Source organism: Nannobrachium achirus (assembly GCF_963921795.1).
Source record: "Nannobrachium achirus genome assembly, chromosome: 15".
Taxonomy (NCBI): Eukaryota; Metazoa; Chordata; class Actinopteri; order Myctophiformes; family Myctophidae; genus Nannobrachium; species Nannobrachium achirus.
In genome coordinates, this window is record NC_137822.1 from 42873027 (window position 1) to 42945115 (window position 72089).

At 43.0% G+C, this 72089-nt stretch overlaps 1 protein-coding gene across 2 annotated transcripts; it reads right to left on the reverse strand.

The window, feature by feature from the left end:
* Window positions 1-8322: 8322 nt before the first annotated feature.
* Window positions 8323-49694, reverse strand: gnsb (glucosamine (N-acetyl)-6-sulfatase (Sanfilippo disease IIID), b). 2 transcript variants are annotated; one of them, XR_013962742.1, is made up of 15 exons: window positions 49373-49694; window positions 48288-48456; window positions 33121-33180; window positions 31159-31362; window positions 29698-29763; window positions 27930-28028; window positions 24043-24210; window positions 22905-22987; window positions 21654-21772; window positions 20422-20525; window positions 19748-19849; window positions 18899-19009; window positions 13469-13576; window positions 9025-10686; window positions 8323-8967 (listed from the first exon to the last, which is right to left on the reverse strand). XR_013962742.1 is itself a non-coding variant. In XM_080742587.1 (14 exons), exons 1-14 carry the CDS (start codon window positions 49474-49476, stop codon window positions 10534-10536), a joined length of 1650 nt encoding a protein of 549 aa, XP_080598713.1. In that variant the 5' UTR covers window positions 49477-49694; the 3' UTR covers window positions 8323-10533. The 2 variants fall into 2 exon arrangements, 1 of the variants encoding a protein (XP_080598713.1); XM_080742587.1 differs by having other exon boundaries at window positions 8323-10686.
* Window positions 49695-72089: the final 22395 nt, after the last annotated feature.

Genomic DNA, 72089 nt, shown 5'->3' on the forward strand with positions numbered 1-72089 from the left:
CACTTTTCCGCACCAAGCACCTTTTCCTGTAGTGTTTCCCCCTGTTTGATTGATTGAAGACTTTATCAGAAGTTTGCATAGGAAAAGGTACAGTTTCATGACAGTACAGTTCACTGGTACAAGGTCTACTAAAAGGAGATCCTAGAAAAGACTAAGCTTATTTCCACAGGAAACCATTTAAGTATCTCATATAACATTGAATAGAACACAGTACTATGCAGTAGATATAGTCAGTAAAAAACCCTAACAAAATACCGTAAGTCAATACAAACAGTAAGTATATACAAAGTAGGGGCAGGGGAGGTTAGGGCTGGGCTGGGCTAGGTTTGTTTTTACCAGTTGCGAACGGCTGCTACCTGTAAATGGTTTTTCAGGGCCATTTTAAAGGATGCTAGTGATCCACACTCCTTTAAGACCTTCGGTAAGGCATTCCACATTTTTGTGGTATAGCAGAAGAACGAGTTTGACCCTTTCTTTGAGTTGACTCTGGGTTGAACGTGATCTGTGGCACTGCCTCTGGTGCTGTAATGTGGACATCCTTAACGTTTATAAAGTATTTTGACAGGTACTTAGGTATCATAGTGATGTAGTGTATCTTGTACACCAGGCCCGTTGCAAGTTGCTGTACTCTGTCATCTACTCTGAGCCACCCCTCTCTTAACTGGTGAGTAGCGGTGAGGTGAGTCTGATAGGGAAGGTTAAGCAGGACCCTGTACTGTGTACTGTATATGTTCTTGTGCAACATGTCAATTTCTCTGTGTTCATGAACTGGCACTGTCCTGTCTAAATACATTAATAAAGTAAAGTAAAGCACACCTCCACAAACGACTGGACCCAACAGCCACCATGGGGAAGAAAAAGACACAGCAGAGCAGTGTAAATAAAAAGTGAGAACGCAAAACATACATTTTCCGGAGAAATACAGTTGGCCATAAGATCACTGGCATTGAGCCTCTCCCTGGAGAGAATAAGATTTTGGTGACGTCCAACGACTCGCGCATTCGCCTGTACGACCTGCGGGACCTCTCTCTGTTGATGAAGTACAAGGGCTACGCCAACAGCAGGAGCCAAATCAAGGCCACCTTTAGCCACGACTACTCATTTATTGTCAGCGGATCCGAGGACAAATTTGTTTACGTCTGGAACACTTATTATGACTCAAGCAAATTCCCCTACGTGCGACGGGATCGCAATGACTTCTGGGAAAGTTTTAAAGCACACAATTCAGTGGTCACGTCGGCTATCTTTGCGCCACACCCTGGCCTCATTGTGCCACAGGAAACCAAGTCGGAGAAGTCAGAAGCTGAGTCTAGGTGCATGGGTTCTGAAAACTCTGAAACCATTCCCTCAGGGGTCATAAAGGCGGACCACACAGAGGTTCTACTCTCTGCCGACTTCACTGGGGCCATCAAGGTTTTTATCAATGTAAAGGGGAGGGAGATGGCACTGAAAACGGACACAGGTGTGCAGAGACACAGAGGCGCCAGAACAAGAGGGGAGGACTCTTCAAGTGGTTCAAATGGAAGCACAGGAAGGTAGTTCCCACAGAGTATGGGGACCTACCTTCCTAACTTATCTGTGGTGTCCAGAGAATGCATTTTTTGAACTACCAGCGCTTTTCTTCCTTGCATTTCTATGGTGGCGAAGATGTACTAGGAGGAGTGCTCCTAATGATGTGCCTTGGGGTTTATGTTTTCTGTGGTCAGCGTTAAAGCGACGCGCTCACGAGCTGCAAACACTGAGCGGAGACATCTTTACCCTTCGTAAAGACCACATGGCTTTAGATTAATCGGCTCTCTCCATCTTCTGCATTTGTTGAGCTGATACTGCAGGTGTCTTTTTTAATACATATATATATCTTTATTTAGAAGGTATAGGAAAACAGTAAACCTATAGGACAGACATGTGATATGACCGGGATTCGATTCAAACCCAGATCCCAGAGCATGTTGTCAGTGCACAATTGGGCTGGCTGGCCTATACCGGTTCAGTTGTGTCATTGTCACGGCACTAGCAACTCATAGTGATTGATCACATGTCATCTACAACCCTTACAGTGCAGTGACACTCACTATACAGTAGTACACAAGGGGGAATTGGCAATGACTAAATTGCATTTAAATCTCAACGAGAACATACAGAGCCCTTTTAGTGTCACATTGCAAAATATATCTTCAAAGTGTTCGAACACTAGTCGTGATACTTCATCATACAAAAGTGTCACACAAGTAGTGAAAATAGCAGATCTACAAGCACACAACGCCTCGTGATGCGAGGCGTTGTGTGCTTGTAGATCGGCTGTTTTCACTATTTTAAATAGTTGTTAAAATAACAAAAAGAGAAGGTTTTGGACATATGGGTTTGGGTTTCCACCCGACAACAACGATTTAATGTAGGGGTGCCTCAGATGAAAAAGAAATAATATTCATGGGGTGCCCTGAGACAAAAAAGTTTGGGAACCCTTGATGTAGGTGTCTCGAGGGAGCCTCTGAGGATGTCCAAGCACATTATACACTCCATTTGCACACTTGTAATAAGTGGGTTTAATAGAAAGTTCCCTTCTTGAATTCTGACTTTTTACGTCCATATATGGAGATCTCTGATGTCATATATGCCCATATCTCCATATATGGCCATGTCCTTTTGTGGAATATAAGTCACTAATTTGGCGCCTGATGCCATGAAGACACTTTGAGGTTAGACAACATATAGGCCTACATCCATATTTGGAGATTATACATATGCCCTTGTATGGCCATATATGGGACTGACTGATTTCTTCACGTCTGACGCCATGACAAGATGACACATTGAGGTCAGACCAGACATTACATATTTAGGCGTACCTACTTTAGTTACTCCTTATATGGTTATGTCTTATGTCTGAGTCATAGTGACATGAGCGTAACAACATGGTATGTTGGCCATTGCTCGGCTGCTGGTCCACTTTTCACAATGTTATGATGATTTGAATAACATTTTGGTGTAGGTCTACAATATTCCCCTTTACTCATAACTTGAATATATCACATTAAGTATACACAATTCTTGGTGCAAATAACAGGACTTTTTCATTCTTCATATATCGCCATATATGGGCATAAAAGGGACAAGGACTGATAGATACAGATATCTCCATACAGTATATGGGCATACATGGGACAAGGACTGATAAGTACAGAGATCTCCATATATGGGCATAAAAGGGACAAGGATTGATAGATACAGAGATCTCCATATATGGGCATACAAGGGACAAGGACTGATAGATACAGATATCTCCATATATGGGCATAAAAGGGACAAGGACTGATAGATACAAATATCTCCATATATGGGCATACAAGGGACAAGGACTGATAGATCCAGATATCTCCATATATGGACATGAACGGAACATTAAACTAATTGGTCAATTGGTGTCTGTTTGTATGCCCAGGTTCACATTGGCCAAGCTTCTCTGGACACTTAATGAAATTAACCCATAGATTGATTGATTGATTGATTGATTGATTGATTGAAGACTTTATTAGAAGTTTGCATAGAAAAAGGTACAGTTTCATGACGGTACAGTTCAATGGTACAAGGTCAACTAAAAAAGACTAAGCTTATTTCCATAGGAAACCATTGAAGTATCTCATATAACATTGAATGACAGACAGATAGAACACATACTATGCAGTAGATATAGTAAAAAAAAAGTAAATAAAAATAAAATAAACAGTGCAAAAATACATACAATAGCTATAGAATAGATAACATTGCTGCGTGTGACTTTTTTTCTAAGTTTGCAATATTTTAAGTTTGTATTTTTGTAATTTTCTAAACTTAGATTTTCTTTTCTCAGTTTTTGATTTGATTTTAGTTTTTAACATTTAAAGAATGTTTTATGCTCTCTGAGCAGAGGTCTACTCGGAGACCACAAGTTCCCTTTTATGCCCATATATGGGGATTTTCAGATGTATCTTTTTTGGGGGGAGATCAGCTGATCTGATGACTTTCCATCCACTCTGTGGATTGGAGGTCTGGCAAGCTTTGTGGCCTGACAATCTGCATGCTCTTGATTCCGGATGGAGGCTGCTGGTAGAACGTTGAGAGGAGCTGGACTAGGGGAACAGGTTAGAGCGCCTCCTCTCCTGATGATGAACCAGAGCTCTTGTTGTTGTTGCTTCTCCTCCCTGGTCTCCATCCAGACTCCCAGAGAGGTTCCCAGCCTGTCTGTTCTCCTGCAGCTGCTGGCTCGGTAGGTTCTGCAACATGTGAGAGTTGTATCTGGGGAGGCTGTGAATCTGCACGCTGTCTGGGTCTTCCGTTGGGAGGCTGTGAATATGCACGCTGTCTGGGTCTTCCGTGGGGAGGCTGTGAATCTGCACGCTGTCTGGGTCTTCCGTGGGGAGGCTGTGAATCTGCACCCTGTCCAGGTCCACCACCACCACTCTGCTGCGGTTGCGTTGCTTGCAGTTTCTGAAGCAGCACTTGAACAGAAGGTACACCATCTCAAGAAGGTTGAGGAGCACGGAGAGACATGCGATTCCTGCCATGTAGCGGATGGCGTAGGTTTTCTCTGTGGCACTGGACATTGTGCAAGTCACAGAATCCATGTGGCATTGACGCCTTGCCGGACATGTGTACACTTCCTCTATGGAAAGGAAGTGAGGGAACAGCTTGTACTGTCCCCAGATTGACGCCACTTCGATGAGGATCTTCGCGAGGAGGTGAATCAGGTATGAGCACAGTAGATTACCTTTGATCTTCACGTGGCCTTGCTCATCGGTGTACTTGGGCCGTTTGCTCGGGTCGGCCTGCTGCGGGTCGGCCAGCTGCTTTCGCAGCTTATTCTCCTTGTGGGTGACAACCATCACATGACCCAGGTACAACAGAGTGGGCGTCGCCACTAAGATGAGCTGCATCGTCCAGTAGTTGATGTACGAAACGGGGAAGAAGTGGTTGTGACACAGTAGTGAACACATTTGTGCGCCGTCGTGCATGTTACAAAGGAAATTCGACTTGTCGTCACTCCAGATGCTCTCAGCTGGACCACAGAGCAACATGATGCGGAACAGGAGGAGGACAGCCATCCAGATCTGCCCGATGGGAGTGGCGTGAGACCCAACCTTGTCGAGTAAGTTGGACAGAAAGCCCCAGTTTGCCATGATCCTAAAAGAAAGCACACGAACCAGGAGACAAAAGTATGAAGTGGCGGAAGTACAAGGGCTTGACTTAACCAGTAGCGTTTGCCTGAGAAGAGAAGTCGCTCTGTAATGGTGAAGAGGAATGCGTTTGACTTTATAGGCCCTGTCTGCTTCTGACATAGTGATGATGTCACGGTGAGTCATGCATGTCCAAATATGGAGTCCTGGGTCAACCATGTCCAAATATAGTGTCTATGACGTCTGGACTCACTCTGACATCACAAGTAACCATGGTGATCTAATGTAAACAATAGATGAAGTGAGGTTTGTGGACATTACATCGCCATGGTTACTCAAGAGGTCAAAGTGCATCCATACAGTATGTCATCTTACAATAAATGCGACAAATCTCTGTGAGTATGTATGTATGTATGTATGTATGTATGAGTGAGTGTGTATTATAGATCTCCATATATGGGCATAAAAGGGACACAGACAGACAGATACAGATATCTCCATGGGCATAAATGGACACAGGAATCAGAAATATCTCATACGTGCATAAAAGGGACACATACAGACAGATACAGAGATCTCCACATAGGGGCATAAAATGGACACAGATACAGATATCTCCATATATAGGCATATAAGTGCATATCTCCATATATGGGCATAAATGGACACAGGCAAACATATGGTCAAAACGGGTCCTATGACAACAGGTATAATTGGGTTTGCTTTAGACAGATATCTCCATATATGGGCATAGAAAAAATGGGCACAGATAGACATATACCTCCATACTGTATATGGGCATAAAATGGACACAGAATCACAAAGATCTCCATATACGGGCATAAAAGGGACACAGACACATACAGATATCTCCATTTATGGGCATATCTCCATATATGGGCATAAATGGACACAGGCAAACAGATGGGCAAAACGGGTCCTATGACAACGGGTATAATGGGGCTTTCTTTAGACAGATATCTCCATATATGGGCATAGAGCAAATGGGCACAGATAGACATATACCTCCATACTGTATATGGACATATATGGGCATAAAATGGACGCAGAATCACAAAGATCTCCATATACGGGCATAAAAGGGACACAGACATCTCCATATATGGGTATATCTCCATATATGGCCATAAATGGACACAGGCAAACAGATGGTCAAAACAGGTCCTATGACAACAGGTATAATGGGGTTTATTAGACAGATATCTCCATATATGGGCATAGAGAAAATGGACACAGATAGACAGATAGCTCCATATATGGGCATATATGGGCATAAAATGGACGCAGAATCACAAAGATCTCTATATACCAATCGAATTCAATCTGAATTCCAATTGCAACTGTAAAAAATATGGTTTCCATCAATTTCCAATGGCAGCGGAAAAGTTTATTCAGAATAAAGTTTCCCCAGACCTATAGTGTGTTGCCTATTTATTGTCTGAGTAGCCAAATTGTCATGTGCAGCTTGACCAATCCTCAAGCTAGCACCTCTCCCCCTCTGACTCAATGGACTTAATACTCACAAATAAAGTTTATCTAGAATACACTTTCCCCAGGTCTACAGTGTGTTGCCCTGTTGGGAAACCACACTAATAATATACAACTCAAGGTCGCCCGTCGTTACAAAATGATGTGATAACAATGAGTAGGGGAAAAAAAGAGTTAGATATGGAGATAAGAAGTTTTGGCACAACAACGATATGATAATTTCTACTACTCACATTGTGGAGACCCCTGTGGTAGATGACATCATTGTCTCCGATGGACTTGAGATCGTGAACAACATATGATCGTCCAAACCGGGAGTGTCTGGCAGGGGAACAAAGAAAGAATGAATTCATAATCATATGAAATCTACAGTATATAAGCTGGGCAAGACCTAGCTGGTTTAGTGTCTGGAATAAGTGAGTGACTGGAATTTGGTGGAAGTCCTGCCCGAGGAAATAAATTACATTGACGCTTTACAAATCTATGTATGTGCTCTGTGAATGAAATGCCTGTTGCCATTTGACAATATATATATATATATATATATATATATATATATAGTGGGGGAAACACATATACGACGGAAGTCCTGCCCCTATAGACGAGTAATTCTTTTGTATTTTAAACTTGAAAATGTCAAAGTACTAGAACAACGTTGAAGGACTGAGATTTGAACATGGAAACTGCGCTGAGTCTGAGCTTTAGACCAATACAACATTTCTCACTGCAAGTGTCTTCTGGTGCTTTTATGTAATTCATTTGTATTTTAAAGGTGATACACCATGCATTTAAAAAGTATTTATGTCATATTGTTTATGTCCCAAAAACGTTTTTCAAAAGGTTTGAGGCTAAATTACCACTCCTGAATAGAGAGCCTCTCTCATTTTTGAATGGCTCTCAGAGCATTTCAGCTGCAGTACCACCTTTGGCCTGAACTGCGCCACCCCCCCCAAAATCTTTTTGAAAAAAAAATTTTTTTTTTAAAGAAAATCTTTTTTGAAAAAAAAATTTGTTTTTGGAAAAAAAATATTTTTTTTCTTCAAAAACGGCCGATGATGACGTCACAATCGGCAGCAAATCTGGATAGCCTGTTTTGAGAACCCGTGGGATACTTTTAACCTTCGCCTTCTCAAAACTAGAGAAAGACACAACGGTCAGAAATGGGACTTTGTGAGGATAGAAGGTGCTAGTGGGACCCCAAAAAAAGGTTTTAAAATAGGAAAAGTGAAATTTCATGGTGTATCACCTTTAACCTTGAAAATATCAAAGTTCTATAGCAATGTAGGAGCACTGAGATTTGAACATGGAACCTCTGCACTGAGAGTCTGATCTTTAGACCCTATCTCTTGTTGCAGGTACTTTCTAAGTGCTTTTGAGTATTCTGTTGCATTTTAACCTTGAAAATGTCAAAGCACTAGAGCAATGTTTTGTAGGAGGCACGTTTGTTGCTTAAATTCCTTTAAAAAGAAAAAGAGTACTCAAATCAACTGGAATGCATTTATTTAATAATTATTGATTTAGTCACAGTGAAGACCCATTCACATTCATGGTAGGTACGTTTCAGTGCAAAGATAGAAGGCACAACGATTGATTCATTCATTCAAAACAAAGTTATTAAAGTAAACTTCCCTTGAATTAAAAAAAAATCTTAATTTGACAAAACAGGAAACATTGAACAGTAAACATTGAAATCAGAAAAAAAAACATCACATTTCCCTCTGTGAAAGCCAATTGCAACTGCAAACATTAATACTCATGTAAAAATCTTGATAGAAAATAAAGAAAATAATTAAGAATTACAGCGACATCCATTCTCTTTAAGTTGAAGGCACACCTTCACAATCAAGACAGACCTGTGTGCAGTCTTTACTTCCTTAACTAACCCCACTTGAGCTGTGCAGAGAAACATTCAGAGAAGGTCCACTTCTAAGACGCTCCACTCAAGGAAAATGACACTTTGGTTTTGCTAGAGGTCTGGGTTGTGTTGTTGCCTTGCTTTGATGCAACTCCAAATATTGCTGCGATATTGTTACCCATTTATGCCTAAAATTATTGAATGCTTTAACCCGTGAAAAATAGCAGATATACAAGCTCATGGTGCCGCGCTGCGAGCTTGTAGATCTGTTATTTTTGAAAAAAGTCGTGAAAATGTGTGCAAATCTTTGAATATATGTATTTTTAAAGCGAACGTTTGTAACTCAAATTTTGCTTCTGGGGGGTCCCTGGAACTAGATATTTTGAGATGGGGGTCTGTGGCCAAATAAATATCATTTTGGGGGTCCTTCACATGAAAAGGTTTGAGAACCCACTGACATAGTAGTCTCTCAAGAACAGACTAACTGAGCTCCATTTAAGTGAAAAGGACCTTTTCTTGGACGATGGCTGGCCAGATTGCTGACATAGAAACAGGTTTTTTTTTAAATCTTAGAAGGATTCAAAAGACACTTATAGAATCGGGTCAAAATTCTAATTTTCACGATTTCAAAAATAGCAGATCTACAAGCTCGCAGTGCCGCGCTGTGAGCTTGTATTTTTCAATAGTTAAAGCATAAAATAATGATACACAATATAGTGTACCCGTTCTGAATGGGTTAAAACAAAATGTTTGTATCAACTTCTTGTTTATTTTACAATTTGACCCAGTCTCGGTCTTCTTCCTAATTAAAATAGTAAAATCAAACGGAAGTTGACATTTGTATGTTGGGCTGTAACGTTATAAATTGTCAGAATCCACTGTGTTTATACATTTAGTGTACTATGATGTGCCCAGTTTCACCGTGCAATGTACCGTAAGTCTATAGGGAGACTATTTTTTTATATCAGTTTCTAATCAAGGAGGAGCAACTACTGAAGATACCTTGCTATTATTTGGAGTTTCATCATGAAAAGTCACTACGGGATCCAGTGTGCCGACTTAACGTTTTTCTATTTCAGACTCTTCTATTTCTGTCCAACACCTGGGATTGTATTGTTAGGGCGTGTGTGCGTGCTTTGTGAACTTATACAGGTTAACTACACAACCCAAACCTCTATCAAACTTTTTTTTTTTTTTTTTTTGCTTTAAACCAACAGCTTTATCCCAAAACTGGCCAGCCAACTAACACATCTTTGGTCATGAACTCTATGGTGTTTAGCCATTTTAACATCTCCATTGTCAATTCCTCTTTACAATCCTATATTATAGTATTTATTATTTTTGTAATTCCCTGTACTTTGTAAAAGATATTGCTGAAAATGTGCAGAAAAGTGCAAAATATATCAGCATTCAGAACTACAGCACATGGATTGATTGGCTTGGGATGCAGATGTAAACACTCGGTAACTTTATGAATAAGGTCAGGAGTGTCTCTGTAAAAAAACTAAAACGACGCCTTAAGAGGCTTCTCGAAACATTTCAAGTCGCAATCCTCACCCCTATAATAATCATACAAGCACTTGGAATTGTAGGCATTTACATTTAGTTTAACTCGGTTCCACAGATATACATTGTGAAAATAGCCAAACTACAAGCTCACAAGGCCTCGCACTGCAAGGCCTTGTGGGCTTGTAGATCGGCTTGTAGATCGTCTATTTTCATAATGTTTGCCACTTTCTTATGTCATATTTGACAATTTGGCCAATTTGGTATTATTAAAAGGTCTTAAAAAAGGTAACTTTAGAAATCTGCAGATTCCCTGTATGTACATGTATGTAGGTTTGTTTATCGATGAGTGAGAAAACAACATTGCACATTAAGCAAATCATCTGGGGACCCCCCAGTTTGAGAACCGCTGATCTACACGCACACGCCAACATAGTTTACGTCAGCCGATTGGTGGAAATCTTCCAGCCGACAGCTTAAGAGCCTTTAAAAAAGGTTGTAGCTTTGGGTTGTTTATTTGGTGGCGTTTCGGCAGCTGTCGCCCACACAGGACTGGAGCTTGATGAGTCGTTGGTTCATGGCCTGCAGCAGCGCCGGGTCCACCTTCTTCACGATGTTCTCCAGCTGGTGAGGGTCCGACGTCAGGTTGTACACCTCCACGAAGGACTGGACACAACAGCCACCATGGGGAGAGAAAGAGACAGACGTCAGGCTTTTTAGTGAATTCATCTTTCGAGTTAAGGGGAGCACACACTGGACGCGGGCACACACTGGACGCGGGCGCTGCCACACAGCATATCCATTTCCCTCGGTGGGGAGAACCATGGGAGAACATGTTCACCGCGTGGCAACGCTGGAGAAATAGAACAGTGGCGTATCGGCGGCTTCGGCGCGGCAGGCGAGGCGGCAGACCCACGGCTGCGCGCGTCTGACGCCGCCGGTGTGGGTTAGTTCATTGAAAATAATGGGGCCGTATGTTTTGACGCGCCGCCTCCGCGCCGCCTCCGCGCCGCCTCCGCGCCACCTCCGCGCCACCTCCGCGTCCAGTGTGTGTTCCCCTTTAGTCTTTTCAGTTTTGTTTTTAACTTCATGACTCACACTTGCATTTCCTGTAGTATTTCCCCGTTTGATTGATTGAAGACTTTATCAGAAGTTTGCATAGGAAAAGGTACAGTTTCATGACGGTACAGTTCACTGGTACAAGGTCTACTAAAAGGAGATCCTAGAAAAGACTAAGCTTATTTCCACAGGAGGAAACCATTAAAGTATCTCATATAACATTGAATGACAGACGAATAGAACACAGTACTATGCAGTAGATATAGTCAGTAAAAGAAAAAGAAAGAAAGAAAATACAATACAACCAGTAAGTATATACAAAGAAGGGGCAGGGGAGGGTAGGGCTGGGCTGGGCTAGGTTTGTTTGAAGGGGCAGGGGAGGGTAGGGCTGGGCTGGACTAGGTTTGTTTTTACCAGTTGCGAACGGCTGCTACCTGTAAGTGGTTTTTCAGGGCGATTTTAAAGGATGCTAGTGATCCACACTCCTTTAAGACCTTCGGTAAGGCATTCCACATTTTTGTGGTATAGCAGAAGAACAAGTTTGACCCTTTCTTTGAGTTGACTCTGGGTTGAACGTGATCTGTGGCGCTGCCTCTGGTGTTGTAATTGTGGACATCCTTAACGTTTATAAAGTATTTTGCCAGGTACATGGGTATCATAGTGGTGTAGTGTATCTTGTACACCAGGCCCATTGCAAGTTGCTGTACTCTGTCATCTACTCTGAGCCACCCCACTCTTAACTGGTGAGTAGCGGTGAGGTGAGTCTGATAGGGAAGGTTAAGCAGGACCCTAATTAGTTTATTTTGGGCTGTTTGGAGTTAAGTTTTTAGGGCTTGTGGGGCGTCCCGATACCATACGTGGACTCGTTTTACATGTCTTGTTTCGTTTTTTTGTTTTATGTCCTGAGGACTACAGATGGAAATTAGCCTCAGCTAACTCGGACTGGTTTACACTGAGATCCTGTGTACTACATATGTTCTTGTGCAACATGTCAATTTCTCTGTGTTCATGAACTGGCACTGTCCTGTCTAAATACATTAATAAAGTAAAGTAAAGCACACCTCCACAAACGACTGGACCCAACAGCCACCATGGGGAAGAAGAAGACACAGCAGAGCAGTGTAAATAAAAAGTGAGAACGCAAAACATACATTTTCCAGGAAAAAAAAGGGAACAAGCTGATCTACAAGCTCACAATCCGGGGCACATGTTGTGAGCTTGTAGATCAGCACGTATCACATATCAAGTAACTGGCGAGTGCCGACTGTCAGGTCAGAGCTTCTAAACACGGCACGAACGTGTCAACGATTCTCTGGCCACTGACCATGCTGGTTTTGAGGCGATGCGCAGCGGTAAACGTGATCCGCCTCTCGTTAGCACAGCGATCCGCACTTATTACTACTTTTGGTTCCATTTTATGCAGAGTTAAAGAAGCACTTTGGAATTTAACAGTGTAGTTTGGGTATCCCGTTTAGTGATTATCAACATTTTTAATTTCAAGATGTTTTTTTTTTTTTTACTTTTTGCCATAATTTAAATTTTTTTTTTTTTTTTTTTTTTTTTAATTTATTTGTTTTACATACTATTGGAAGTTAGTTTGTCAAATCCACCAAACATGGAGTGAAGGTGGTTGCACATAGGGATGGGTATCGTCTGCGATACTTTTAATGGTATCGATTGCATGACGTCGATACTATCGGGTATCGGCTCACGTAAAAACGAACGATACCTTGTTTCGATACTCTTGAACGCCCCCCTGGCCGGTCGCATCTGTAACAGTTGGGCTACTGAGAGTTTAATTACTGCTTTAGTAGGCTACACTCGTTCCTGTGGAAAATAGCCGACAATAGCCTATAATGTCTATTATTATGGTGATTATCCACCGTCTATACTCTCCGCTCCGCCACACTGTGTGATCATCATCATCACCTCTGCTGTACCGCAGCAGCCAGCGAGTCACCATTCTTTCGGTGTCGAAGTTAAACTTAAATAAAAAGTATCGAAAATGGTATCGAAAAGGGTATCGTATCGATTCCCAGGTATCGAAAAAGGTATGGTATCGATTCAAAGGTGAACGATACCCATCCCTAGTTGCACACTGCTGCGAATACAATATTAGACTATTAGATTGTATTTGGTCCGATTTTCCCCAGCAAAGCGAACCTGTGTTTTGTGGTGATGTTATCCAGGTTGGGCGGCTGCACGACAGAAGAGTGCAGCTTTTTGTCACGCTTCACTTGACATCACAGTATCTTATATACAGTAAATGGTAAGACGCGTAATGGCAACCACACTTGCGATTTCCCAGAATCGCATCTTTCCAGTTGACAATCTACTGTAGGTACTGTATGGTGCCATTCTAGCACATTCAACATGCGTTCATTTATACCTCACTGTCGGCGAACTCGCAGTACTGCAGGTTGTGTTCTGCCAGGCTCCTCACACAGGCGTAGGTGTTGTTGTACGCGTCCTCACACACACAGTCAGGGAAACATTGCTAAGAGAATGAGAGAAAAGACAAAAATGGTGTTGTTTACTACCACAGTGATTCACAAACCTCTTCAAACACATTAAGACCTGAGGCATATTCTACAAATGCCTTCTAAACCAGTAGTAGTAGTAGTAATTTGTGATTTCTTTCTTTACAAATCCTATCCTTTTAAAAAGCGAACATTAGTAACTAAAATATTTGCTTCGGGGTGGTCCCTGGAACAACACATTTTGAGATGGAGGTCCGCAGCTCAAATACATGTAATTTTGGAGGTACGTGACCCGATTCTATAAAGACATTTATAGAATCGGGTCAAAATATTCAGTCTACAAATTTTGACGATATTTCAAAAATAGCAGATCCACAAGCCTGCAGCGTGCTGTGAGCTTGTATAATAGTTAAAGCATAAAATAATGGTTAAAGTAAGTTCTTAATGTGTTGTTAACCGATATACTGATTGTAACTTGTGAGTAGAAACATGGGCACATTTCCTACTAATGATGACTCAACCAGCCAAACCCACTTTTCCCTTCTCCAGATTCTAACTCCCTTTTCTGTGGAATTTCTCAACCTCCGACTTCCCAGTAACAGACAACGTTGACGCGTCATCCTACGGAAGGTCACCAGATCACATTTAGTGCGCTCTTTCTCAACTACCCTTCACTTTCCTACGTTACTAAATGCATGTTCATTGATCTATACTTTTTAGCTCGTGACCCAAAAGAGAGATTAAACGTTTGCCCCGGCAACCAAACTAGTGAAAACAGCAGCTCTACCAGCTCACAACGTGTCGCTTCACGCCGCGTTGTGAGCTTGTAGATTGGCAATTTTCACTACTTCTTGGACATTTGTTTTCTAATTTCTTCGATTTTTGTTTTATTTATTAACTAATTTACCGCCCCTCCCGATAGTCCCGTTAAAATCCCTATGTTCCTCTCTGCCGGTCCTGATAATCCTGAGAGATTAATATGCTTTAAAGGACAACTTTAGTTTTTTACAACAAGGGTTCATATTTTAGATTGTAATTAAAGAATACTAGAAGCTGGGCCGCCCTTCGGGCGGCCCAGCGTCTAGTCGGCGACCTGGCCAACTCGGAACAATGTAAATAGGGAATGAATGCCCCGCCCTTTAATGCAAACCCCATTATACCTGTCGGCGTCCATTTTATGTCCATATATGGACTGCAGTTATAGTTCTGGGTCCATTTTATGCCCATATATGGAGATATCTGTCTATCTGCGTCCATTTTATGCCCATATATGGAGTATCTGTCTGTGCCTCCAGCGTCTAGTCGGCGACCTGGCCAACTCGGAACAATGTAAATAGGGAATGAATGCCCCGCCCTTAAATGCAAACCCCATTATACCTGCTTTCATAGGACCCGTTTTGACCATCTGTCTGCCTGTGTCCATTTATGCCCATATATGGAGATATCTGTATCTGTCTGTCTGTCTGTCGGCGTCCATTTTATGTCCATATATGGAGATCACTGCAGTTATAGTTCTGGGTCCATTTTATGCCCATATATGGAGATATCTGTCTATCTGCGTCCATTTTATGCCCATATATGGAGTATCTGTCTGTGCCTCCAGCGTCTAGTCGGCGACCTGGCCAACTCGGAACAATGTAAATAGGGAATGAATGCCCCGCCCTTAAATGCAAACCCCATTATACCTGTTTTCATAGGACCCGTTTTGACCATCTGTCTGCCTGTGTCCATTTATGCCCATATATGGAGATATCTGTATCTGTCTGTCTGTCTGTCGGCGTCCATTTTATGTCCATATATGGAGATCACTGCAGTTATAGTTCTGGGTCCATTTTATGCCCATTTATGGAGATATCTGTCTATCTGCGTCCATTTTATGCCCATATATGGAGTATCTGTCTGTGCCTCCAACTGTGTTGCAGACACAGTGCCGGTTCCCTTTTTAATGCAAACCTCATTATACCTGTTGTCATAGGACCCGTTTTGAACATCTGTTTGCCTGTGTCCATTTATGCCCATGTATGGAGATATCTGTATCTGTCTGTCTGCGTCCATTTTATGCCCATATATGGAGATCTTTGACCATCTGTTTGCCTCTGTCCATTTATATACCTGTTGTCATAGGACCCGTTTTGAACATCTGTTTGCCTGTGTCCATTTATGGAGATATCTGTATCTGTCTGTCTGCGTCCATTTTATGCCCATATATGGAGATCTTTGACCATCTGTTTGCCTCTGTCCATTTATGTCCATATATGGAGATATCTGTATCTGTCTGTCTGCAATCCATTTTATGCCCATATATGGGGGCATTCATTTTATGCCCATATATGGAGAACGCTCGTGCCCGTGGGACGAACGGTTCTCGAGATACGCGGATTGTCATAGGACCCGTTTTGAACATCTGTTTGCCTGTGTCCATTTATGCCTGTATCTGTCTGTCTGCGTCCATTTTATGCCCATATATGGAGATCTTTGACCATCTGTTTGCCTCTGTCCATTTATGTCCATATATGGAGATATCTGTATCTGTCTGTCTGCAATCCATTTTATGCCCATATATGGGGGCATTCATTTTATGCCCATATATGGAGAACGCTCGTGCCCGTGGGACGAACGGTTCTCGAGATACGCGGATTACATACATACATACACACTCAACCTCATTATACCTGTTGTCATAGGACCCGTTTTGAACATCTGTTTGCCTGTGTCCATTTATGCCCATATATGGAGATATCTGTATCTGTCTGTCTGCGTCCATTTTATGCCCATATATGGAGATCTTTGACCATCTGTTTGCCTCTGTCCATTTATGTCCATATATGGAGATATCTGTATCTGTCTGTCTGCAATCCATTTTATGCCCATATATGGGGGCATTCATTTTATGCCCATATATGGAGAACGCGCGTGCCCGTGGGACGAACGGTTCTCGAGATACGCGGATTACATACATACATACACACTCACAGAGATTTTTTGTTGACTCATGTGGCATACGTGATGTCAGAGCCTTTTATGAAGTGATGTCACAATGAGTCAGCGCTTGCGCCGATTTCCTCCGGAACAGCCTGATGTCAACAATCAGCTCTGCATAAGGAGATTCCGAACGTTTTGCGCCGTGAGTCAGCAGAAGTGATGTCAGATTGCCCGTATGCCCTGCCCATATGCCCATATATGTAGCCCATATGGAGATCTGCCCATATGCCCATATATGGAGATCTCTGTATGAGTCAGCCCTTGTGCCGATACGTCCATTTATGCCCATATATCTGTGTCCCCTTTATGCCCATATGAGTCAGCAGTGCCCATATGCCCATATATGTAGCCCATATGGAGATCTGCCCATATGCCCATATATGGAGATACATAACCATGGCATTTTGTGTTGACTCATGTTGCGTACGCGATGTCAGAGCCTTTTATGAAATGATGTCACAATGAGTCAGCGATTGCGCCGATTTGCGCCGATTTCCTCCGGAACAGCCTGATGTCAACAATCAGCTCCGCATAAGGAGATTCCGAACGTTTCGCGCCGTTTCGGAAAAAACGCGCGTCGGGTCGGGTCGAGGCCGGGCACTGCAGAACGCGCGCGCCGAATCTGAAGCCGGTGGGACGAACGGTTCTCGAGATACGCGGATTACATACACGCAGACACGCAGAGACTTCTCGCATTTATAGATAGATAAAAGATGAGTGTAAAAAAGATTTAATTTACTTCTCTCTATTGTTTTAGAGATTATTATTTCAGTGGTTGGGGGCATGCGTACAAGTGGCTAAATATGTCATTTTACACAGAAAAAGCCCATTCCCAAGATACAACACAACCTTTCATGGTTGGATGTGACTTATGGGGACTAGAAATGTTAACTGTAAATAGCAATAAAGAAACTGCTGGCGTATTGTGTCTAAAAAGAAATATTTAGCCACTTGTACGCATGCCCCCCCTTTTTTTGCACGGTAAACGCAATAAAACAATATAACGAAGCAAATGAAAACACTTTAACACTCACTTTTTCTTTTCTCTAATTACAATCTAAAATATGAACCCTTGTTGTAAAAAAACAAAGTTGTCCTTTAATCACTATAAAACATTAAAAAGTAAAATAGCTGTTTTAACGATAAAAATGCCTAATCACTTCCGTTTCCGTATCCGGTCTGGGGCGGGACTATTGCGCTACTACCGTTAGCTTTCTTGTAAACAGTAGGAGACGGAGCTCAGCGATGGAAAGGTCTTCTTTCAAGCGGATTTTTTGATTTAAAAGCTGGGATCGGCTCTACACGCGCATGGAACATGATCTGTGCACAGATGGAGCGCGACGTGCACTCACGTCCCCACGTTAAACGGTAAGGACGACGCGGCAGTTAACCCCTTCAGTCGATGTTTAAAAGACAGTAAATGAGTTAATATAAAAGTAATCTTCATTTTGGTGAATGTTTTGAAATAAAAACTAGAAATACTATTCCTACAAAACAGCATGGTCTCGTATGGAACACCATGTATGGGCACAAAGATCGACCCCTTTTTAATCTCTGGGACCCCAATCTGGCTAACCGTCGTCAACGAAAAGGGAAAAACAGCACCCTTGCTGTTTTGTTCCTTTTAGAGATTACTGGGACTCCAATCTACACTCTAAAATCCTCAGTGCCAATACTGAGACGATACGAATGGAATGAAATACGGTAGACCCATAAAGGGTGCATTTGGTTCCTAAAACTAGCAACCATTTAGCCGGGGATCCATTGAGACCCACTGCACTACTGTACTTACCTCTCACAGATGTGACCAATAATAGAATTGAATAGGAGGATAAAGTTTAAATGGTGTGTTTAGAGCAGGGTTCCCCAATTAGTTTTCCCCAAGGGCCGAATTATGTCCTGGGTACCAAGCCAAGGGCCACAACATTGCAGGGGGCGACTGTGGCGTTCCCGCTACTCCAGCGACAGTTCAGATATCGTCGTTGTCGGGTGAAAATCTTGTATGTCCAAAACCGTTCGTTTTGCATTTATCATTTTAACATTTATTTTAACTAGTGAAAACAGCCGATCTACAAGCACACAACGCCTCGCACCGCGAGGCGTTGTGTGCTTGTAGATCTGCTGTTTTCACTACTTTTGTGCGATGGCCTTGTATGATTTGCGAAAGAACGTACAAATTTGGAGATACAAGATTTCCACCCGACAACGACGATATACTAGTGTTGTTGCTGCTCTTATACCACCATTATGACTGGGGTTTGTGGGGGCCAGACAGTAGCCCCCCGCGGGCCGCAAATGGCCCGCGGGCCGCCTATTGGGGAACCCTGGTTTAGAGTTAGTCGGGTTAAATGACTCACCGATAGGCCAGGGCCAAGGTTTGGGCATTTGGGGTCGGGTGCGGGGTGCCCCTCTCCGGTGTACTCCACCAGGAAATAGGGGCGCACGGTGCCGTTGCGCAGCGAGGGAGCCTGGAGGAGGTACAAACAGTGGTGAGGAATGGCTTGGAACGAAGAAGAACATGGAATGAAGAATTAACATGTATTCTATTGCTTCCACTTCGGATACTCTTTCATCTTAAAATAACAAACTACTGAAAATAGACCTTCAAGAGATCTTCAAGTTGTGAGCTTGTGGGTCTGTGGTGCATTGAGAGCTTGTCGATAAGCTATTTTCGATTATTCCTGTGTAGATATTTTCACTGCACAACATGCTTCCATAGCAGACATGCTGGCTTCTAATGGAATCCAAAATGACTGTCGCAGTGACTGAGAAGCTGAATCAATGTATTTCTTTAGTGGAGGTGGATGGTGGAGGGTGGGTGATATGGTGATAAATATCGATACAATGTCTCCATGATATGCCTTTTCAGAGGGAGGGAGCCTTATAAAAAAATCTTAATCCAGAGATTCATTGCAGAATTAATTTAAAGCTGCATTTTGTCTAAATCAGTACTAGTTCTCAAACTTGTTAACTCTGACAGTATACAAATGAAACCAAAACCAAATGGACCCCACTCTTTTAGTTTTTACCTTGTACTGCAGGTGGTTGTACTGTTAAGTAACTTGAGAAATAACCATAAAAAACAACATGAAAAAGAATCGTGATAAGATCGTCTATCGTGATACAGCTTGGAAAAATGTTGTGACATTTTTCCATATCGCCCACCCCTAGTGGAGGTTCATCTCTAATCAGTACCACCAGCTCACCATCTGAGGCAGGAAGGACTGTCCGTCCATGTTGACGTAGGACAGGTTGAAGCCAGAGATGTCCAGGATGGTGGGAGCCAGGTCGATGTTCAGCACTGGAGCCTGGAGGAGAGAACCAAAGTCTGGCGTTATATTCAGTGTTGGGTTAGCTTAGCTCTACATACCGGTATCTAAGCTCACGTGAACTCTATGTAGCATCGCTATATTCCGGTCAGATCATGAAACTGTGAGCTTGAAGATTTTTGATGAAGACATTTGGTGGGATTCCTTTATTCTTTAACCTCAACCAAGTATCTAGGGTTTAAGTGTCTGAACTACATTTCCAATAGTGTGTGTGGGTAGTTTCTAGTTTCCCTACTTTCAAATACTTCAATCAATCAACGCAGTTTTCAAGTACAGTTTTCACAATTTTGTTTGGTTGCGCTCAAGTGTCGCGCTCTGAAAATAGCAGATCTACAAGCGCTGCGATGTATTGCGAGCTTTTAGATCTGCTATTTTCAACATGCAATCAAGCGTAAAATGAGCCATCAAGGCCTGCCAATTTTTGTTCTTTGACAAAATCAACTGCAGATTTAGACAAAAACCAAAAGATTACTAAAATATGACTTAAACAAAATGTAAATCTATTCAAAAACCGATCAAAATGTCCTGTCAAAAGGAACACTGGTTGTCACCTGCAGGGTCTGCTGTGCCTTGATGCCGGGGCCTCGGACCATGAGGGGAATCCTGATGTCAAAGTCATACAGCTGCCTCTTATCAATGGGCAGAGAGAACTGACCTGGAACACAACATGGCACTGATTATTAACTCTCAAATACCTGGAACGCGCCCGAGTCGCGTTAGATTTTAACCCCTTTAACCATTATTTTATGCTTTAACTATTGAAAAACAGCAGATATACAAGCTCACAGCGCGGCACCGAGTGCCGCGCTGCGAGCTTGTAGGTCTGCTATTTTTGAAAAATCCTGAAAATGTGTGCAAGTCTTTGAATATCTTTGACCCGATCTTTGACCCGACTTCTAAATCCTTCCTCTAAATCAGTGGTTCTCAAACTTTTTCATGTCAAGGACCCCCAAAATTACAGGTATTTAGCCACGGACCCCCATCTCAAAATATGTTGTTCCAGGGACCCCCCAGAAGCAAATATTTGATTTACAAACGTTCGCTTTTAAGTAGATATATTCAAAGACTCGCAAAGAAAAATCATGATTTTTCAAAAATAGCAGATCTACAAGCTCGCAGCGCGGCACTCGGTGCCGCGCTGTGAGCTTGTATATCTGCTATTTTTCAATGGTTAAAGTGGTCAATAATCCTAGGCCTAAATGGGTTAACATCGCTGTTGGGCAGAAACCTTTTGTGATCTACTTCATACATGGGCAACTGACGGCCCGGGGGCCACATGCGGCCCTCACCTTCACTTTAAGCGGCCCGCAGGTTAATATCTGAACACTGAGAATATTATTGATTTCAGCTGTTACAATCTCAAACATGCGAACATGACCCCCTTTAATTACTATATTAGTGGCTTACTGACTAGTACTAGACTTTTTTTATGCACAATGTAAAAAAATGTATTCAGGACTCCAATTCAAAAATAGCAGATCTACGAGCTCAAAACGTGTCGCACTGCGGCGTGTTTTGAGCAAGTAGATCGGCTATTTTTGCCTTTTTCCTTTTTTTTTTTTATCCTGAAAAGTAACCATTTTGGACATTATGAGGTTTCCACTCCATGGAGACGATAAGTGTAATACATACTGTACAAGAGCTATGAAGTTTTGTGTTTCAATTACACATTTTGGACTGTTGCAAAGTAAAATCCTCGTTGTTGTGTTAATTTAACTCCAAAGAGTATACACATGAAGCCAAATGTCACAGTGTGTGCTCTATGGTAGAATTACAGCCAGACCTGTGTGGTAGCCATTGTCTGAGGTGTAGATGACGTAGGTGTTGTCCAGCTCCTTCATCTCGTCCAGCTTCTTGACCAGAGCAGCCACCATGTCGTCCACAGAGAGGAGAGTCTGCCACCTGGTGGACACAAAGGACATGTTTGTGTTGAGTGATTCTGGGGACATTTAATAAAACACTCTTACTATTACTTACTAGTACTATTATTCAGTTGTTGTTGTTAAAAGAAAGGAAAAGTTTAAAATAATTCAAAAGAGATTTACATTATAATTAAATGGATACATACATATATACATAAAATGAATGAAAAACACAGCCCCCTCACACAGTAGAAGAACAATATAACAATATCAGTCACCAGAATCAAGTGCGGGTGTTTTCGATGAATGGAGTTTAAAGTTACAATGATACTCTTCCATTGAGAAATGTAGACCATGGTGTCAGATAGGACAGTTTTTCTTAAACTTATCCTTTCAAGGACCCACCCTTAACTCTGACTGTGTACAAATGGTTCCATTTGCTTCCATGTGCAGTGATGTCATTACATGCGCATCCCGCATCAAAAACTCATTCAAGTCGCCCAGGGACTCATTCATGTCATGGTCCTGGGGTCCAGGGGATGCGCCTCTATTGGAGTCCATGTTAAAATAATTTACTGGGTCGCGGTAAAAGAAAAACATTTTAAAATTCCACAGACACCACCATTGTTCATGGGTGAAAGCATCCTACTTTACCCTACGTTAACACAAATAAAATCCACATAGAAAGTCTTAAACAGGCGATAGAAACGTCAATGTTTTGATTCCACCGACGTCCGACGCCATTTTGCGCGCCCGAATTCATTAGGGGCACATGGTTTAGTAGTTCTAAGTTCAAACATTAGCCAAATTGTAAAATAAATATAAGAAATAGGCAAACATTTTGAAAATAGCCGATCTACAAGCTCACAGCGCTCGAAAACATTGTATTGAGGACTCATAAAACTTTTCTGGGACCCATTTGAATGACCACCTGTGGGTCCCGGGACCCATTACATTGAAAACCTAGTAACATCACTGCATGTGTACACTGTCAGAGTTACAGAATTGTAAGGGTCCATTTAGAACCCCCTGGGAGAACCCTGAGAGTCACTGAGACAGAGCACAGGCTGGCTGGCAAGTAGCGCTGTCTGAAGCTCCTAAGTGTAATATCTCCCCTGGTCTAGCGGCTACCCGGGGTTTGAACCCCGGCTTAATGCTGAGCAGCACTGCACCTCTTCCTGTAGGCATTGTCCAGGTAATCCACAGAGGTGTTGGGCATGGGGTTGAGGGGCTGACGCAGCAACCAGTGCTTGTCCTGAAACACACACACAGTACGTACACATATTGTCATGACGCTGGAAAACATACACACAGTATAGCATTACACCCTAAGGGCGAGAAACGACCTCGCCCACACATCCGATTAAACAATAGAAGTTTGCACAACAGCTGAATGCTCCACAGTGTTTATTAAATTAAAACATAATAAAGTTTGACGACGTTTCGGCCATCAGCTGGCCTTCATCAGGATGCGTGCACGCATCCGCCTGGGTGACAGCAGACTGCTGGGCGAGCGATGGCGCTTTGGCTTGGGATCAACTTTGACCAAATATTTCACAGACCTGGTTGGTTGTTGAAGTTGGACAAAATGTGGATATGACTGACATCATAGACCACATAAGATTGACACAAACCAGATATGGGCTTAATAGTGTTGACTTCAGGGCATGGGAATGAAAGGGATTGTATTAGTGTGGTTGCCCTAACAGGGCATCATCTGGACATATTGTGTCAGTCTCATATGGTCTAGTTCAGTGGTTCTCAAACTTTTTGGGCTTCAGTACCCCCTTTTCCTGATTACTGAATCCAAGTACCCCCTTTAATCCAGTGACCCATACAAGTCTGTAACTCTGTCAGAGTTAAGGAGACACCTTGAAATGTGGTAGTTTGAGAAATACTGCTCAAATCGACAACATTTTGACTAGAAAATACAAAAGTCCAGTTTTTATGTCAATATGTTGAAAATAAAAGTAAGTAGTCTGTTTCCTATTCAGTAACAGTAAAAATGTGTACTTAATTTGGTTTAAAGCTACGTATATACAGAGTAGCACGTTCACATACATTTGTCAATGTTTTATCATTAAACATAACAGTAACATAAATGTTTCCATTTTCCATGTTCTCTCAAGTACCCCCTGTAGTACCTCCGCGTACCCCTTGGGGTACACGTACCCCCATTTGAGAAACACTGGTCTAGTTACTACTCTAGTATGCAGATGGCATTCAAAGCTACAGTAGTATTTTATATATTATAAGACCCATACTTGAGACGGATCAGCTTAATTCTCCAACTCTCCAACATTTTCTTACTTTCCCGGGTTTGTCGAAGCTGCCGTCGCGCGGGGCCTTGACGTCGCTGAACTCCTTCTGGTACTGGGGGGCGGCGGTCCAGGGGGAGTGGGGGGCCGGGGGGGACAGCATCACGAAGAACGGGTGCTGGGGACTCCTGTCGTCCAGGAAGTGAAGGGACCTGTTCAGCTACAACCACACGGTGAACCAACACAATGATACTGTTACAACCACACGGTGAACCAACACAACAATACTGTTAAGACAGTGTTTTTTACACCTTTTCAAGGTCCATTATTTATTCAGCATTTGAGCAACAAACCACCATTTGATGAGAATTAGTCTCAGACCCAAGATTCTGTCCACAATTCCATGCTATATTAATGTATTGGTAGGTACCGTAGGAGGGGGAACAGGCAAACGTTGATCAAAATAACAATGCTTCTATATTCTTTAATGTACCCAAACTAGTGAAATGGACCCAAACTAGTGAAAACAGCAGATCTACAAGCTCAAAACGCATCACAAAACTGTGAGCTTGTAGATTGGCTATTTTCACAGCTTCTTAAACATTTGTTTTCTAATTTATGGAATTTATTAGATTTTTTGGGGAAACGTTTCTTGATTTGTATTCTTTTAAATAATAATCTTTAATAAACGTAGGAAACAAAAAAATAAAAGGGACCCATACAAATGTGTGAACGGCCCACGAACGGGTCCCAACCCAGTATTTGGGAACCAGTGGTCTAGAACTCTGGTTCTAGAACCCTAACGGGTTCATTTGGTTCCATGTGTACCCTGTCAGAGTTAAGGGGAGACCTTGAAATGTAAAAGTTTGAGAACCACTGGTCTAGAAGAGTCTGTCTGTCTGCGGGTAACCTTGCAAACCACTGGAGTAATGAGGGATAATATTTCTTGTGCACGCTGCCAGTACGCCAAGCACGTAAGGCTGTACAGTACGTCCACCAGTGTTGTTATCCTTTTTTCTCAACTGAAAACCCAAGGTGCTCTTCTTTAGTCTTCTAAAAACAGTAATTCAAATCCCCAAAGTTTAAAAAACTTTGGCTAAAACTGCTTTTAGCCAATGAGGTGACATCACGAGAATGCCGCTTCCTCATTGACTAAAGGTTCCCCCCTCTATATAGGCAACCACACTAAAAAAATGCTTATGGAGCTAGCAATTTAGGATTAGGAACCAAATGGCTTTTTTTGTCTTTCAGGACTGTAACTCAGAGTGTACAAATGGAACCAAATGTATGCTTTTTTCCACATATTGTGAACATATCTTCACATTTTCTGAATTGATAATAATATCAGATTGCTATCCCTTCATACTTTGACAAGACTGATGTCACCAACATGACATCAGAGATGCTAGGAGAAGCCCACCCTGGGCGAGGCATGCGCTGTGCGTTGTCTTAGCGGAAGTGCTGTGTTTAAGGGAAGTTACGTCATGGGGTGCCTAGGCTTTTCTCTTGGCAGATGAGTAAGCCTGGCTACGCGAGGTTAGGAGAAGCCACACCTTTATGTTAGACCTCATCTAGTTTTAACCCTACTGGTTCTGGTGACCCCATGGCCTTTCCTCTAGTGACAACCTTCAGCCAAAGATCCCAGTTGGGTGTAAAGGAGCACGCAGCATCTTTGCCTTTCAGAGTTTCAGAAAAACTAAATGAAACACATTTTAATCAGCCAAATTCTGGGAAATACTGGCCTTTTTGGATAGCCTACATACAAAAGAGGGCGTAAGTAAGTGTCTAAGTGCACTCCCTATAGCTATAGCCACATGTGTAGGCTACAGGAGGATACTGACACTGCATGAATAAGGAACATTGAGCTGAACCCTGAACAGAACACCGAAACATGTGAGTGACTTTTATTCTGCCTCTAGAAAGCTGGCTGAGCAGAAACACTCAGATGTCACATGATGATTCCACGTAACGTGGACTCAGATGACACAGAGGACAAAGGATGAGTCGCCGCATGTCTTCTGCAACACATTACTACTCTAGTAATACACATCATTTAATACACATGTAAGAATGTCTGTGATCATAAGAGCTTCTTTGTTTTTTGGTGTTTTGTCAAGAGATATTAACCCATTTAGGCCTAAAATTATTGGATGCTTTAACTATTAAAAAATAGCAGATATACTGCGAGCTTGTAGATCTGCTATTTTTGAAAAGTCGTGAAAATGTGTGAAAATCTTTGAATATACTCTATGTATTTTTGAAGCGAACGTCTGTAACTCAAATTTTGCTTCTGGGTGGTCCCTGGAACAAAATATTTTGAGATGGGGGTCCGTGGCCAAATAAATATCATTTTGGGGGTCCTTCACATGAAAAAGTTTGAGAACCACTGACATAGTAGTCTCTCAAGAACAGACTAACTGAGCTCCATTTAAGTGAAAAGGAGCTTTTCTTTGACGATGGCTGGCCAGATTGCTGACATAGAAACATACGTTTTTCAAAAAACCTTAGAAGGATTCAAAAGACACTTATAGAATCGGGTCAAAATTCTAATTTTCACGATAAAAAAAATTTAGCAGATATACAAGCTCTGAGCTTGTATATCTGCTATTTTTCAATAGTTAAAGCATACAATAATGATACACAATAATGTGTACCCGTTCTAAATGGGTCAAGTACATTAACGTACACATTTGACCTCTTCTGTAGATGAGTATATCTTGTTTCTGTAACTGCGAGTATAAGAGCCTTTTGTGTTGATGATTAACTGTTTTTAACAGATGACACCTTTAAAAGGTACAAAGCAATGCAGAGGAGGGGGTAAAACTGTGTAAAACGTGTAGAAATGTCCGGGAAAGCTCATTCGAATAGTCTTCTGTCTCTTGTAGATCAGTGATTCTCAACCTTTTTTTCATTTCAAGGACCCCCAGTCTGATACCAAAGATCCCAATTTGATACAATATTTTATCTCCGGGACCACAATCTACACTGTAAAATCCTCAGTTTGTTTAACCTAAAATTATTTAATGCTTTAGCTATTGTAAAATAGCATGATATACAAGCTCAGAGCTTGTAGATCTGCTATTTTTGAAAAATCGTGATTTCTTTGAATATATCTTTTTAAATTAAATTTGTAACTCAAATATTTGCTTCTGGGGGGTCCCTGGCCTGGCACAACATATTTTGAGATCCGCGGCCAAATGCATGTAATTTTTGGGGGGCCTTGACCTTAAAAAAAATAAAAATAATTCAAAGGTTCACGAATAAAAAAAAAAATTGCAGATCTCGCAGCTCACAGCGCAGCACTCGGCGCCGCGCTGTGAGCTTGTATATCTGCTATTTTTCCAATAGCTAAAGCATAAAATAATGGTTAAAGTGATTCAAATCTAACGCAACACAGATCCATTCGGTTCCAAACTACAGTATCAACCATTGTTTCGCGTTCATGAGACAATGTGAACGGTGTACAACTACTGTGTGTCTGTGCCCTCCCTGACATAGACAGATGGGAGCCATCAGATTCACCAGAGGAAGCAGTGCATAGCAGTGGTCCTCAACCTTTTCAGGCCGCGACCCCCAAAATAATCATATTTTAACTGGGGACCCCCAGTTAAAATATGAAATATGAATGGCGTTGCATTTAGTTTGACTCGATCCATACCATAGTGAAAATAGCCACAATTTTTGCCTCTAATATTTGACAATTTTACTAATGTTTGACCAGAGGTACTAAAAAGGTATTTAAAGTCCTTAAATTGTCACTTTAGAAATGTGCACATATCCTGTATACACTTATACTGTATGTTGGTCTGTTTACTGTTAGCTAAACATCTGGGGACCCCCCAAAATAATGTGGGGGCCCCTCTGGGGGTCCCGACCCACAGGTTGAGAACCACTGGAGTATAGAACGCTGTCAGAGGGGAACAGGCAGTGTTTACTTACTATGAGGTCGGTGAGGTAGTCTTTCTCATAAAGGTCCCCGTGCGCTTCCTCTTTGCCGTTGACTGACAGCGTATAGTTGTAGTACTGGGAGTTCCCTACCTGCAAGCAGCAAACCACAGATTGTGTTAACAGCATCAGAGCAACTAGCCTATATGTACACGCACGTGAGTCTGTGTTCAAGATTAGATTGTGTCTCATCTCATACGAGTGAAGTTCTTTGGTTTTGGTTCCTTGACACTGTAGCAGCATTAACAAACTAGAAAAGAAAATTTCTAAGAAATTTTAAGTGTGCCTGCAGCTCGCTAAGTCTGTGCAACCTTGTGTAGTGGTTGGTGTTAGCATTAGCGTTATTAACATTAGCATTTTTTGCATAAACTTTAACATTATTGTTCTTCATATGACACCACCCACATGTCTGTACGACAAACTGTTCACGAGAAAACGGGTCACTTCCTGTTTGGTGAGGGGCACTTCCTGTTTGGCGAAATAGGCCCCAATTAAGTTTAAGGACTCTTAATCTTGTCATTTGACGCAACCCGCGTGTCTGTATGACAAACGGTTCACGAGATCAAGGGTCACTTCCTGTTTGGTGAGGGGCACTTCCTGTTTGGCGAAATAGGCCCCAATTAAGGTCATGGACGATTAATGAATTAAAGCTGCAAGCAGCGATGACCGGGCCCTCGCAGCTCTACCCACGTCACAAGGCCAGCAGCCAATCAGAAACCAAACAGGAAGTCAGCCATTTCGACTAATTAGTGGCGTTTTGGCGCATTTTTGGCCGTTATCACGGGTCGCACATTAACGACAGTTTTTTGAGAAAAAATTGTTTTGTGAGAAAAAAAAAGTTTTTTGAGAAAAAAAAACGTTTTTTGAGGAAAAAAAAACGTTTTGAGGAAAAATTTTGAGGAAAAAAAAAATTTGAGAAAAAAATTTTTTTGAGAAAAAAAAATGTGAGAAAAAAAATTGAGAAAAAAAAATTGAGAAAAAAAAATTGAGAAAAAAAAAATTTGAGAAAAAAAAATTTGAGAAAAAAAAAATTTGAGAAAAAAAAAATTGAGAAAAAAAAAATTTGAGAAAAAAAAGACCAAAGTTGTGTGAGCATTTTACATTTTAAATGACGTTGCTAGGCAAAAGTATGGCAGAGTTATGTGGCGCCAAAGTTTCTGGGTTTTTTTCGGAGTCCCCCATTCAAAGTCAATGGAGTTTTTGGGCGTCGTTTTTTGCGAATTACATCGCAATCGTATCGCGGATCGGAAAGAAAAGTAATAGCACACCATTCCCGGCCGAGCCGCACATTTTGATGTATATATTGCGGGGGTGGCGTACATCGTGCGGCAGTTATTACGTGCCGAAGTTTCCCCCATTCTAAGTCAATGGGGTTTTTTGGTGTCGTTTTTTGCGAATTACGTCGCAATGGTAACGCGGATCGGAAAGAAAAGTAAAAGCACCCCATTCCCGGCCGAGCCGCACGTTTTGATGTATATATTGCGTCGGTGGTGTAAATCGTGCGGCAGTTATTACGTGCCGAAATTTGCAAGGAACTTAATTACTTAAGTATGGCGGATTACAATAAGTGTTTTGCCATTGCGTTGCATGGCAGGCACACTTAATGAACAAAAAGCGTAGCGGTTAAAGATAACAAATAGTGAAGTGAGAAATATTGTAGCAGGCTTTGAGTTGCTTGAATGTTGTGTGTATGGGTCCTTCTTTTAAATATTATAGCTATATATATTATATATAATATAGTGTGCAGTATAGCATGTCTCACCAGGGCATGCCACTGGTCCCAGCCAGGTGGAACGTGTTCAACACCTCCTGCCTCTTTCTTGCCGTACTGTTGGACAAAACATCAGCTTAGTAACATTCATCACAACAAAAGTCTTTCAATAGGAAGGTGTAAACAATCCAACAATACTTGCAAGATCCCCCCCAAAAACATACTGTAAAGCCCTTTGCACACAGGACAGTTGTGTTTCTTCCGTTTGCTGTATGAATAAAACGCATTGGATTTGGTGTGCAAGGCTGTGTGGAATCTGCGCTGCGGATCCCAAAAGGAGTCATAAAAGGAGTGATGAGTTTTTTTACCGCATGCGACAAGACGCATGAATCGAACTGGTTTCGATCGAGAGAAAAAACGCACGGCCGCAGCCACTCGTCGCACGGCTAATTCGGATCCGGTGTGCATGAGGTCATAGAGAATCATTGTTTTCTTTTGAAAAAATGAAATTGTCCATTTTATCCGTGCGGATAATCGCGCCTGTGTGCAAAGGGCTTCAATCTGCCACCCACTTGAGTTAGAACAACTTTTAAAACAAAGTTTCATATCTTTATAGTTATTAGTGCTTGGTCAGATCGCCGATGGCCCCACACAACTGGACCGTCTGCCTGTCAAGTAGGGATGTGATGATGATCGTTATTATCGTTTATAAAATAATAATAAATATAGCCGATCTACAAGCTCACAAACTACAAGCTGCCGCGTTGTGAGCTTGTAGATCGGCAATTTTTTGGCAAATGTTCCACCCCAGGATAATGGATGTTGGGGATATTTCGATGATCACGATAATATCGTAAATTTCTTTGGTCACAATAATCGTGTGAGAGGGAAAATAAATAAATAAATGAAATTAAATTTTCATATCGTCCCACCCTACTGGCAAGAGGAGATGGATTGTGTTTGCATGCTTGCTTATTAGGGATGGGTATCGTTCACCTTTGAATCGATACGATAGCTTTTTCGATACCTGGGAATCGATACGATACCCTTTTCGATACCATTTTCGATAGTTTAAATGTATTATTATTATAATTATTATTTGCCTTTTTCTATGGTTAGGTTATTAAGCCAGTTATTCAGCCATTTTCATGTCAAGTAGCCCTAGTAGTAGAGTAGTTGATGTGACTACTATTACTGTTATGGCTGCTATTGTATAATTAATTCTATTGTTTGTCTACAATAGAATATACACATACCGCACAGCGCACATGAACGCGCAGCATTCCACAGTAACGAGTGTAACCTACTAAAGCAGTCATTAAACTCTCAGTAGCCCAACTGTTACAGATGCGACCGACCAGGGGTGTGTTCAAGAGTATCGAAACGAGGTATCGTTCGTTTTTACGTGAAACGATACTCGATAGTATCAACGTCATGCGACCGAAACCATTAAAAGTATCGCAGACGATACCCATCCCTATTGCTTATATTACGTGGTGTATGAGTTCAGACCTGGTTGAGATACTTCCCAGCGAAGAAGGTCTGGTACTGCTGCTTGCTGAGGTAGAAGGGGAAGGCCACGGCCTCGGGTCCTTTCTGCCACAGAGGGCTGGAGCAGTTCCCAGACAGAGAGTTGTTCCTCACAGCGTGGTTGTGGGGGTACTGGCCCGTCAGGATGCTGCTTCTGCTGGGACAGCACAGCGGCGTGGACGTGAACTTTGGAGAGAACGAAACGGGAAAACAAGAAATGAATTAGGAGGCGAGAGGAACAAGGCGCTAACAACTTATTTTCTATCAATTACACATTCTATGAAGTCTTCATTTTTAAATTTTTGTCGCATTCCTAACTAAGCCAATAACTTGATGACTGACTTGCTGTGAGCTTGTAGATAAGCTATTGTTACTATTTTGTTGCTATTTTTAAAAGAGATTTCTCCAAGAACTATAACAAATTACTATACTGAACACATATTTCAAATATGGTATAGTCCAATGGGGCTTTTAAGCCGTGACATCATTTTGTAGTCAGACCTCCAAGCAGATTTATTATCAATATCTGTCCCTCGCTATTTCAACAGATCCGAGACAAAAATAACGACTAAAGTATAATTCTACCACTTTCCTTTCAACAACAAAGAGAAGAAAAATTAGTAAATAGTAAAAAGATTCACGGGCGCTGGGGCCTTTTGGCCCCAAAAGTTATCCTCTGCCTACAAAATGATGTCAGACTTAACAGCCCCATACAGTTTTTTGTTGTTGCTTTTTTACACATTTTTCCCCCAATTTAGACGTAACGCTAATTATTTCCTCCCTTAACACATTGTCTGTGTTGCATCCTACTGACTCACCTACCAGTGAGGAGCCCCAACCAAGAAGACACAGAGCCTTCGTCCTACTCCTCCAGCCTAACACTCCCAGCTGACAGGTGCCGGCCCCAGCGCGTAGGAATATGTAGAGCGACAATTATCATCCCCTCCCACCCGGCTTCCCTCCTTCGAACACCAGGGCCACTGGTGTCGGATGCACCGTAGTGGATTTGAACCCACAACGTCAGCGGTGGAGGGCAAGCACTTTACAGGGTTCCCACACATTTTTACCCAATTAATTTCCAAAACTTTTCCAGAATATTTAACCCAATTTCCAGGACTATATAACAATAATTCAGCTCAATAACGAGTCGCTTACTCCTATGCGCAATGCCCAAAGACAGGTAGTGTATGCCAGTGGTTATCAGACTTTTCAGGGCGTGACCCCCGAAATAATCATATTTGAACTGGGGACCCGGCACCCTGACGAGCACTAAGAGTTGAGGAATTTTGTATAACACGGTTTCATGGTGAAAATAGCCGATCTACATGCTCACAATCCTCGCAACGTGAGCATGTAGATCTTCTATTTTCACAATTTGGCCAAAGTTTAATTTGTCATTTCAGAGGTATTAACAAAATCAATAAGTTACCAAAGACAATGCATAGCTATTTCTTCCAGGACCTTCCAGGACCCTTGATCAATTCCAATACTTATTCCAGTACTGGAAAAATATTTTTCTAATTTCAAAATATTTCCAGGAATTTCATGACCGTGGGAACCCTGACTTTACCACTGCTCCACCCCAGTGCCCCTTCAAGTTCAATACACTCTGGGTGGCAGTGGCTCAGGCCAGGGGTAGAGTGGCCGTCTTAGAACACGGAGAGTTCCCAAAGGGTTCCCTGTTCGATCGCAGGCTCCCCCAGAGTTAGTGTGGAAGTGTCCTTGAGCAAGACTCTGAACCCCTGACTGCTCCTGATGCCTTCCATGGTTTCCTCTACCATCAGTGTATGAATGTGTGGGTGAATGGGTGAATCTCTGTTCAAGTGCCTTGGATAAAAGCGCTATATAAATATACCATTTACACTCAAGTGTGGTTTGTAGTTGTACTGCATCTGTAAAGTTACTTTACATTTATCAGACTAAAGGCAATCAGTATCTACTCACAGCGTTGGCGAATGTGACCCCAGCATCACCGATCAAAGCCTTGGTTTTCTTCATTGGAGTCTATGGAATGACAACACAGACAGACAGACATGAAAAATGGGTTTTGATTTTGATATACATCTAAAAATAAATACCTTCATTACACGCAGCTCTCAAAGAAAGCAGAGGCTAAAAGTTCACAACGGTATTTCTTTGTGTACCTTTGGGTTGCATATGTGAAGCAACAATCTAAAATATTTTCACTAATTACAATCTAAAATATTACAGGTAACCCTAGTTGTAAAAAAACAAAGTTGTCCTTTAATGTTACCTCTGGAAATTCGAAGAATAAGCAATGCACATCCAAAACAATACAATTCCAGGTGCTGGACAAATGGCCAGGACTTTAGAAGAGAACAATGATGTCTGCACACTGAAAGCTTCACAAGTGTTTCATTAGATTAGCATCGAGGTGGCGTTTCAAGCTCTTCCACAGCTCCCAAAACATCCTCTTTCTAAAAATCACATGAGAGGCAAACTATTAAGAAACAGCCTAAGGGCATTATTGCTAAACTGATGAATTGAATTCCCCCTCCACTATTTTTTCTTTCATTTGATACAGCCTGTATGCCTTTATAGAGTAGAGCAGGTGTAACACACATTGTATAGTGGGTTACGGATTATATTCACACATAGACACACACCATGCAGTTGTTGTAGATGTGTGCTTTTGCCAAATGATTATTCATATAATTATTGTGTCTTGGTAATGCAGTCTCATACCTGGCCACTGTGTGGTGCAGAAACCTTGTGAATGGTCTAATTATCACTAATTAGCAGAGACAGAGTGACCTGCAGTCCTGCACTGATCAAAGACTCAGCTAGTCAGTTCTCTAATCAAGCTGAGTCAGTACACCTGTGTAGGTTCAGACAGAGAAAAACTCATTCACTCACAGAGCAGATGAGAGGTGCACACAGTGCACACAGCACAGAGACAAGTGTTGTAATTCTTAAACATTTTATGAACATATACCATTGAGAAGCAAGGTAACTATCCCACTGTTATGGTTGCATTTAAGAGTAACAATTAAGTGGAAATTGCTTTGGTTTTGATGTGTGGAATTGTTTGATTTCTAGAAACCAGTGTGGAGTCACTGGGGCAGCCATTACTGTGTTTGTGCCCAGCCTGTTTCACAGAATCGGTGAGACTGTTCATTCTTTTTCAATTGAGGGATGATGTTTTGTTTCTTTTTGCACTTTTGAGTTACTTGTGAACACTCTGAAGAGTAATGGTTTACAAATGTTTGTTTTGAAGTATCGATTACAAAATGGAAGTAATCCATTTTGCCATGCCATGCATGAGTACTGTACAAGAGAGTACTGAATTCATGTGAAGATGCTTTTTGTTTAAAATACATTGGTTTAAAAAGAGTATGTACAAAGATTTAAAAATGCACAAAGTGTTGCCTACACTATTTCATTTATTATTTTCATGTGAAAAGAGAAGTTCATGTAATGCTATTTCATGGTTAAAAACTTTAAAAGCACAGACAGTAGATACTATGATACTGATGGGATTCCTCTGACCCTGTCTGGTGACAGGTCAGGTTTTTGTGTTGGATTGGATTTCTTTCCAGTGACCATTCCGATTGATGGCGAGCTTCCCAACCAGGATCTGGAGACCGAGCGAGTATTCCAAAATACTCTGACCACTGGACAGATCCTACTGCACTCTGCGGTGTGGTAGGCCTACCTCTGCAACTCCCCCACTCTCAGCTGCAGTAGCCCCAATTCCCCCTCTCTCTCCCTCATACGCATACACACATACACATACTCACCCTGGAACTTTGGAACTCTGAAACGTACCGTTTTGGAACTTTGATTCCCACCTGGAACTCACATATATACTGACATCGTAACCTTCGCGGTAACCATGGAACTCTGAGTCTGAACACTGAATACATATATACTGAAACTACACTACACTTACCTTACCTTTCCATCCCTCGAATTGGGTCATGTGACTGAGTGGTATATTATTTACCTTTTTGTGAAGGGTCGAGTTTGTATGTGATATTGTCCTATTTTGATTTTATTTGATTGAACTGGAACAGAACACTTGATTTGAAGGTTAAAGGAGAACTTTGACGTCAAGTTAAAAAGGGTGCACCCAATTAGATAAGACTGAACTTGAGAACTTAGTGGCCAAGCAATTGCTACAAAGTGTTGGTACCAATTTATGCGCATTTCCCCCATTGTATGTTTATATGTTTGTTTGTTTTTCAATATAAGAGTCGACTATCATTCAACATTTAACCCCTTGGTGTCTGCGTCTCATTTAAGCATTTCCCACAGCTCCAGCAGTCGAACCTAGTAGATAACTAGCCCAGATCACACTTTGGTGCCTTATAGGTGCTATAGCTACAACCCTGAAGTGTCACTCAACCCCTTGTGGCACAAGTAGGCGTTACAATTGGCGAGCTAGCCAGGAGCTGTGTTGGATGCTTATTTGACCATATATAGGTATTACTGATTTGCAACTGGTTTCACTCAAATACGGGTATCCAAACCAGGCAAAATGGAAATTGTGATGAAAGAGTCGATCAAAATTCCCAACTCGGTAATAGTTAGTGGACTAGTTGGGAACTCCACTGATCTTGAAGTCGGTACTTACCTTGAGCAATATGGTGAAATTAACCGATACCTCCCCATTGATGACAAAAATTCAGATTTTCACCAACACATGATAGTAGAATTCAAAACTGGCACTGCCATGGAAACACTAGAGCCACTGCTGCCGCTTAAGTTTGAAAGTCCTACTCGTGAGAATACAGTCTTTGAAATCCAGAGATTGGCAAGTGTTTTTGCGTTAAATGCCCGCGTCAACGCTACCAAAACCTACATGGAGGAGCTGCGTTCGATTGCCAGGCTGAGTGGCAATTCACTTGAACAACTGCTTAAAGAAGAGCTGGAGAATCTTAGGTTGTCTTCCACTCCTCTTAAAGGTTCTTCCGCTGATCAGAGCCAACCCCTTCTCACCGAACAACTTACACCTGATCCTTTGTCTCCGAGTTCACACCCTTCTGATCTTGCAGTCCCTGAATTCCCTCCTGATAACACAACTAAAAACCTGACCGATCCCCCTTCAGTGTCAGCTACACCAGCTGCGCCTCAGGACAGATTACCGCCCACAATTGATTTAAATCCTCCCAATGTGCAACGAGTGGTGGTGGAACATGTAGTTCGCAGTAGTGGCGCCTCGTCACACTTCACTACACCCACTAGGCTTCGTGCCTTTTCAGGGAAAATCCCTCGACCTAACACCGAAGCAGATTATGATACCTGGCGCGCAAGCGTTGAAGTCCTTATGAAAGATCCTTCCGTTTCTGACTTGCAGTGCACACACCGTATACTTGACAGCCTCCTTCCACCTGCAGCAGATTTAATCAAGCATCTAGGCCCGCAGGCTAAACCCTCTGCCTACCTTGAACTACTTGATTCTGCCTATGGAACGGTTGAAGATGGCGACGAACTCTATGCGAGATTCATGAGTACATTTATGAATCATGATGAAAAGCCATCCTCATTTCTACATAGATTGCATGTGTGTCTGAGCCTGACTATGCGGCGCGGTGGTGTGTCTGCACCAGAATTTGACAAACAACTCCTAAAGCAGTTCTGCCGTGGCTGCTGGGATAATTCCTTAATAACTGACCTCCAGCTTGGAAAAAGAAGGGATAATCCACCTTCTTTCCCAGAACTCTTACTAATGCTAAGAACAGAAGAAGACATACAGGCTGCGAAAGTCAGCCGTATGAGACAGCACTTGGGCACTGTCAAGCCTGCTCCTAGTATCACTAAGCAGCGCACTATGTCTCATCTACAAACAGCACAGGCCACTCCTGATTCTGGTCCTGTCACTGAATTTGAGATGCTGAAAAAACAAATGGCAGACCTCAGCGCCCAGCTGAGCAGCATGAAAAGTGAGAGCAATAAACTGAAACAACCGAAACAGGAGAAAGCTCAGTCTGCTGCAGCAACCGCTAAAACTGAGGCCCAACCTGTGAAAAATAAAGTTACCAAGAGATCTACCACCAAAACTAAAAGCATGCCACGCCCTTGGTATTGCTTTCAATGCGGTGAGGACGGTCACATCAAGTCTGCTTGTGACAACGAGTCAGATCCTTCCCTCGTAGCTGCCAAGAACAAGCAGTTAAAGGAAAAACAGTCCTTGTGGGAAACCACAAATGCCCCTGACAACGAGACCCATTTAAACTGACTGGTGCTCCCATCGAGGGACATATGGGAGCAACAGCAGAAAAATCCAGTCCCAGACCAAACAAACCTGAACTGAAGAGAGTTCAGGCTAAAGAACAGTCTGTAAAAATTCCAAAGGGCCTCATTGGGAATAAAACTACAGCCCAAGTGATTATTAAAGGAAATGACACCAACTGTCTTTTGGATACGGGGTCCCAAGTGACAACTATACCCCAGTCTTTCTATGAAAACCATCTTTCAGACCTGACTATCCATCCACTTAATGGTCTTCTTGATGTGGAGGGTGCCAATGGTGAATCAGTCCCCTACTTAGGCTATATAGAGCTCCCCATAACTTTCCCTAAAGACTTCGTAGGCTCTGATATTGAAATTCACACCTTGGCTCTGGTTATTCCCCACCTCCGCTCTGCAAGCCAAGAACAAGTTCTTATTGGCACTAACACCCTTGACGTGCTTTATGCTGATTTCTCTGCTGACCAGAACCTCTCTACTTTTCAGCCTTCAGCTTATGGCTACCGAGCCGTTCTTAAGATTCTCAGACTGCGTCAGGATATCTCCTGCAGTGATACCCTTGGCGGGGTGAAGATGCAAGGAAAGACCTGTGAGGTTGTCCTCGCAGGAAAGACCATTGTCCTGGAGGGAACAGTTAACATGCCCAATGCTCACACTGAGAAATATGTTATTCTGGAACAACCTTCAGCCTCTTCCTTACCTGGTGGCTTACTGGTTTCGACAAGCCTAGTAAGTTTGCCAGTGAAACAGCCCTGCCGGTTGCCTGTTGTGCTGAAAAATGAAACTGATCATGACATTGTCATACCACCCAGAACAGTACTGGCAGATGTCAATGCCGTAGTGCGAGTGCTTCACAAAGAACAGACGGTGAAACAACCAAACTCACCTGACATGCAGAAAGAGTCCATTCAATCTGAATTTGATTTCGGAGATTCCCCTTTACCTCCCGAATGGAAGGAACGAGCAACCAAAATGTTAAATTCGATGCCAGAAGTTTTCTCCCAACATGACCTGGATTTTGGTCAGACCAATAAGGTCAAACACCATATCAAGCTCAACGATGAAACACCGTTCAAGTACAGAGGTCGTCCCATACATCCACATGATGTGGATGCGGTGAGGAAACACCTTCAGGAACTTCTCGACTCAGGAGTGATACGAGAATCAGAATCCCCCTTTGCTTCCCCCATTGTAGTCGTAAGGAAGAAGAATGGTTCCGTTCGTCTTTGCATAGACTACAGGAAGCTAAACCTTCAAACCATCAAGGACGCGTATGCCCTTCCAAAGTTAGAGGATGCATTCTCTGCGCTGGTTGGGTCAAAGTGGTTCTCTGTTCTCGACTTGAAGTCGGGATATTACCAAATAGAAATGGAAGAATCCGACAAACAGAAGACAGCGTTTGTTTGCCCATTAGGATTTTGGGAATTCAACAGAATGCCCCAGGGAATCACTAATGCACCATCAACCTTCCAGCGACTTATGGAGAAGTGTATGGGAGACATGAACCTAAAGGAGGTTTTAGTGTTCATTGATGACCTGATCATTTTCTCTTCATCTTTAGAGGAACATGAGAAGCGCCTGAAGCATGTACTACAGCGACTGAAGGAATATGGATTGAAGCTGGCTCCAGAAAAATGTAAATTTTTCCAGACCTCAGTGAAATACCTTGGACATATAGTCTCGGAGCTCGGTGTGGAAACAGACTCAGAGAAGATCATGGCCTTAACAACGTGGCCTATCCCTACCAACCTGAAGGAACTTCGTTCTTTTCTAGGGTTCGCTGGATATTACAGAAGGTACATAAAGGGTTACTCGAACATCGTCAAGCCTCTTAACGAGCTAACCTCTGGATATCCACCGATTGGAAAGGGAAGAAAGAAACTCGACAAAGGCTCAAGCTCAGAGTACCACAACCCAAAGGAGTCCTTTGGTCAAAGGTGGACACCCCGTTGCCAGGAAGCCTTTGATCTGATAATCCAAAAACTGATATCAGCTCCAGTCTTGGGCTTTGCAGACTCTCAGCTTCCTTACATCCTCCATACTGATGCCAGCACAGTTGGCTTGGGGGCTGCATTGTACCAAGTCCAGGATGGCCAACCAAGAGTCATAGCTTTCGCAAGCCGAGGACTTTCAAAAAGTGAAACCAAGTACCCTGCGCATAAGCTTGAATTCTTGGCCCTCAAGTGGGCAGTCACTGATAAATTCTCTGACTACCTATATGGTACAGATTTCACGGTGGTGACTGACAGCAACCCCATGACTTATGTCCTAACATCGGCCAAACTCGATGCAACAAGTTACAGGTGGCTGTCTGCCCTCTCCACCTATTCCTTCCAACTCCAGTACAGAGCTGGCAAGCAAAACCTCGATGCCGACGCACTGTCTCGTCGCCCTCACGATACCCTAGAGGATGACCCGACATCACGAAAAGAGAGTGAAAGAATCCAGAAATTCACTGATTATCACCTAAGTGATACCGAACATTCACACGCTGTACCTCAAGATGTGGTCCAAGCCATATGTGACCGGCATACTGTCACCGTTACTGAAGGCAACGATGCCGAAATCCCTTGCCCCGGGGTAGCTCTAGTTGAGTCCCTTGCTCATCATTCTACAGCCATTCCAGACAGCTTCCAGGATGAACAAGTTGATGGTTTCCCTCTAATTCCCTCTCTTACGGAGGATGAGCTGAGAGAGAAGCAGAGATTGGATCCTGCAATCAATGAGGTGATTGTTCAGATTGAAACTGGTCAAACCCCACCTACCAGTCTCAGGGAAGAACTTCCAGAACTTCCCTTACTGCCACGTGAGCTGAACCGCCTGGAGCTGCGGAATGGAGTGCTGTATCGAAGGAGGCAAGATGGACCCGATATCATCTTCCAGCTAGTGCTTCCTGAGGAGCTGAGACCAGTAGCGCTTAAGAGCCTCCACAACGACATGGGTCACATGGGAGTCGAGCGGACAGTGGATCTGGTTAGAGCCAGATTTTACTGGCCGAAAATGTTCATGGCCATTGAAAACATGATCAGAACTTGTGAGCGGTGTGTTCTTCGCAAGTCTCTCCCCGAGAGAGCCGCTCCACTAATGAACATAAAGACCAGTAGACCTCTTGAACTGGTGTGTATGGACTACCTATCCTTGGAACCAGACCGGTCCAACACCAAAGATATATTAGTCATCACAGACCACTTCACTAAGTACGCGGTAGCGATACCGACTCCAAACCAGCGAGCGCGTACTGTAGCAAAGAGTCTGTGGGAGAACCTAATTGTCCATTATGGTTTTCCTGAGCGTTTACATAGTGATCAAGGTCCTGATTTCGAGTCTAAGACCATAAAAGAACTCTGTGAACTTACGGGCATGAAGAAGGTGCGGACTACACCATACCATCCCAGAGGGAACCCGGTTGAGAGATTCAACCGTACTCTCCTCCAAATGCTTGGAACACTAAGTCAACAGGATAAACAGCACTGGAAAGACTTTGTCAAACCTCTTGTACATGCTTACAATTGCACAAAAAACGAGGTGACAGGATTCTCTCCTTACGAATTAATGTTCGGGAGACAACCAAGGCTTCCAATCGACTTAGCTTTTGGTTTACCCACCAATACCAGTGGAAAGTCTCATTCCCAGTATGTCAGTGACTTAAAGAGCCGTTTGGAAGAGAGTTACAGGATTGCAACCTCTAACGCCCAGAAGAATGCTGACCGCAACAAGACCCGATTTGATAAACGAGTCACAGAGTCAACCCTGGATGTGGGTGATAGAGTTCTTGTCCGTAATGTGAAGCTGCGTGGAAAGCACAAACTAGCAAACAGGTGGGAGGATGATGTCTATGTTGTCATCAAGAAAGCTGGAGAAATGCCGGTCTACACGGTCAAGCCCGAGGGTAAGGATCGACCTGTACGCACCTTGCATCGTGACCTGTTGCTCCCTTGTGGCTTTCTGTCCACAACTGCTATGGATGAACCTGTCAGTCAACCTGCTGTCAGGAAACCAAGGACAAGACAGAATATTGATGTTGAAAGTGAAGAGGAAGAGGAATCTGACTCGGAGAGTCTACCTACCAGGGTTGTATATCCTGTTCAGGCCCAAGAACCTGACATATTCTTCACAGTCCAAGATACTCGCAAGTTGAGAAACCCTCCTTGTGTGTCCAACCAATCACGTGAACCTGATGTGACATCTCCTGATGTTCCTGCTCTTTCAGCAGTTGAATCTCCTGAAGAGGACACAGATGGAAACCTACTTGAATATAATGAACCTGTAATGGAAACCCTACCCGAACATGTCAACTTACCTGATGAGGACTCATCCGAAAGTGATGATTCAACTGGACCAGACCCCTTACCTGAAAATGACTTGGAGGACATTGACAAAGGGACCTGTCCAGAAGAAGAGACCCCTCCGGACACATGTCTACAACCACCTGAGGAAGCGTCCCTCACTGTAAATGAGCCTTCCCCAGTGTTGTCAGATGTGCAAGAAGAGGAAACATCTGAAAAAGAAGTAACTACACCTGAGCCGTCCAGTTCAGTACAGACACAGAATGAACCACCCCAAGATACTGATACCTCTCTCCGTCGCTCTCTGAGACCACGCGAGATGCCTGAGAGACTTCAATATTCTAGTTTGGGAAATCCCTTATTGTTTGTCGTGAACTCCCTCTTCCAAGGCCTAAGTGAGGCATTTGCAAGTTCCATGCAAACGTCATCATCTGAATGCACAGGGACGTGCATATCGTCAAGAGGGGAGGGTGTAACACACATTGTATAGTGGGTTACGGATTATATTCACACATAGACACACACCATGCAGTTGTTGTAGATGTGTGCTTTTGCCAAATGATTATTCATATAATTATTGTGTCTTGGTAATGCAGTCTCATACCTGGCCACTGTGTGGTGCAGAAACCTTGTGAATGGTCTAATTATCACTAATTAGCAGAGACAGAGTGACCTGCAGTCCTGCACTGATCAAAGACTCAGCTAGTCAGTTCTCTAATCAAGCTGAGTCAGTACACCTGTGTAGGTTCAGACAGAGAAAAACTCATTCACTCACAGAGCAGATGAGAGGTGCACACAGTGCACACAGCACAGAGACAAGTGTTGTAATTCTTAAACATTTTATGAACATATACCATTGAGAAGCAAGGTAACTATCCCACTGTTATGGTTGCATTTAAGAGTAACAATTAAGTGGAAATTGCTTTGGTTTTGATGTGTGGAATTGTTTGATTTCTAGAAACCAGTGTGGAGTCACTGGGGCAGCCATTACTGTGTTTGTGCCCAGCCTGTTTCACAGAATCGGTGAGACTGTTCATTCTTTTTCAATTGAGGGATGATGTTTTGTTTCTTTTTGCACTTTTGAGTTACTTGTGAACACTCTGAAGAGTAATGGTTTACAAATGTTTGTTTTGAAGTATCGATTACAAAATGGAAGTAATCCATTTTGCCATGCCATGCATGAGTACTGTACAAGAGAGTACTGAATTCATGTGAAGATGCTTTTTGTTTAAAATACATTGGTTTAAAAAGAGTATGTACAAAGATTTAAAAATGCACAAAGTGTTGCCTACACTATTTCATTTATTATTTTCATGTGAAAAGAGAAGTTCATGTAATGCTATTTCATGGTTAAAAACTTTAAAAGCACAGACAGTAGATACTATGATACTGATGGGATTCCTCTGACCCTGTCTGGTGACAGGTCAGGTTTTTGTGTTGGATTGGATTTCTTTCCAGTGACCATTCCGATTGATGGCGAGCTTCCCAACCAGGATCTGGAGACCGAGCGAGTATTCCAAAATACTCTGACCACTGGACAGATCCTACTGCACTCTGCGGTGTGGTAGGCCTACCTCTGCAACTCCCCCACTCTCAGCTGCAGTAGCCCCAATTCCCCCTCTCTCTCCCTCATACGCATACACACATACACATACTCACCCTGGAACTTTGGAACTCTGAAACGTACCGTTTTGGAACTTTGATTCCCACCTGGAACTCACATATATACTGACATCGTAACCTTCGCGGTAACCATGGAACTCTGAGTCTGAACACTGAATACATATATACTGAAACTACACTACACTTACCTTACCTTTCCATCCCTCGAATTGGGTCATGTGACTGAGTGGTATATTATTTACCTTTTTGTGAAGGGTCGAGTTTGTATGTGATATTGTCCTATTTTGATTTTATTTGATTGAACTGGAACAGAACACTTGATTTGAAGGTTAAAGGAGAACTTTGACGTCAAGTTAAAAAGGGTGCACCCAATTAGATAAGACTGAACTTGAGAACTTAGTGGCCAAGCAATTGCTACAAAGTGTTGGTACCAATTTATGCGCATTTCCCCCATTGTATGTTTATATGTTTGTTTGTTTTTCAATATAAGAGTCGACTATCATTCAACATTTAACCCCTTGGTGTCTGCGTCTCATTTAAGCATTTCCCACAGCTCCAGCAGTCGAACCTAGTAGATAACTAGCCCAGATCACACTTTGGTGCCTTATAGGTGCTATAGCTACAACCCTGAAGTGTCACTCAACCCCTTGTGGCACAAGTAGGCGTTACACAGGGGTTTTCAAAGTGGGCGACGGGGCACCCTGGGGTGCCGTAAGATCATTTGATAATATTTGGAATTTATTTGGATTTTGGACACTTGAAAAATATTTAGTATCATTTTAAACTTGAAGTACAAAGTTATTTTCAGTCACTTCTAACCAAAATGGCTATTATCTCAACGGTTTCCTCGCAACATAATCACTAAAATATCGTCACTGTTGGGCAGAAACCTCGTATCTCCAAGTTTCAAATGTGTACGTCTTTTGCTAAAGCAAAGCCCTGCTTCATCATACAAGAGGCGTTGTGTGTTTGTAGATTGGCTGTTTTCACTAGTTTAGTACATTTTATAGATGATAAATACAAAACGAACGGTTTTGGACATACAAGGTTTCCACCCCACAACGACGATATGCTATAAATATAAGGTGCTGGGAGTGAACATTATAATGTAGGGGTGCCTCGGATTAAAAACATATTGATGGGGTGCCCCGAGACAAAAACGTTTGGGAACCCCTGGAGTAGAGCAGCAAAGTCAATGGCTGGAGTGAATGATAAATACACAGCAACGTCCTTCATTTTCAATGTATCTTTTAGTAACGACCTTGATGAAGAGGAGGAGAAGAAGAGACATCCATCTAGGCCTGTCACAATTATTACATAATCGCCTAATCATTGTAGATCGTATATTTCCACTATAAATGCATAAAGAATAAAGTTATTAAACATGACAATCATTCCTTTGTATATTTAGGTAATTAGGTTGTCATATCGGCCCTGTGCAATGCCAAACAGAAATGTAACTTTTATTCACATGCTCCAGTGTTCAGCGAATCGCAATTATTTGTGTGACAGCCCTAACATCCACCTCGTGCAAACACACACCCTCACAAGTCACACACACACACACACACACACACACACACACACACACACACACACACACACACACACACACACACACACACACACACACACACACACACACACACACACACACACACACACACAAGTCATCATCCAGTGTGATGACACCGACGTCACTGTGTTGCTCTCTCTCCCGTATTATGCAACATTCCGCATGGCTCGGCTTCTGCCCTAAAAATGTACAAAGGCCATATAACCGTGTACAGGCAAGGAGAGCTTTGTGTGCCTAACAACAATACACCCTGCCAAACTCTGGGGGAAAACTGGTGCCAGTGTGTTCTCCAGCTTATAATGCCCTGCCATGGGCATGGATAGGGATGGGACGATAATCGTTATCGTTTATATTGATAAAAAAACACTCACAATAATCGTATTGTGGCGATTTAATTTATCATGAAATTATCCTCCGTCATGCACTGGGATCAATTCACCTTTTATTTGCTGAGCTGTATATTATCCGGTACCATTTAACCCTCTATAATTGGACGTGGAAATAATGTACTTGATACAGTCTTTTTTTCTCTCTACCAAATCTCTTTGGCCAAAAAGATTGCCGATCTATAAGCTCACAACGCGGCGTTGTGAGGTTGTAGATCGCCTATTTTTTTGGATAATGGATGTTGTGGATATTTTGATTATCGCGATGATCTCATAATTTGCTATTATTTTGGTCATAATAACGTGACATTTTTTCTAACGTCCCACCCCTAGCCCTGGCCTGTGATAGGATGAGTAGCAGCCTCTCTCTCTCTCTCTCTCTCTCTCTCTCTCTCTCTCTCTCTCTCTCTCTCTCTCTCTTCAAAGAAGGAAAAACTGCTTTCACAAAACTTCAGAAGCACTTACTGCAGGAGGAAGTGAAAAAGGTCTGTTTGGTTAGACAACAAAATCTTGTGAAGTCACCGCCTCAGTAGTCAAAGAGGATTACACACTCATCTTGTGCAGCCACAAGAAGAGAGAATGAGAAAGGGCCGGGGTTGAGTGGAGGAGGTACTGCATGTACTGGCAAACCACAGACATTCCTGCCTCTCACCTGCTCAACCAAAGATTCATTTATTAGAGCCATGTGCCAAACGGCTGTTTGGTGCAACAGTCATCACAAAGACAGAGCTTTTTTGACTGGAGTGAGTCATGTCATGTGGGGGAAGAGAGACTGCTGCGGTTGACAAAGAGTCATGAAACCATTGATTGACTGTCTGTACACCATCACACGTGTGATCTACAACACTCTCTCTCTACTCTTGTTAAAGTAGTAGTTCACCCCCAAAATGACTTTTTTTCAATTGATTAGTCACGCCATGGAGTCTTGAGTTCAATGATATTTTTTGTATTTGTCACATTCCTAAGACAAAAAAAAGTATTATAGTAAATTTACCCCCATTGTTTCTGGATGGGGACCCAAATGCATTTGTGTGAGAATCAATGGGGGCAAATTTACTTGACCCTTGACCCTAAATTTACCCCCATTGATTCTGATCCAAATGCATGTGCACTACAACAAAACAATACTTGTTTTTTTCTCGCCCTGAACTGGGAACCAAAGTCGGCCGTCACTAGTATTCCACAGGTTGGAGGATGCAGATGTGATGCTGTAACTGCCATTGACGATTGAATTTCCCACACTTGGGCAGGTCACATCCGACACATTGCCTGCTAGGCCTGGAATCTGAATTAGAGAGCCCAGGCGGGCTCTCTAACCATTCAGCTATGCTACCCCCAATTCAAAATGGGGAAATCCCCCCTGTCAGGTGAAAAGAAGCAACTTGGACTACTCATGCATAGAAGGAAGCATGAGGTCAGTCCGTTGTCTCCCCAGGCGCGGCAGAGGGAGAGCAGAGCCCAGGATTACATAGGCAATTGGCACTGGGTTAAAAAATGGGTTACAAAAATCGTGGGATAAAAATTTGAAAAAAAAGGGGGGGAAATGGAAAAGCCTAATCTACATTAGTTATGGAAAAACTATTGCTGTAAAAGTGTTAACATACTCTACCATACAGAGTGGTTATAAATTAACATAAGTTCCTGTATTGCAGTTTGAAATGAACACCGTTAACAACACTGAACACTTTTACTGTGAAGGCATGGATGGCAACAGGTTAACTGACAACACTGGACACTTTCACTGTGAAGGGAAGGCATGGATGGCAACAGGTCCAACCAGTTTGTAGTAGAACACAGTGGGAAGCACTGTAAAAATGCCCTAAATGTGTCCATTTGTAACTCTGTGAGGCTGTACGAATGTCACCAAATTTGGTGACAATGGATTCATTGAGCTAGAGCCTGACTGCTGGCTCAGAGGATAAATTGAATCTTGGTCAAAATTCAACATTTGACATGATCTAAATGTCTCAATAGAAGAGCAGGGAGACAAAATAATTATATTGTATTAACATACTCTACCATACAAATTGTATAAGTCTACCATACAGATTGGACACAATTACGTTTCATTCATAAACTAGAACAGCACTATGTCGAGATGCCAACTTGCGTCTTGTCCACAAGTAGGCCATACATAGCCTACTTGTGTGCCAGCAGAGCGCGCCATGAGGTGCGCTCACCACTGGCATCACCAGGAATGCTGGTCCCTCATTGGCTGTTAATGATGGCGTTGCCAGAAATGCTGGTCCCTGATTTGGCTACAGGCTTAAACACACGCGGCTACCGGCTACCTACCTACCTACCTACACAGCCAAACACAGTACTTGGGCGCTCTGCTGGGGCAGGTAATACAAAGTTATGTGGCGGAGAGAGTCGCAGGCTCGCAGCCCCAGCCCGAAGCCTCAAAAGTCTAGTATCTGCTCTCGTTCCATAGGGATGTCCCTTTGGAGTGATGGTTAAGATATTGTACTTTCACGCGGGAGACCCGGGTTCAAAGCCGGGTGGGGAGGTTCGGATCACCTCCGTTACAGTTACATAGTGCCACTTTAAATTAACCCTGATGATTTTTTTTACTAAAGCAAAGGAACACAGCGCATTATAGTAAAACCCTGTTAATTTACCAATTTATGTTAAACCTGAGACTCCACAAATGTCATTAAATGAACACTAGAACAGTGGTTCTCAAAGTGTGGTCTGGGAACTCGAGGGGTGTTCTAAATTGACCCACACAGTATACATGTATAAGTCTGTAACTCTGACAGTAAACAAATGGAACCAAATGGACCCTAATGGGTCCATTTTGTTCCATTTGTATACTGTCAAATTTAAGATGGGTCCAGGCGTCCAGCGCCCTTGAATTGAGTACAAAAGGACCCCAATGTAAACAAGCCATTGTGCTTTCTTGGGTTTAAATCATATTATTAGATGTACTGTGCTTTTCCTATTCCTAAGTATTAAATCAATCAATGAAATTTAAAAGTCTGATAAATCAGACCCAAATCACCCCTCGCTCTTGTCTTGACTCACCATTCCCCCAAGCTGGACGTCCTGGTCGTCGGCCAGGATGAGGACGATGTTGCTAGGTTTCTTCTGCTGACCCTCGCTGCACCTGACCATGCACGAGACCAGGACCAGGAGGATGCACCATGTCCATGATCTGAGGAGGCTGAACCTCCCTGCCGTGGTTCTGCTGCTGCTGCAAAGACAGACAGATACAGTAGATATACCTTTATTATCCCAAGGGGGAAGATCAGTCACCAGTTGATTATTCACACCATGGAGACTTGATTTCAATATTATTTATTTGTATTTGTCGCATTCCTAAGACAAAACAAGTAAATTTACCCCCATTGATTCTGGATGGGGACCCAAATGCATGGGCCTGCGTTCAATGGGGGTACATTTACTTGACCCTAAATTTAACCCCATTGATTCTCACCCAAATGCATGTTGTGGGTCCCCATCCAGGCCCATGCATTTGGGTCCCGTTCCAGAATCAATGGGGGTAAATTTACTATATCATTCATTTATTTATTTTGTCTTAGGAATGCCACAAATACAAAAATATATTATTAAGTCTCCAAGGGGTGAGTAATCAATAGGAAAAAAAAGCATTTTGGGGGTGAACTACTCCTTTAAGGTTACAAAGTCACAAGGAAGTATGAAAAAGAAAAAAAGTACTGTTGTGTACAGCCATAGAGTTGTGTACAGCGGAGAAAAAAACAAGGAAGAAGAAACAACAATAACAGAGCAATGGTAAGGAATAAAAACAAAAGGAAATAAACATAAAGTGTCGAGAACTGGCAATGCAAGATAAGTGGCACAACTCACAACATAACACAAATAGTACTTATAGTACTACTGTACTTATCAATATAGTGCCACACAAGAAAAAGTGACCCTGATCAAATAAAGCAGTGGTTCTCAAAGTGAATTCCAGGGACACTGTGGGTTCCTTTATGGGGGTCTAAATTGATCCTTACAAGTCTGTAACATTGAACCTTCAAATGTCAAAGTCTGAGAACGTGAGAACCACTGAGATTATAGTGTCCATAACAGTCACTGCTACACAAGTGTCTCAAATGACATAATAATACTTAAATACTACTTACAGATTCTGCTGATGTCCTGTCCACTGTGGTTGATGATGATGGTGTTGTCGGTTAATCTTGTCATTATGAAGCCCATGTGTTGTGCTGGTGTGTGGGCTTGCCATTAGGCCATCAGAGAGACTACAGTAAAGCTACTGTCGTCTGTCTTTGTGCCTGTGTGTGTGTCTGTATCTTTCTGTCTGTGTCTGCGTCGGTATCTTTCGTTTCCTTGTCAGGAGGAACATCAATGTTCTTTCTAGAGAAGAGAGAGTATAGCAAAGCAGCAGCAGGACACAGACAGGACACTCTGCACTGCCTGTGGTTGTTGTGGTGCAATTCAAAGTTTGAGGAAGTAGAGTGGTGTGTGTGTGTGTGCGCTGCGTGCTGCCGTGCTGCAGGTCATATGACCACTACTTCTTTATGTTTTGTTGTTCTTCCTCAGACCATAAGGAGGCGCAGTTGTGCATGATGATTTTTTTTAAACTAGCCTAGTGTTTTTTCTAGCCTGGTAAAAAAAACAGACGGCACAACACCACCCCCTAGCGGTGGTGAAAGAAGATGGCCCGCCAGGCTACTGTTTTTCTGCATATTAGAAGCAGCCTGAGTTCCCAAACTTTTTTGGCTCGGGGCACCCTTATAAATATTTTTTTCATCCGAGTCACCAGTACATTATTATATTCCTAAATTTCACTCCCAGCAAATTATAGACTATTTGTATCATATTTAGCGATTATGTTGCAAGGAAAGCGAGATAATAGCCATTTTGGTTAGAAGTTAGAACTAATAGGCCTACTGAAAATAACTTTGTACTTCAAGTTTAAAATTATACTATTTAAATGTCCAAATACATTTCAAATATTATCAAATTATCTCGCAGCACCCCTGGACTGCCGTCGCGGCACCCCAGGGTGCCCTGTCACTCACTTTGAAAACCCCTGGCATAGCCCACCTTTCATGACATGAAATGCGGCGCAAAGCGCTTTACAGAGCAGAAAATGCAGCACAGGTGCTTAACAGAAAAGCCAGGGTACAGTGGTACACACAATTTCAATAAAGCGAAATAAAAGAGAGAAATAAAAACATAAAACATTGAAAATGTAGGTAGGTAGGCCTAACGGGCCTAAATACAGAGAAGGGTCAGGGGAGGGTATGGCTGGGCTGGAGCCGCTGAGCCGGGGGAAGCGAATGTCGCTTCCTTCCTCCAACCCTCCGAGCGGCGGCCGGTCACACCTGGCCAAGTTGAAAAAAATCCACAACTTGGCCAGGTGTGACCGCCGCTCGGAGGGTTGGAGGAAGGAAGCGACATTCGCTTCCCCCGGCTCAGCGGCTCCAGCCCAGCCTTACCCTCCCCTGACCCTTCTCTGTATTTAGGCCGGGCACGTCCTGATAATACAAACGCCGATAAGGCAAACGCCGATAAGGCAAACTAATGTACTAAACCTCCTTTTGTTATGGTGAAATGTGAGCTCACCTGCATCACGTTTCATGATCCCATTCATGCGTTTATCGTGCGCTTAATATAACTTAAATATAACGATTGCATTCACCACGGCTTCGTAACTCGCGCGGCCGGCCCTGGCCCGCTCTTCGCGGGCACTCGCGCCTGCGGCGCTCAGGCGCAAAGAGCAGGACCAAGGTCCGCTGGCCTTAGCGCCGCTTGCAATGTCGTAGACAATAACTGTGACATATAACCATTGTATTGCTCAAAATTCTTTATTCATTTCACCATAACAAAAGGAGGCTACTCTGTTGCATTTTGTCTTATCGGCGTTTGCCTTATCAGCGTTTGCCTTAGGGGGATTTCCCCAATGTAATAACAATTTAATAGTAAAGGATTTGACAGGTTAAAGCCATTTATTTGTACAGTTTGAAACATTGTCTCTCACTAATGTCCTCACTAATGTTGATGAGATGATACCACTTCTGTCTACTCTGCCTCAGAGGAGGCCTGGCCTGATGTCTTGTCTTGGAAACCAAATGGTCACAGCATTCTGAAGATCAGACCATTTCTTTCTTTCTGTTCCAGATGGAGTGAAACCATGGATGCTGTAGAAAAGGTGTAGTTCTAGGGGGCTGGTTTAAAGGGACTTTAGCACTGCCATGGATGCACCGGTCAGAGTGCAAGGAAGAGGAGGAGGACCAGGATGATATAATTTATGGTCATGGTTTTATTCTACAAAAACATAAGAGAAGAGAATACAATACATAAGTACAATGCAATAATGTGAATATAAAACAATTAATACAGTTAATTGCCATAGAGACAAACACTCCTGAGTAAACAACATATCAACACCTACAAGGCAATAAATAGCATTAGGAACACTAACCCCATGGCAACAACTACACACAGGCAAGATCATTAGGAACAACTACACAAAGGCAATAGCATTAAGAACTCTGAGCACTAACCACATAGCAACAACTACAACTACACACAGTCAAGATCATTAGGAACAACTACACAAAGGCAATGTCATTGTAGCAACAACTCACTTCAACTGACGCATGACCAGTCTCAGGCCAGACAGAGCTCTGGTGTTCTTCTGCTGCTGCTGACAACAGGACTGAGGGCAAGGCAGTATTATATAGACCTGGTGGCTAATTACTGAATGAGTTCAGGTGTGGGGATTGCTGCAGGTGGGGTGGGTGGAGCCAAGTCAATGAGGGGGCGGACTGTCCAGTATGGCTCTTTTCTACAGCCGCCCCAAATACGGAAGTATTTTCACCTGAAAAAGTCATACTGGAACTGTAAGGGGTCCCGCCGCCCCATGAAGGGCTATGATACTGAAGGGGGGGGGGGGGGGGGGGGCTCTGGTGGTGGCCGAAACTGTGGGGGCCCGGGTGTATGCGAAGGCTCAGGGGCTGGCAGATAGGGCTGCTGCTGGAGGGCTGCTGCTGGGGGGCCGGCAGGTAGGGAGGCTGGGGAGCCGGCAGGTAGGGCTGAAGGCGGAGGCACAGGAGGCCGACGAGGAGGCGGGGCCCTGGGCACAGGAGGCTGACGAGGAGGCGGGGCCCTGGGCGCTGTAGGCGAGGAGACGGCAGGAGCCCTGGGTGCTGTAGGCGAGGAGACGGCAGGAGCCCTGGGCGCTGTAGGCGAGGAGACGGCAGGAGCCCTGGGCGCTGTAGGCGAGGAGACGGCAGGAGCCCTGGGCGCTGTAGGCGAGGAGACGGCAGGAGCCCTGGGCGCTGTAGGCGAGGAGACGGCTGGAGCCTTGGGCGCAGGAGCCTGAGGAGGAGGCGGAGTCTTGGGCGCAGGAGCCTGAGGAGTAGGCGGAGTCTTGGGCACAGGAGCCTTTGTAGGAGGCGGAGTCTTGGGCACAGGAGCCTGAGGAGGAGGGAGAGTCTTGGACACAGGAGCCTGAGGAGGAGGCGGAGTCTTGGGCACAGGAGCCTGATGAGGAGGCGGAGTCTTGGGCACAGGAGCCTGACGAGGAGGCGGAGTCTTGGGCACAGGAGCCTGACGAGGAGGCGGAGTCTTGGGCACAGGAGCCTGACGAGGAGGCGGAGTCTTGGGCACAGGAGCTTGACGAGGAGGCGGAGTCTTGGGCACAGGAGCCTGACGAGGAGGCGGAGTCTTGGGCACAGGAGCCGGACGAGGAGGCGGAGGGGCCCTGGGCGCTGGAGGCAAGGAGGCTGGAGGGGCCCTGGGCACAGGAGGCTTGGACTGGAGGGAGGAGAGTACATACAGCATTCTGCTGTAGTTGTCTTGCATTCTGCTGTAGGTGTCTTGCATTCTTCTGTTGTTCTCCTGCATTCTGCTGTTGCCTTCTTGCATTCTTCTGTGGTTCTCCTGCATTCTGCTGTTGCCTTCCAGGTACAGGCTTAGGCTGGTGCTGAGCTCCTCTTGAGCCATGGCAATGTTACTTCTCGGCTTCGAAGGACCATGTAGAAAAGGTGTAGTTCTAGGGGGCTGGTTTAAAGGGACTTTAGCACTGCCATGGATGCACCGGTCAGAGTGCGAGGAAGAGGAGGAGGACCAGGATGATATAATTTATGGTCATGGTTTTATTCTACAAAAACATAAGAGAAGAGAATACAATACATAAGTACAATGCAATAATGTGAATATAAAACAATTAATACAGTTAATTGCCATAGAGACAAACACTCCTGAGTAAACAACATATCAACACCTACAAGGCAATAAATAGCATTAGGAACACTAACCCCATGGCAACAACTACACACAGGCAAGATCATTAGGAACAACTACACAAAGGCAATAGCATTAAGAACTCTGAGCACTAACCACATAGCAACAACTACAACTACACACAGTCAAGATCATTAGGAACAACTACACAAAGGCAATGTCATTGTAGCAACAACTCACTTCAACTGACGCATGACCAGTCTCAGGCCAGACAGAGCTCTGGTGTTCTTCTGCTGCTGCTGACAACAGGACTGAGGGCAAGGCAGTATTATATAGACCTGGTGGCTAATTACTGAATGAGTTCAGGTGTGGGGATTGCTGCAGGTGGGGTGGGTGGAGCCAAGTCAGTGAGGGGGCGGACTGTCCAGTATGGCTCTTTTCTACAGATGCATTACTGTAAAATACATATTGTAATCCTTTTGACTGTATTAAATGAACCCACATAGACATAGCCCTATGGTTTCATCCAAATGTTAACAGTAACAATTTAACAAATTATGAAAAAGAAATAAACTCCATAACAAATAACAAGATGGTTTAGGAATTAATGCAATTCACCCCAGAGATTATTCTATGAAGAAAACAGCTTCTGTTTCCATAATGGTCTCTTTTCATCAACCAACTCAATAGAAAACCAGTGTTGTAGTAAAAGAAAAGAAGACAACTTATTATTAACAAGAAATAATCTCCCATAGTTTGCGATCTACATTATAGCCGCTGATATTTTAGGTATATTTTGGTGTGTGTGTGTGTGTGTGTGTGTGTGTGTGTGTGTGTGTGTGTGTGTGTGTGTGTGTGTGTGTGTTTAGGTCAGGGCATTCACTCGAGCAGGCCTTTACAAAAAAGGAAATGAAGAAAAACGTAAAACAGACTTGTTTTGTGTGCGGAACTCCAAGCATAGGACTTCATGTCCGCGTTCCCACACGGACATGGAGTGGGAGTGCACCGAAATCTGACGGCCCGCGTGTATCAAAACACCATCCCGCTTCCAGCAGTGGAAGCTTGTGATTGGCTGAACCGGAGGTAGGGAGCGCTCCGCTGTGTACGCCTGGACCGCGTGGAGGTGCACTGCCACATAACTCGGTAACGGCGTTGAGTCGGCTCATGCGGGCTGAGATGGCGCGCCTCCGTCATCTCCACCGAAAACAAGCGCTCCGCCCTTGGTCCATTGTTGGAACTGGGATGGTGTTTTGATTCATGCGACGCGCGCGGGCGCGCCCCTGGTCCGGTCGCCTCCCGCTCCTAATGTAACGCGGAATGAATTGTTTGTGTCTCTACAAAACAAACGTGTTGAGAATATAACTCTATGGTTGAGACGCTACACATTTTAAAATGATGTCCATGCTAATGGCTAACAACTGTGTTAGACTCACAGAGTGATTCTGCCATTTTGTTCTCTGTGCGGACTGAGAGCTTATTGTTGTTGTTGTTTAGTTTGTCGTTGGATCTCTCTCCACTTCTACGCCAGGCACCGGGCTGCATAATATTCAACGTTACGTCAAATCGTCATTCAGTGAGTAGGCCTATTCACCATGTTTACCTTGTCTCAGTCTGACTCTGAACTAACTAAAAGTAAAGACCCTCTGTGTAAATGCTGGGAGAACGGGGTAAGATGAACCAAGAAAAAGTGAGATGGCAGTAGGCTATATCAAAACATCTTGACAGATTTCATTCTAGCCGCAAATTGCAACACTAGATTTTGTTTTAATATGTTGAATCTAGGGTTGCAATACCTCCCTGCCTTTGCATTTGATGTTAATGTGATTTTTCTGCTTTTGAAATTGATATAATCCTAGATAAAGTAGGCGTCACCAGGCTTTCTGCTGGGAGAAAATGTTCTATCCGTCTGTCTTTCAATGTTTTATGAGATAAAATAAAGTGTGGTTCCTGTGGAAATAAGCCTCGGCTTTCTAGGATAGTTGACCTTGTACAGTTGTACCAGTGATTTGTACTGTCATGAAAATGTACTTTTTTCTATTCCAAACTTCTAATAAATTCTTCAATCAATCAATCAATAGGCATTAGGCAGCCAATGCATCAGAACAGTTTTGTTGCTATCTGATTGTATTAAACGAGTTTTATATAACTCTATGCATCAAACTTACCAATATTGGGGCTGTTTTGATACATTGGCTGCCTATGGGAGGTATTGCAACCCTAGATTCAACCGATTAAAAAATATCTAGTGTTGCAATTCGCGGCTAATTGCATTTATCATTTGAAATGATGACTTAGCATCTATGACAAAGGGCCATAAAAATATGACTTATTAAAAGAATCACAACTTGCCCCAGGTTAGGGGTAAGTTGATCCAAGTCGAGGGGGAAGTTGACCCACATGACATTCTTCACTTTTACACAGTTTAAACTTCAAGAAATAACATATTTACTATTTACTTATCAGAAATATTATTCCCTTTTGAAAATAGTCTTATTTCTTTTCTTACGGTTATTTCAAATGTAAAAAAAAAAGGATTAAAACCAATTCTATAAAGTTTGTTATCCAGAACCTTTTAATATTTGCAATTATTAATATAATATTGAAAACTTCTCTTAAATGAGTGTATTCATCAACATGAATCATTCAGCATAATTTGAGTAGCAAACACTTTCAAAGATCATCTTGCCCCATGGCCACCAGTTTTACAAAACCTGGCTAGCTTAAGGCTGATCTTTAGCTAAATGATTCACATACCGGTAGTTTTATACATTGGAATATAACCTTCATCATTTTACCATAAAAGTTAAAAATGTGCTTTGACCAGCAAAAAAAAACACTTTTCTGTGTTGAAATATGTTTGCCACTTTGCCCATGTGTCTGTCAACTCCACAGCCAGGTGGAAATGATGGTTGTGTTCTTATTTTAAGGTCAAATGACAACACGTGTGTAGTTTTAATAGATATAGGGGGTGCTTCATCTTACCCACAGGTTCATCTTACCCCGTTCCCCCCTTTTCGACATGGATAAGTAGCTAATTGTTTTTATGTTGTACTCATTGGTTATTTTCCATATCAAGCTGCACATTTGAACTACAGACCTTTAAAAGAAAAGTGAAAGCATCTGTCATTTTGGATTTTTGCATTGGTTATTCAAAAATCACACCTAGTGTAGGGGTATCCCGATCACATATTTTTGCTCCCGATTCGATCCCGATCCGATCTTTCAGCAATGCATTAAAGACAAAGAAAAGAAAAAATGCTTTTATGGTGTCCCTTAAGGTTGTTTTTTAATTTAAATAACAGTATCCATTCTATCCAAGCTTCTTTTTTCACTTAGTGCAGCATTGTATCAAAACAAATTAAAAATAAAGCTCATCAGCTTATATATTTTTTAAATATATAAAGACAAAGTTGTTTCCCGATCTTTTTCTCCCGATTCCGATCTTTTGAAATTGGCCCGATCGCCCCGATTTCCTATCTTCCGATCCCGATCGGGACATCCCTAGAAGTGAGCGATGCTATTTATGAGTTAATCGCATCAAGGTTCTCCGCTGGCCAATAGCGCGTTGTGCGAAAATGTTTGGGTCCTGGAAAAAGACAGATGTTGGAGCTTAGCTCCTTTCAGCACCGCTCAAAAATGGCAGATATTTTCTTTTTCTTTATTAGTCTGAGATCTACTGATTTAGGAGACATTGGTAGATCTGGCCTCGGATCTTAATGGGTTTAAGATAGTGTTAAGTGTGGTCATTGTGTTTGCTTATTTCTTTATTTTTCTCAACATTTTCTTGTTAAATTAGGCACACAAGTAGCAGCAGTGGAGAAGTGTTCAACTCCAAGACTATTGCTCTGAAGACAATTCAACCGCCAGCACCACCCCGAATTCATCTCGAGAGGAAATAATGGCCATTGCCATTGTTCATGAATCCTGCATCAAAGAACTGTTCAAAATGTGTCAGTGCTGTGGAAAGCCCATAACCGACACACACTTGACCTACGTCGGGTCACAGATGAGGGTTAGCTGGAAGTGCCTTGGAGGACACTCTGGAACTTGGACTTCATCTCCTGAAGTCAGAAGAACGCCTGAGGTGAACTCTCTTAGCGCTGCCTCTGTGCTGTTCACAGGGAGTGTTGTTCACGGGGTGAGTACAGTGTTTCCCCTAGCCAGAAGCTGAAGGAGTGGGGGAGAATTGCGGAGAGCGCGCGCGCGCGTGGGGGGGGGGGGGGGGTCTATTTGGTTCATAACTATCTATCCACAAGTTTCCGCGGGAGTTTACTGGAGACTATCAGGACCAAACTTCCGGGTTTAACAGCAGACATACAAGCTCACGTCGCGTCGCAGATGCAACCCGTTGTGAGCTTGTAAATCGGCGGCGGAAGATCGATGCAGACGTTTGCGCAATGCACTATGGGGCATAGGAAACTCGTGGATAATTTAGCTGAGGCCTGGGGACCCCCTGGAACTCCCTCAAGGACCCCACTTTGAGAACCAATCCTACTCACCAGTGGTGGAAAAAGTACAGTATCAACATTCTAATGTAGACATACTGTGTTACAACTTACAAGTAGATGTCTGGAATAAAAAAAAATTAAGTGTCAGTAAAGGTACAAAAGTATTGGTATCAAAATGCTAAAATAAAAATAATGTTTCGAAAATATGTTATAAAAAAATAAACTTCATACATGTGTTTCTATTCAAAAATGACCACAAAAAGCGTACAATAATGATAAAATAATAATTTTGGCCATTGTTGGACCGACACATTGTTTACATTCTAGTCTATTCTTTGATAGTGTTAGACTAGGATGTAAACAGGGCTGCCAAGTCTCACGCTTTGAGCGTGAGAGACACGCAATTTAACCTCTTCTCACGCCACACGCCACACTTGTCATTTCTCACGCATTTTTACAGCCATCCCACCGACCTCTCCCGAAAGTTGCGGGGGTTTTCTCACTCGGAGAATTCTAAGCGCAGTGAATGCAGCTGCACTGCTCCTCCACTCTCCCCTCTACACATACACACATGCAGGCGACGGAGCGAGAGAGAGAGAGCCCTACAGACGGCCGTTGCTGCGAGCTAGCGGGGCCCGGGATCGCGCCGCCCCGCGGGGCCGCGGTGGAGAAACACACTCGCTCCGCGAGTAAACGCCGAGCGATATTTCACAAAGATGACCACAATCCAGCTCTTGCCTCCCGCGAGCGCATGCACGAACGAGCCCACGCGCAATAATTTCATGGGTTAACACGTATATCCACTTGTCTTCAACCCTAATATCCCCTATTCTGAGGAGGGCTTTAGAAGAGATAGGGCGGTTTTGAACCAACACTACTACCGGTACTCTACTGGAGGGAAGAATCCCAGTAGCCCAGTGGTTCTCAACTTGTGGGTCGGGACCCCCAGTGGGGTCCCCAAATTATTTTTGGGGGGTCGCCATGATTAACTTAATGTGCAACATTGTTTTCTCACTCAACAGTATGCTAAACAAACTAACATAACGTGTAAGTGTATAGAGGGCATCTGCACATTTCTAAAGTGACAATTTAAGGACTTTTTAATAGCTCTAAAATGACAAATTAAACAGTCAACTGTACAAATTGTCAGGTATTAGAGGCAGACATTGTGAAAATAGCAGATCTACATGCTCACATGTATCTGCTATTTTCACAGTAGAGCCGTGTTATACAAAATGTTGCCTGAACTCTTATAGGGTGGGGTGGGGGGGGGGGGGGGGGGGTCCCCAGTTAAAATATGATTATTTGGGGCGCAATCTGAAAAGGTTGAGAACCACTGAAGTAGCCTACTGATGAGAGTTTTAAATGTTTGATAAATACACAGTGCTGTCAAACAAGTCTATGTAGCTATCTATGACATCTATTAAGATTTCATTTGCAACATAATTTTGATACAATATGCAGTGGGGGTCCTGCTTCATCTCCCTTAGCTAAGGGGTCCTTGACTTGAAAACATCTTCTTGCCTGCTGTGCCTGCCTGGCAAACAGCCAGTAGCCACAAATCACATTATAAAAATAGAAATGATTGCCCAGGATATTTCATCAGCTGCTATAGTAACAACAACAACAATAATTATTATAATAATTATAATTAATTACAAATATGTTTAAAATGGGACGTTGGTTTGTCTGGAGCCCTGCAGCAGTGTTCACTGTTCAGCCTGTAGGTTAGCTGCACTTGATCAACCATTCCAGGCCAAGGACCGCAGGTAAAAATAAAAGAAAAAAACCCATAGAAACCCGCGAAAAACATGGAAAAACCCAAAGAAGACCCGATTTTTTTCGCCCACGCGTGGGCATGACGCCCGCGTGGGCATGAGGGTACCCCCGAGCCCCCCCCCCCCCCCCCCCAAAGTCTCGCTCCTAACTTATTCTGAAACTTGGCAGCCCTGAAACTTTTGTATTGTTTTGTTCTGGTCATAATTTTGAAACTTGAACTGAATAAGGTGCTATTGGTTGACATTTTACTAATAAATGTATATTTATTGGTCATTCTTGTTGCAAGTTTATTTCTACTTGTGCTGGTCACTCAGTTTGAATGCTTTATAAGCATGAGGTAGTGACCCCGTCTGCGCCAACCAACTTAAGCCCCACACGCCACGAAATCGCTCTAAATCGATGTTAAAAAGGCCAAAAATTCCCCCCCCCCCAAAAAAATGTCTCACTCTTAAAAATTTCTGGAACTTGGCAGCCCTGGATGTAAAGAAAGTGTCGGCCTGACAATGGCCAAAATTATTATTTTATCATTATTTTACGCTGTGCTTTTGTGGTAATTTTTGAATAGAAACACATGTATGAAGCTTATTTTTTTTTATAAAATATTTTCGAAACATTATTTTTATTTTAGCATCATTTTTCAAGAAAGTTGACTATAGCTCCTTTAAGTACTAAAAGTAAAAGTTCTCAGTAATCATAATAACAGTTTCCAAATGTATAAAACATTTAAAATCCTTTAAAAATAGCAGATCTACAGGCTCTACAAGCTCACAACACAAGCTCTACAAGCTCACAACACGTCACTTTGTGAGCTTGTAGATCGGCTATTTTCATTTAGCCATCATGTCATAAATGTAGTGGAGTAGAAGTAAAAGTATTGAGAATTTGAAATACTCCTACTCAAGTACAGACAGTACTTGTTAAGTAAATGTACTAGTCACTTTACACCACTGCTACACACTCTGTGTGTGCATGTATGAAAGCACAACAGCAAAGTTTATTTCTGACTAGTCCAAAATGTTTGTTGCCTAATGACAGTGGTGGTGATGCATCCCTCGTTTCTATTCCACATCTAACCAGTGAGTGAATGACAACCGTTATTGTTAGCACTTAGCTCTCATTAGCATGCGACAAGTAAGCCTACTATTGCCAAACAGCGGTAAACTACATGATTTAAACCCGTCGCTGAGGCACTGCTTTTATCCACAGCCCAAATCTTCTAATTGTACACACCAGTAGCAAATATACTAACGAGGGGCAAAGACGTTGTGCTCAGCGCGACGCGTTACTGCCATAGAGCTGCTGCCTGACTGACTGACTCACTGGACTGAATGAGAGGGGAGGGGAGAAACTAGACATATACATCTCCTTCCAACCGTATGTAAGCGAGATAAGTTAGAACGCTATGCTTCACATGAGCGCTACATTGTTGTGGGGAAGAAAAAAAAATCTAAAAAAAAAAAAAAAATCTTAAAAAAAATAAATAAATAAAAAATCATACAGTGGCGGCCGGATTTGAAGGAGCGGCGGGCCGCCGCTGCTTAATACATGTAGGGGAAACACTGGAGTATGAAGTTGTCTGACATTTAGCATAGCACCCTGGCCACAATAGCCCATTTAAACGGCATGAACCTGCAGACACCGGAAGTGGAGGAAGTGGGTTAACAGAAGTTACGCCATGCTTTGGAATCGCCAGCGAAAACAAAACTAAATAAACTGTAGCTCTTAACTCACTCTTAACAATTCGCCAGCCGAAATATAATGGTTGTTGGTAGATTAGCCGTGACATTTCTTACTTACTTACTTAGGCCCATCGCTCCAAGTGGAGCATAGGCCATCGACGACTCTTCTCCATCCAGCACGGCTTTGGGCTGTCTTTTCTGCCTCTCCCCAGCTGGTTCCCTGTCTCTTCAGCTCTGCCTCAGTGTCTCGTCTCCAGGTGTTTTTAGGCCGCCCTCTCTTCCTCTTCCCCTGCGGGTTCCAAGTCAGGGCCTGGCGTGTGGTACTGGTTGCCGGTTTCCTCAGGGTGTGACCGATCCATCCCCACTTTCTTCTCAGGATCTGTTTCCCCACTGGCTCCTGGCTCCCTTTCCTCCAGAGTTCCTCATTTCTGATTTTGTTTGGCCACCAGATCTTAAAAATGCGCTTCAGACAGCTGTTGATGAACGTCTGGATCTTTTGCAAAGTCTTTTTTGTCATCCTCCACGTCTCTGAACCGTAGAGAAGGATGGATTTGACGTTGGAATTAAAGATCCGCACTTTAGTTGATATGGCTATTTCTTTTGAGGCCCAGATGTTTTTCAGGATGATAAAGGTTGCTCTAGCTTTACCTACTCTGGCCTTGACGTCACTGTCTGTGCCGCCCTGATTGTCTAAGATGCTGCCGAGATAGGTGAAGGAGTCAACTTCCTGTATTGGTTCGTCGCCTACTGTTACTGGGTTATTGGTTAGGGTGTTTATCTTCATTATGTTGGTCTTTTTCTTGTTGATTCTTAAGCCTACTCCCAGGGATGTAATTGCCAGCTTGGTTGTCTTTTCTTGCATCTGCTTGTGATTGTGTGACAAGAGGGCCAGGTCATCGGCAAAATCTAGGTCATCCAGTTGTGTCCATAGGGTCCACTGTATACCGTTTTTATTTCCTGTCGTAGTGGTCCTCATGATCCAGTCAATGACTAGCAGGAACATGAAGGGCGATAGGAGGCCGTGACATTTCTATTATTGTATTATGATCTGAGACATAATATTATGTTTATAAACATGAGTCCGCCACCCCTACTTCTTGAAATGCGCCGTTTTTTTTCAATCCCCCGGTCATTTGCTCACCATGAATATCTGGATCTCCATCGGGATAAAGTGGAGGTTTAGGCCGAGGCATCGTCTCCCCGTGCGTTTCGCGTGCGCGATCCGTGTGCATATAATCCAAGCATATGGTCCAGGTATGACTGAACGGTCGATGTGAGCATTTTGGCTCTGTCTACACAGTAAACGGAGGGCAGCAAGGAAGCCTGAAGAAGGAAAGGAACTGACGTCACTTCTGCTTCATGTCAGAGCAGCCATGAGCTATCGATGGACGAGCGGTGACTAGGGAAGGTTAGACGATCGCCGATTTTCGGATAAAAATCATTTATTTCGGTTTTAATGACCCTGTACGGTAAATGACGGCGCGGCTGAGACTCCTTGCTCAGATGTCCGGTATATTCCGGTTTTAATATTAACTCTCCTACTGCCAGATTATTTATTTATTTATTGGGTCTGGTGCAATCAAAAAGCGGCTTACCTTTGCAACGTTATAGTAGATAGATAGACATTTATTTATTTATTATTATTATTTCTTTTTATTATTGTGCAACAATGCACTTTCGCAGACCAGGCAGCAGAGGGCGGCGTCATGCAAGAATTAATGTGAATTTGGCCGGTATAGCTTGCCATACATTGAGAGCAGTGTCTGGCCACAGAGCCTCAGGGCCAGAGAAAATCAACACGGAAGAGAATTGGTCTCCGTTGATGTTAACACATAATGGATTTTTAAGACCATCACTGCTCGTGATGTGATTACAGTACATGGCGGCGCGACCCCTCATCAGCTTACGGACATCAACAAGGTAAACGAACGAACGGCCGTATTGGCGCGACCTCGAGAATTGGGGCGAACGGGAACGTCCAAAGCAGTATAAGAGTTAAGGGGCTCCTCGTGGCTTGGAAAGGGTTAACTTCTTCGGTGCCATATTTAAAGTGGGACCTCTTATATTGCCGTTTCGCCAACAAAGGGTTAAAAAAGTAGTGTGCACGCTGGTGCACACATTCGTGCACAGATCATGCACTATGCATGTGCATGCTTTTCACAGCTTTCAAACGAAAAAATCCACTTGGAAATCCGTTCAGGCATTCAGGAGAAGGCAGCCCTTATGTTTTCTTCAAATGTAAACAAACATGGCTGCCATGTTTGAAAGATGGGGTTGGTATGGGGGTTAAACATGCAATTTCGCGATCGTGATCATGCCTAGTACGCTGTTGGAGGTCGAAATCCTTTTTTTTTCAATTTTCTTTTTTTTGAAAAAGACATTTTTTTTTTTATTATTATTTAAAAAAAAAAAGACGTCTGGCAGGGAGGTCCATAGTTAACACGTTGCAGTCCGAAATAGAATGGTGGTTGGTAGATTAGCCGTGAAATTTCTATTATTGTATTGTGATCTGAGACATAATATTATGTTTATAAACATGACCCCGCAGCCCCTCCATCTTGAACAGCGCCGCTGTTTTTTCTTTTTTTTTTCCCCCCAGGCCAGTAACTCACCATGATTTTCTCGATCTCCGTTGGGATAGAATGGGGGTTTTGGCCGATCGTCGATGTCCCCGTGCGTTTCGCGTGCGCGATCCTTTCACGTAAATGTCCCCGCAAATAGTCCATGTGTGACTGAAGAACAGAACTGAAAAGTTTCGCTAGCATAGCCCCAAGCATGGCTGCAGGAGGAGCTCGAGTGTGTAGACAGTAAACGGATGGGTGGAAGGTGCCTTGGAGAAGGAGAGGCGCTGACGTCACCTCTGCTTCATGCACGGTCTGCATGAGCCATCAGTGCACGAGTGGTGACTAGGGAAGGTTAGACGATCGCCGATTTTCGGATCAAAAGCTTTTATTCCGGTTTTAAAGACAAAGTCCGGGAATAGACGGCCTGGCTGAGAGTCCCTGGGGGGATGTGCGATATAGTACGGTTTTAACATTAAGGGGCCCCCCTTGGCTTAGAAGGTGTTAAAAAGACGTTTTTATTATAGAAAACGTCTTTTTTGGCAGGGTAGGTGTTAATAGGTGTCCTTGTCAGAATCTATGTTTTTGTTTGGATATTGTTTATTAAGAGCACAACCGAAGGGTCGGGAGAAGTAAAACAGTTTTTTTCGCCAGCGGGGAATACACCACGCTGTGAAAAAACAATAACATCCGGTGAAATTCTCCCGGCGGAAGTAGCACTGTTTCATGCCATTTCAGCCTATGTTTGTAGCCAGGCTTTTCTCTTCGCCGATGAGTAAGCCTGGCTACGCGAGGCTAGTTTCATAGTCTCACACACACATTTAACATAATTATTTTAATTTGCCTGTTGTATAATGGAGGGTATTGCAACTTAGGTGCAGATTGCATTTATAGGATCCAAGTTGCTTGCTGCTAGTATTACCACTGATTATTTTATGTCAGCTCATATGTCAATTTCGTGTGTGTGTGTGTGTGTGTGTGTGTGTGTGTGTGTGTGTGTGTGTGTGTGTGTGTGTGTGTGTGTGTGTGTGTGTGTGTGTGTGTGTGTCAGATGTCCAAGAGTCATGGCTGTGTGTCCAGTCACAGCATGTCCCCTCAGCGCCCCATGCATCCCTCCCCGAGCTCTGCTGCCCCCTGGAGGACTGATGGCTGCATGGCTCCCATCTTCACCCTGGAGGACAAGAGCACTGAGACTGTGGCAGGCTGTGAGTGACCACACACACACACACACACACACACACACACACACACACACACACACACACACACACACACACAGTACACTTCTTCTCACAGTACAATTCTTCCCCCAAATTAATCGTGTTTTTGATGTGAAGAACGTAATCCAAAAGTTGCGCAACTTTGTACGGACATCACAAGTGGCGTGAAATTACACACCACGTCCAAAACCAACCAGGAAGTCAGCAATTTTGACTTCTTTGTGATGTTTTGGCGCATTTATGGCAGTTTTCACATGTCGCACTATAACAAACTCCTCCCAGGGGGTTAATCGGATCAACTTCAAATTCGCTCGGCATACACAATACACCGTAACGATGAAACGTTGTGTGAATCATGAGTTTTCATAAAACGGCGTGACCGTGGCGAAGCGCCAAACTTCCTTCGCCAAACAGGAAGTGCTCCCTATTCTGATTGGCCGATACTTGATTGTTCCTCTTTTGGCTATAACTCATCAAAGTGTGCCGTACAAACTTGTGGGTGGTGTCATTTGACTTGTTTCAGAGTCCTTGTCCATAATTGGTTTAACTTAGCCCCGCCTCCTCTTCTGATTGACCGAAACTTTATTTGGCTATAACTCATCAATCGTTTGTCGTACAAACTTGTGGGTGGTGTCATTTGACTTGTTTCAAAACTCTTCAGCTTAATTGGTTTAACTTAGCCCCACCCCCTCTTCTGATTGGCCAATAACCCATCAACTGTTTGTCGTACAAACTTGTGGGTGGTGTGATTCGACTTGTTTCAGAGTTCTTCAGCTTAATTGGTTTAACTCAGCCCACCCCCTCTTCTGAATGGCCGAAACTTCATTTGGCTCTAACTCAACCGTTTGTCGTACAAACTTGTGGGTGGTGTCATTTGACTTGTTTCAGAGTTCTTCAGCTTAATTGGTTTAACTCAGCCCCACCCTGTCTTCTGATCGGCTGAAACTATTTGGCTATAACTCAACCTTTTGTCGTACAAACTTGTGGGTGGTGTCATTTGACTTGTTTCCGAGTTATTTAGCTTTATTGGTTTAACTCAGCCCCGCCCTCTCTTCTCATTGGCCGAAACATAATTTGGCTATAACTCATCAACCATTTGTCGTACAAACTTGTGGGTGGTGTCATTTGACTTGTTTCAGAGTTATTCAGCTTAATTGGTCTAACTCAGCCCTGCCTCCTCTTCTGATTGGCTGAAAATGTATTTGTCTATAACTCATCAACCATTTGTCGTACAAACTTGTGGGTGATGTCATTTGACTTGTTCCAGAGTTCTTCAGCTTAATTGATTTAACTCAGCCCTGCCCCCTCTGCTGATTGGCCGAAACTTTATTTGGCTATAACTCATCAACCGTTTGTCGTACAAACTTGTGGGTGGTGTCATTTGATTTTTTCAGACTTTTTCTCTTCTCCGCCCCCTAGGTCTCTCACTACAGATTAAAGAGGAACCGCAGGAGGAGCTACTTCAAGGACCAGAGGAGGCTGCTGGGTCAACGTTGACATTACTAGCAGGGAAAAGTGAAGATGATGACAATGAAAACAGAGACACACCTCTAGCCAGCACCTCAACTGAACACATGGAAAAACAAGCTTATCTAATCTACTGTGTACCATCATCAGAACCAACTAATGACGACCAGCTCCCCTCTTCAAATTGTTTTGAACCTGACATCACTGCAGACAGTGTTGACTGGGGGGAGACCAGGGAAGATCTGAACGATCTGAACTCTAGATATCACGAACAGCTTCGAGGGCTGTTACAAGACCTGAAATCATCAAAGCAAAGGAAAGAGGAAGAGAAAAGCTGGAGGTGTACAGAGTGTGGCAAAGGCTTTCTTTGCATGGCTTATCTGAGACAGCACATGATTACGCACACAGGCTTTAGACCTGTTATCTGTACTCTTTGTGGTAAAGGATGCAGACACTTGTCTAACCTGAAAAAACACCTTGTTAATAATCATGCAGGTGATAACCCCATAACCTGTACAGAATGTGGAAAGCCCTTTGAATCCATACCTCCTCTGAAATCACACATGAAACACAAACATACAGGGAAGAAGCCATTTTCTTGTTACGCTTGTCGACAATTCTTTGTTGACAGGAGCCTCCTGAAAGAACACATGAGCTCTCATAGAGAGAAACTCTTCAGCTGTTTGGAGTGCCCTAAAGTATTTGTTTGTATGAGCTCCCTGAAAACACACATGAAGGCTCATAGAGGTTCACAAACCTCGACCAGTGCAGTTGATGGCAAAGGCTTGGGTTTGAAACCAGAACCTCTAAAGATTAAAGAGAAACAGGAGGAGGAGCTACTTCAGAGACCAGAGGAGGCTGCTGGGTCAACGTTGACATCACTAGCAGAGAAAAGTGAAGATGATGGCAATGGAAACAGAGACACGGAGCCTCTGGCCAGCACCTCAACCGAACACAACTATGCCGCACAAATGTGGAACACCCTACCGAAAAAAAGTTTAGATCCTCTCCTTTAAAACCGCTCTGAAAAGTCACTTTACAGGCGGCTGCCGGCTGCTACTAGACACTGGTGAAGTGTGGAAAAAAAGACAGTCTATCCTTACCTCCTCCTGATCTATTTAATGTGAATGCTTTTTAATCTTTCTTTGCATGATACTTTTTCATTTGTCTGTCATTCAGTGTTATGAGTTTAAAATGACCCCAATTGAAACAGTCCAAAAGGTTTTTTTGTTTTTTGTTTATCCTTTCATTTCCCATTTTTTGTACCAGTGAACTTTTGATGAGGAGCTTGGGAAAGAGAAGGAATAGATGTTTTTGTTTTAGCAGAGGAAATGATGAACTGTGAGGGAGGGCAAGCCAGTCTTGTCTGGTATGTCTCGTGGTGTAGGACGTATGTACATGTGTGTGACTGTTACAGCGCTCTAAATAAATGTGTTCTATTATCTTTTAACATCGTTTCTGAGTCAAGGTTTTGCTGATCTTTTGAGAGTTTCAATTCTGCAATGGAGTACATAAATTAAGTAGGATTTCTACGTCAGTTCACTGTCTTGTAGCTTTATATGCAAACTTCTAATAAAATCTTCTATCAATCAAAGAAAGAATTTGAGGTGATGTGATCTCATTCAAATCACCATTCACTGACTGTCCTGACTAAAATATGAACCCTTGTTGTAAAAAAAACATAAAGTTGTCCTTTAAGTGTGCAGCAGCTCGCTAAGTCTGTGCAACCTTGTGTAAGGGCCAAAGTTTATGTGAAAAAGCTGATGAGGTAATGGTGCACTACAATAAGTGTTTTGCCATTACATGGCAGGCACACTTTTTAAAATGTAACAAAAGCCTGTGTCTTATAAAAAACAGAAAACATGAAAACAGACAGCCTCTAGCCAGCACCTCAACTGATATACTTCATGATATTTGGCACTAAGAGAGCATTGCCTGGGACCTTGACACTTTTTACTATTATTTTTTTGGTTGGAAGCGAGCCCGTACTGTTTCGAAGGAACAGTATTTCTAGTTTCTCAATTAAATCATCCCGTCATTCATATTTATCCCCCAACCTTAAAATACGGGACAAAGAGCGTCCCATATCAGTTCAATACGGGACACGTCTTTTAGTTTCCAAAAAAGGGACAATCCCGTATTTTACGGGACGGTTGGTAACCCGTGTGTCTGTGTGTCTGTGTGTGTGTGTGTGTGTGTGTGTGTGTGTGTGTGTGTGTGTGTGTGTGTGTGTGTGTGCGCGTGCGCGCGCGTGTGTTTTAGGTCAGGGCATTCAATCGAGCAGGCCTTTACAAAAAAGGAAATAAAGAAAAACATAAAACATACTTGTTTTGTGTGTGGAACTCCAAGAATAGGACTTCATGTCCGCGTACCCACACGGACATATTAACGGAGTGCACCGAAATCTGACGGCGATCAAAACACCATCCCACTTCCAGCAGTGGAAGCTTGTGATTGGCTGCACCGGAGGTAGGGAGCGCTCCGTTGTTCGCCTGGACCGCGTGGAGGTGCCACGTTGAGTCGGCTCATGCGGGCTGAGACGGCGCGCCTCCGTCATCCCCACCGAAAACAAGCGCTCCGCCCTTGGTCCATTGTTGGAACTGGGATGGTGTTTTGATTCACGCTACGCGCGCCCCCGGTCTGGTCGCCTCCCGCTCCTGATGTAACGCGGAATGAATTGTTTGTGTCTCTACAAAACAAACGTGTTGAGATTATAACTCTATGGTTGAGACGCTACACATTTTGAAATGATGTTCATGCTAATGGCTAAGTAACAACTGTTGACTCACAGAGTGATTCTTCCCATTTTGTTCTCTGAGAGCCTTTTGTTGTTGTTTAGTTTCTCGTTGGAACTCCCTCCGCTTCTACGCCAGGCACCGCAGCCCCACATGGGCAGCATAATATTCAACGTTACGTCAAATCGTCATTCAGTGAGTATTCACCATGTTTACCTTGTCTCAGTCTGACTCTGAACTAAACTAAAAGTAAAGACCCTCTGTGTAAATGCTGGGAAAACGGGGTAAGATGAACCAAGAAAAAGTGAGATGGCAGTAATATCAAAACATCTTGACAGATTTCATTCTAGCCGCAAATTGCAACACTAGATTTTGTTTTAATATGTTGAATCTAGGTTTGCAATACCTCCCTGGCCATGCCTTTGAATTTGATGTTATGCTTTTTCTGCTTTTGAAATTGATATTATCCTAGATAATGTAATATGTTATAGACGGTATCTTAAATATGAGATACTTATGTGTGGTTCCTGTGGAAATAAGCCTCGGCTTTCTAGGATCTCCTTTTAGCAGACCTTGTACCAGTGATTTGTATTGTCATGAAAATGTACTTTTTTCTATTGCAAACTTAATACATTCTTCAATCAATCAATAGGCAGCCAATGCATCAAAACAGTTTTGCTATCTGATTGTAGTCAAAGTTATATAACTCTATGAGTCAACCAATATTGGGGCTCTATCTGCAAAGTGTTTGTTTCTGGAAAAACCCAGCGTAGACATCTTATGAGTTATAGCCTATCTGTCAATAAATCCGAGCAGACATTTTTCCTGTTGAACTTGGGAAGCGCTCGTCTTCTATTACGCCATGTCCTGCTGCCACCTGCATTAGGCTATGTGACATTTAGAACCAGCTGGTACACCAACGTACACAGGAGTCCGCTGAGTGACTTCCCACGAGCGCTTCCAAACTCCAGCACTTAGACAAAATAATCACCTGAACTGAATTTCTTGATAGAAAGTAGCTCATAACATGTCTACGCAGGGTTTTTCTGAAACAAACACTTTGCAGATAGAACGAGGATACTCCAAATTTTCCATACAGCCCCAATATTGGTGAGTTTGACGTTGTTTAATACAAACAAAAAAAACTGTTTTGAAACATTGATGCCTATGGGTTAGGCCGGGTTAGGGTTAGTAATAACTAAGTAATAACGTATTTACTATTTACTTATCAGAAATATTTAAATAACACATTTCCCTTTTGCAAATAGTCTCATTTCTTTTCTTACAGTTATTTCAACCGTAAAAAAAAGATTAAAACCAATTCTATAAAGTTTGTTATCCAGAACCTTTTAATATTTGCAATTATTAATATAATATCGAAAACTTCTCTTAAATGAGTGTATTCATCAACATGAATCATTCAGCATCATTTGAGTAGCAAAAACCTTCAAAGATCATCTTGCCCTATGGCCACCATTTTTACAAAACCTGGCTAGCTTAAAGGAGTAGTTCACCCCCAAAATGTTTTTTTTTTCTTCAATTGATTGATTTTTTTTTTCAATTGATTATTCATCCCATGGAGACTTGAGTTGCTATTTATGAGTTAATTGCATCAAGGTTCTCCGCTGGCCAATAGCGTGTCCTGCGACACGCTTGATTGACATTTTTGGGGTCCTGGAAAAAGACAGATGTTGGAGCTTAGCTCCTTTCCGGAGCACCGCCCAAAAATGGCAGATATACAAGCTCACAGTGTGTCCCTTAGTGCCGTGATGTGAGCTTGTAGATTTCTTTTTCTTTTGTAATCTTTAAAGTGTGAGATCTACTGATTTAAGAGACATTGGTGGATCTGGCCTCGGATCTTAATGGGTTTAAGTTAGTGTTAAGTGTGGTCAGTGTGTTTGCTTATTTCTTTATTTTTCTCAACATCTTCTTGTTAAATTAGGCACACAAGTAGCAGCAGTGGAGAAGTGTTCAACTCCAAGACTATTGCCCTGAAGACGATTCAACCGCCAGCGCCACCCCGATTTCATCTCGAGAGGAAATAATGGCCATTGCCATTGTTCATGAATCCTGCATCAAAGAACTGTTCAGAATGTGTCAGTGCTGTGGAAAGCCCATAACCGACACACACGTGACCTACGTCGGGTCACAGATGAGGGTTAGCTGGAAGTGCCTTGGAGGACACTCTGGAACTTGGACTTCATCTCCTGAAGCCAGAAGAACGCCTGAGGTGAACTCTCTTAGCGCTGCCTCTGTGCTGTTCACGGGGAGTGCTGTTCACGGGGTGAGTATGAAGTTGTCTGACTATATTGTAACATTTAGCATAGCACCCTGGCCACAATAACCGATGTAAACGGCATGAACTTGTAGACACCGGAAGTGGCGGAAGTGCTGCGGTTAACAGAAGTTACGTCATGCTTTGCAATCGCCAGCGAAACAAAACGAAATAAACTGTAGCTCTTAACTCACTCTTAATAGGTGTCAGCCAGCGGGGAATACACCACGCTGTGAAAAAACAATAACATCCGGGGAAATTCTCCCGGCGGAAGTAGCACCGTTTCATGCCGTTTCAGCCTATGGTCGTAACCAGGCTTTTCTCTTTGCAGATGAGTAAGCCTGGCTACGCGAGGCTAGTTGCATAGTCTCACACACACATTTAACATCATCATTTTCATTCGCCTGTTGTATAATTGAGGGTATAAGCCCTATTCACGGCCCACCCACTCAGCAAATTTCTCAGCAACTTCCTGGTG

Bases quoted from the DNA above. Each gene is read 5' to 3' on its own strand.
- gnsb (XM_080742587.1), bottom strand. From the start codon at position 49,476: ATGGCAAGCCCACACACCAGCACAACACATGGGCTTCATAATGACAAG. The intron at 28,029-29,697 runs GTGAGACATGCT...TGCTGCTTGCAG, and splicing joins GGGACCAGTGGCATGCCCTG to GTAGGGAACTCCCAGTACTA. The intron at 22,988-24,042 runs GTAAGAAAATGT...TGTGTGTTTCAG, and splicing joins GCTTCGACAAACCCGGGAAA to GACAAGCACTGGTTGCTGCG.